The sequence below is a fragment of the Chanodichthys erythropterus genome, chromosome 22 (genome assembly GCF_024489055.1).
Source record: "Chanodichthys erythropterus isolate Z2021 chromosome 22, ASM2448905v1, whole genome shotgun sequence".
In the NCBI taxonomy this organism is placed as follows: domain Eukaryota; kingdom Metazoa; phylum Chordata; class Actinopteri; order Cypriniformes; family Xenocyprididae; genus Chanodichthys; species Chanodichthys erythropterus.
Window position 1 is genome coordinate 33,791,105 of NC_090242.1, and position 72,089 is coordinate 33,863,193.

The following is a 72,089-nucleotide window of genomic DNA, read 5'->3' on the forward strand; positions in this document are numbered from 1 at the left end:
GTCGGTAAAAGGATCTCTGCAAGTGATCAGAATGGCTGAATGACGCTGCGGTATCTTCATTGATGTTTCAGCACACCAGATTACCTCTGTGGTACTCACGGGTAGGCGCGAACTGCTCCAGTTTTTTTTTTTTAATCTGTTTTTTTTTTTTTTTTTTTTTCTCAGACATGATGGATAGATTTGATTCAGCGTTTATGATCTTATCTCACGTGTTGGATCTCTAATACAATTGTTTTATTTTATTTTGGGACTAATGTATTAATGACAATGGTCATAAATATGGAATATTTCCATTCAATATTGCCATGCAGATGTCTTCAGGCCAGAACTATTATCAAATGTGAAGTTTGGAGCAGATTGGACATTGTATGCCTGAGTTACAGCAACTTCCTCTTTCGTGGTGTTAATTGCATATTAGCACTTAGCAGAGTGTTGCATGATTTAACATGTTTCTAATATGTTTGGCACTTCGTGGCATATTGAAATGTGTTTCTGGGAGTGAATTACAATGTAAAGCATACCATTTCCTGTTGCCAGCAGGTGCCGCTATGACAAACTGAATATTTGCATGTAGATGTCTTTAGGCCAGGACTCTTATCACACATGTGAAGTTTGGGGAACATCGGACATTGTGTGCCTGAGTTACATCAGCTTCCTCTTTCATGGCGAAACATCAGACTTTGTCAGGCTGCCATGGACACGTCCTTCAGCGAAAACTCAAGATCCTTGCAATTTAACGTCACTAAGGCCTTAAGATTAGACTGACAACATATGATGTTGATTTGATTACATCTCTTATAGGAGTTAATCACAGTGTGAAACACATCCTTCAGCGAAAACTCTAGATCTTCGCAATTTAACATCTCAAAGGCTTTAAGATTAGACTGACCAAATATGACGTTGATCTGGTAAAATCTCTAGGAGGAGTTGGTTAAAGTACAACGTCTGGAAATGGCAAAAACTGCAAAAATTTTGCAGAGAAAATTCAAAATATCTCACTTCCTGTTGGGTTTTCAGATTTTGCACCCAGGGACTTTTTTGTAGGTATTGGACTGTCTACTGAATTTCATACACTAAAAAACAGTAAAAGTCCCAGCTGTGATGGTTTAACTTCTGAGTTATACAAGAAGATTGCCGATAGCTTATCCCCTTTTTTACTAAAAGTATTTGAAGAAAGTTTTGATTTAGAAGTACTTCCACCTACTATGACCTGACACAAGGAGTTATCACCTTAATACCCAAACCCAATAAAGATAAAGAATGTCTACAAAATTGGAGACCAATTACCCTCTTAAATAATGATTACAAAATTCTAGCCCTAATTTTAGCAAAAAGAATTAAAGACATCCTTAACTGTATTATCGATGAATCACAATCAGGTTTTATGGAAAAACGTCACATTACATATAAGATTAGTCCTAAATATCTTAGATTACGTAGATCTCATCCTTAATGACAGTTACATGCTTTTCTTAGACTACTACAAAGCCTTTGATTCACTCGAGCACAACTTCATATTTCAAGCTCTTGGCAAATTTGGGTTTGGAGATGGATAATAATAGTGTTATTAAATTAAAATTCATAAGCTCACCAAGATTCAATTTGTCATGCGGCGTAAGACAAGGCTGTCCATATCTCCATATATATTCTTGCTTGCCTCTCAATTTTTAGCTCTGCATATTTCCAGTAGTAATTTACAAGGTATTACAATTGAGGTCAGACAAATTATTCTTAGTCAGCTGGTTGATGACACCACTTTGTTCTTGAATGATGCCTCTCAAATTCCTTTAGCTTTAAGATTGATTTCTTTTCCAGAGCTTCAGGTCTCTATAAATATTAACAAATGTTAGTTGATGTCTGTTAAAAGCTGTAATGCTCCCTATAAGCAATATTCCTGTGAAAGATCAAGTTACATACTTAGGAATTGTAATTAATAATGACCAAAAAAACAAAAAAAAAAACAAAAAAAAAACAAGATGTAAACTCAATTTCAATCCTCTAATAATGAAAACCCAAATGAAACTCAATTCTTGGTTGCAGAGAGACTTGTTGATGAAGAATATTACTCTCTAAAGCTGAAGGATTGTCGAGACTAACGTATGCAGGAACATTAAAAAAGGTTGATAGCATGTGAAATAATTTTGTTTTGAAAAATAAACCCATTTTATTAGAAAATCAGTATAAATCCATTAAAACATTTTACTATTTTACTCATTTTATTATTTTACTACCTTAAACAACACTTTTAAAATTAATTGTCTTAAAAGTTTTTTTTTAATAATCCCTCTTCACTTTGGAATATTATCCCTAACTATATTTTCTCTAAAGTTGGTGGCCAGAATTTTCTCCTATACTCTGTAACTATAATGTTACAAAGATCCCTGGCAAACTTTCTAATTTCCATAAGCAGATGCTCTTGGCTTGGTCCCTGATATACAAACACAACTTGTCTCCACACATATATTATTTATGGAACAATAAGGATATTCTCTACAAAAATAAATCACTTTTCTTTGACAACTGGTTCAAAAATGACCTTCTGTTAGTTGGACAGCTTTTTAATTCACCAGGCAGACTGTATAACTATTCAGATTGTTTACAGAAATATAAAAGTCCTATAACTACTAGTGAATATGCTATGGTTTTCAATGCTAATCCTTCTGGAGTGACTTTTCTGTTGCAAGGTTCTACATTTCCATGGCCATGTACTCACAGTGACACAATAAATGTGTATGTGCTTTTCTGTAGAGCAACATAAACATAATTATAAAATCAGAGCTCTCTTCCAAAGAGAGTTAATGACAATTCCTTATGTAATACCATACTGGAATAATATTGTAGAGAATTTACCATGGGAGAAAGTGTGGTCCTTGTCACATAAGCATCTGCTTACTAATAAAGAAATAACATTTAAATTAACTCACAAATGTTACCCAACCAAAGCCTTTCTTAGGAAATATAAGTCAGATACTGAAGTGAATTGTTCTTTCTGTCACTCTGCTAAGGAAGATTTGATTCATTTGTTTTGGCAATAACCATACAGAGAAATTTTGGTCAGATGTGTTAATGTTTATCCAATCATATTTTATAAGTGAATTTCTTTCTGTTTTAAAGATGTTTGACTACTCTAAAGAGAATATAGGGAAATATTACATAATTAATTTGTGTTTCCTACTAGCTAAATTTCACATATATAAACATTTACTGGCTTTAAACCTCTCTTTTCTCTATTCAAAGATGATCTAGTATATGGAAACTATCCAATGCTCTGGTAATCCCAAAGCTAAAACTGCATCTTTATATTCATCCTTTTTGTCCTTTTAAGGTTTAAATTTATTGCTTTGTTGTTGTTTTGTTACCCTGGTAACTTATCTGTATTTGTGTATTATTTTTGTCTTCTTTGTTTTGTTGTTTTCATGTGTATCTGTATTGATTTAATTCTTTGATGTTTTGTAATGTTTAATTAAAAAACAGAAAGAGGATCAGTGAAGCAAAAAATTGATCTAAATACAAACTGATTCAGATCAGGGAGGAGTTTTGCACTTCCATTCATCATGAAACGCAAATGACTGACAAGCTGATCGATTACAAAGATAAAGAGAGTCAACTAAAAGATGACATAGAGAAATGTCAAAGAAAAGTAGAACAGCTCAACGAGAAGGAAAAACAACTACAAAATAATCTGACTGAAGCAAAAGTTAAAGAAACTTTTCTGCTTACAAAGTTACAGTCAGAATGTAATATAATACAGAGAGAGAAAGAAGAACAAACCAAAGAAAATGAGCTAAATGAGAGAGAGAGAGAGAGAGAGAGAGAGAGAGAGAGAGAGAGAACTGGACAGGAGAGTCAAGAGACTGGAGGACAGACAGAGAAATCTGGATAAAAGAGGAGAGCTGGAGCTGGAGATCAGAGAGAGAAGTCAATCAGAGAGATGTGAGATCCAGAGAACATCATCAGACCACAGCAGATCCTCCTCCTGAAGGTGAGTATTATAAACATATCTAAGGTCACTCGACATGTCGATTTAATGAGATAATGTTAAAGGTTTAGAGGTTTGTGTAGTGAGAGATTGTCTTCAAACAGAACGTGAAGGAGAGCTGAAGAGCAGAGATGATTCACAAACCAGTGGATCTCCTGAGATCCAGAAACCTGTGAGACGAAACACCCGATAGTAAGAAATCTGTTTGAAATATAAAATGCTGTGACAATTTTCATTTCATCTAAAATATTCAAAAGATGTTGGCCTAAAAATATTAATTTTTCCATATAAGGTCCACATTGATGACTACATAATCTCTGAATGGGATGTGATTGAGGTGAGTTTAAGGATTTTTCGGGATTCTATTAAAAATGAAATTGTCATCAGAACATCAACAGAAGTTAAGTGCAGTTTCTTAGTGACTGATCTCTCTGCTATTAAAGTTGTATTGGTGTGAAAGTATGATTTTCTCTTTACTGTTATGTTCTAAACAGTAATTATTATTTAAATATTCTCATGACAGGATAGCATGTACTCAACCTGATCAACGGCGTGAATGTGTCCGTTTTCCAGACCTTTTCTCCTTCCTTTTCCTCTGGTTGTTAATATATTCCAATATATTCCAGTTTCTGAGGAGCAGCACTTTTCTGGATCTCTCTTCTCCTGACTCAGATGATAGTCACTGAATTGTATGAAAATCTAAAAACTGTTGTGTATCTCCTGAAAGAATCTCTAGAACGTGATGATAACAGACAACTGTATTTCCTCAGTTTGTTGTTAACAGGAATCATTTCTTTTGCACTTCTTTTTCTCCTGTGTATGAGTGAGGGAGGTAAGACTGTGTTGTTCATTTCTATTTTCTTTTCTAGGTTAGAAGCATCTAAGTTAGTTTGATTTTATTTTTTATTTTGAGCATGTTCCCTTCCTGAAGACATTTTGATTATATTAATAAACCTTTTCATTAAGAAGCCACTTGTGTGTTGTGTCAGTCACTTTGAAACAGGAATGATGTGATGCAGAGATGCAGATATGAAACTTAGTCTTCACAAACCTCTATAATGTCCATAACAATTGAATTTTTGTGTCACTTCCTCTTGATAGATGTTGTGGCATCTGACAGCATGTGTGTAGAAAGATGGGAAATGCTTTAGATTACAGCTGAACAGATAATTTTCATTTTTGTGTGAACTATCCCTCTAAGATATTCCCAGACTAAAATGCTTGTTTGAGCTGTTTGTACTGAGAGCAACTTGTTTTGCTCAAGATGCACACCAGTAAAAAAAAATTTTCTAGGCACGTTTATGAAAGCTACTTAAATGTCCTAATTGGGCCTTTTAGTATTGCCAGACAGGCTATGTGTATTTATTAAACTAATAGCACAAAAATCACAGAATTCATCAAGTCTGTTGCTAATACTTATAGAAGTTTGAGTTGCTGTTTATCAGCAAAATTATGTAACTTCTTGGAAGATTGTGTCATTATCATAAGGGATGCTTTAGTCAAAAACGTAAATTCCCTTATTTATTCACCAGCGTGACACTTTGTGAATGGACAGGCCTCCACTTTATAAAACACCTCAATAAATCACAACAGACCGAAAATATTCTGGAAAAAGTCTTTCTGGAAATAATTACAGCTGTTTGTTGATTTCAGTATTTTATGCAGAGTAGTGAGGCCATCTAGTGAAAAAAATGTGCTGCATTACATTAAAAACAACATGTGGCGAGGGGGGCGTGGTTCAGCGAGGTCTGCAACTGGAGAGAGTGTCGGAGAGAGAGAGAGAGATTTTGATTTTCAAAACCCCTTTTATTACAATTGTATGCCAAAACCCAATACAGCAAATGACCAAAACTAATTAAATATTAAAATTCAATAAAAATCATCTCAACAAAAAAGAAAAATACAACTCTTCTTCAACAATTTCACAAAGAATTCCACTTAAACACCAAATTGCTTCAAAGGATACAAGATCATGCATTAATCTATAATAATGATAATCAATCAAAATCCTAGATTTTACTAATTTAACAAAAACAACTTCTAAGCTACTACAAACATTTTGCTCAACTTTTCCTTTTCTTGTAGCATAAATAGCCATTTTTGCTTGACCTAATAAGAAGTTCAACACTTGAGACTTTTGTCGACATTTTTTCACATATCTAAAACCACAAATAAACATTTTCATTGTAAAGGTCACATCAAAAAGATTAAAAATCCTCTTTAAGATATCAAATAAAGGTTTTAACCTCTCACAATGCATGAAAGCATGAAAAAGAGTCTCTTTATGCAAACAAAAAGGACAATTTTCAGTGATTTCAGAATTTATCAGATTTTATCAGATTTTAGAGAGAGAGAGAGAGAGACTGACTGACTGCTGACTGAGACACTGAGCACGACAACAGCACTGGAGAGAAGCCCTATTGTGGATTGTTTATACCGTTCTGGAGTGAAGCCCTGTTGTGGATTGTTTATTTTTGTTGTTGTGCGGTGCACAGACTTTTGTTGGACATTTTTCATTTTACTAAATAAAGCTCAGTCAGCAGTCAAAAGCCGACCCTTGTCCTCTTCCTTCCCCACGAACTTTGAACATTACTACACAACACAATAAAGATATTAATAGAAATTACTACACTACAAGAAGATGTCACACTCGCTGCAATAATGAAGTTGTATATATCACCCTGATATCTTTCACTTTAGAAACCAAAGTTTTGCGAAAGTTTGTTTCAAGCTCAATGTGCGTTTGTGTACACTGTCTTCCTAATAACTGGGGATTTTTGTTGTTTCTTACATTTTGTCCATTCTCTGCAATATGGCTCGGAGACGCGGCCCTAAAGGTTAGTAAACTTAACATTCTGGACTCACTTTATTTTTATAGACGGTGAATTCATCGGTTCAGTTCTATTGCTTTTGGCATATTAATTACGCACCTAACATATCTATTTTGTGTTTTACAGCACGTGGTGACGATTTTGAATTGAGTAAGTTAAATTAAGGTTATTAAATCAGTAGCGTAAAATACAGATAAATTAAATTTCTATTGGGCCAAAAACGAAATTCAAAGTCAAATATCTAGTCAGAACATTGCCTACTTGAGTAAAAATGGAACATAAATCACGTTTAATTGTGCTTATAAGTTTTAAAGTAAGCTTTATTTATAAATTGACTGATGGTATCGAGATTCCTGGAGTTTTTCATATTAACTTTAAGGAACATTACTACACCTTTTTTCTTCAATTAAGCAAACCTTTTTAGGGGGTTATTCCATTAAATTTAGTTTTTATGTGTGTAAAACTGTTCAGATCTGTGCTAGCTAACCATGTGCTGATTAGCATCTTTGAGCGGTTCAAAAGTATCAAAAATTGTCACGACCGAAACATGTCATCATTGTTTTGATAGTGACAAAAGGGAACACATAATCATTTATTTGGGGGAAATAAACTAAATTTTAGTACAGTTATGTAAATCATTATTATTTTAATATGTTTTAGTAAGTGAGTTAAAATTCTGTAATATGATGTCACTACCAACACATTACTGTCACTACCAAAAATGTGCAGTCACGACCGAAACATGGATGTTTTGTCAAAAATAAACAATACTGAATGAACTAAGATGTTATTATAGTGTTTGGTTCAATGAATATTCAAACTAATGAATCCATAACGTTGAAATCAGTATGATTTTATTATGACTTCTACAAAGAAAGATTGGATTCAAAATACAACAAATCTCATAAATTACATTTGAAATATTGTTAAAATTGTAATTGTTATTGATTTACCTTTTTTTTTTTTTTTTTTTTAAATAGCAAAAACTATAGTAATGTAATTATTTAATATTATTTAATTATTTAATATTGTGTTTCAGTAGTGACAAAAACTTTCTGAAAATATAAAATGAGAATTAACTGCACAATTACTAGAAATGTGTTCTTTGCATACATACAAAATTTGTGGTAAAAGACATTTTTTCAAGACATTTAAGACATCTGACTTTGAACAAATTCTGTAGAATGGCCCATTTTATTTCAAATAGCTGCCAATTTGTTTAAACTGTGTAACAGTTTATATCACTAATACAGCTAATCAAGCAAACAATTTAAGCAGAAAATCTTCTAAGCCTATTTCTATTATTAATGACATTTTGAAATATCTAAAAGAAATGTCATCTAAACAAAATTGAATTTCAATGGTTTTATGCACTCATCACACAAAACTATGATTCATATCTTATTTTTTTTTAAGTGTCAGAGCACAAAGATGAAAGAGGAAGATTGACACCAGAGAGGAAGATTCACAACCCAGTGCTAAAAGTGGAGATGGACCATGGTTTATTCTCTGAATGGACTGAGGTGAGTTTTGAGGATGCATTATTATTATTATTTATGTGCATTATTATTATTGTTTATGGACAAAACAATCAAAAAATAACTTTAAAGAACTTTACTAAAAACACAATGTAAACAGTTGATTTAAAGTCTGTTTAGTTAACCCTTAGTCAGCCTTTTATCTTTGTTAAAACTACTACCATTTTTATTATCCATTGAAATTTCATGTGATGATCCTTTTCTTCCTATCCAGGCTGCATCTTTAGAAATTTTGACTGCACGACAGATGAAATCTCAGTATCAGGAGTTTAGAGAGTTCCCATCTGACAGCTGGTTTGCCTCTGCCTTAGACGACAAACCCACGAATGATATGCCAACAGTACTCAGTCTGGCTCTGTCACTAACTTCTGGAAAACACTGTGGTTAAAGTCCATCTCCTCACACAGAATCAACAGAGAACTGTCACACTAAGCAGAAATGTCAGTAATGACATTTGTAGCTACGTTAATTCAGTATTTTCTTTGTTGATAGACTACACAATAATTATTTATATCTTGTTAATTTATAATAGTGTTTCTACTGTTATATTTATGTTTTATGTTAAACATGACGTTTACTGGATAACATGGATTATAACATTGTGCTTTACATTAAAGCATTTTAGAAATCTATATTTAAGCATTTTTACAATGTAAAAATAAACAAAATCAACACTACATGGCATTTTAGAAGATAATATCAGTTAATAAGATGAATATCATGTGTAAATAGAAGGATAAGGATCATGTGTTTGATCTCATAGCCTGTCTGTCTGATTGTCCCTCTCTTCCTTCCTCTCCCAACATCTATCCAAATGTATAAAAATGTAAGTCTTGTATCTGTAAATATTTAATATTAACATTCAGTCCAGTGTTGCCTGGTCTCGTAAAACAAACTTAGCCCAATGGCCAATCAGAAATAGCCCAAAAGTAGCCCAATGACCATCCAAATACCTAAATACATCTTTTACAGTTACTGTTATGCAAAATGAAAACCACTATATGATAAACACAGCTTAAACACTCCCTACCTGTGCCCCTCCTTCGCACAACTTAACATCTAGCACAGTTTTATCATTGATATAAAATATTTCAATACAAGAATTTCAGTCAAATATAGTTTATGCTATATGTCAAATCTTTAACCTGTTGGGGGGGGGGGGGGGGGGGGGGGTTTAAAAATGACCCAGTTGTGCGGGGAAAATGCGGACTTGGCAACCCTGATTTCCACTATTATACCAAAGTGAAAGAAATGAAAAATTACTGCTTCACAACATCATCCCGTCCCATTAAAAACTTTGAGAAGGAGACACTCATAACTTATTTAAGACAACAAGGCATATAATCTAAGATTAAACAACAGAGAAATAATATAAAATTAGAAGTAATAAGTAAATGAAACTCTCTTGATGCCACACAATAATGCTTCCTGCTTCTTCTTGGTTTGAAGTCTGTACATTTGCTCCAAACCACATCCTTTGCTCAAGTGTTGTTTCAGTCTGTAGTCTGAGCTTGGTTTAATTTTCATAACTTTATAGCAGCTGGATGGAAGGGGGTTCATTTTGCTCTTTCAGTTTTTTTAATTAATCTAAAATTAACTTATTAATAGTGTTATCAGACTTTTTATCAGAATCTTTTTCACATTCAACATGGCACAGAGACTACAAAAGAGAGGTAACACTTTCATTTTGACATATATGCATTTTACAAGGTAAAATAAAGATTAAATTTTATTTTGATTCTTGAGTTTCTGAAAACTAGGTATTGTATATCGGTCTATTGAGGTATCAGAGATTTCACCACTGATGCAGATTTTAGATTACAGTTATCCTTAGACCACAAATGCATTAAAACCTTACCTGGTTTCATTCTCTTTGTAACAGATGAAACATTGTCAGATGAAGCAAAACAACCCACAGACTCCATTAAAAGACTTAGATTCTTTGTGCTTGGAAGTGATGAGTTTCTGATAAATGAAGCTTGTGATACCATTCTTAGGTCAACAGATGACAAGAAAGTGGAAACCATTAAAAGTGGTAGGACATGTGAGTTTAGAGAGGCTTGTGTCAGCGGACGACATGTCTCTGTAGTAAAAACACCCACTTATTGGCTGGAAAACTTGAAAACTTACCTCTTCTTCAGCAAAAGTGTCAGATCTTTGAAAAGGGACATGGAGTTTTGTTACTCACTGGTGTTTCCTGGACCTCATGCATTTCTGTTAGTGCTTGGAGATGTGCGTAACTCTGGTAAAGAGCATTATCTCCTACGAGCCCTCAGTGAAGTATTTGGGCAGGAGGTGTTAGACTACAGTATGGTGTTATTTATGCATGGATACAGTGACAGAGATATAGGCAGGAACCGTTGTGTCAGAAAGTGCAGAGAAAGGTACCACATTTTAAAGGACAACGAGGACAATGTCCTAAAGCTATTCCAAGATGCTACTGCGATGAAACAAGGAAAAGCTAACTTTTTTACAAAAGATCTTGAATTGCTGTACAAAGCAGAAACCTATTTTAAGAAGGAATTTGATGCTAAATATGAGGAGAGGGAGAATATACTGAGAGGAGATTTGGCAGAAATGAAAACAGCAGAGGAAAATCTAAGAACTAAAATGACAGAAATGGAAAAACAGAATTCTGAAAATGTGAGAGAATTACAAGATCTGCGTGAAGAACTGGATCAGTTAAGGGAAGAACTGGATGCTCATAGATTCAGAGAGAATCAGTTAAGGAAAGACTTGGATGCTTCCATAAGCAGAGAGAATCAGTTAAGTCAACAGATTGATGCTCTCAAAGAGAAAAAATATGAACTAAAAGAAGAGTTGTTTGACCTTAGGGATCATAAGAGATGGGTCAATGCAGAACTGATCGCCTCCCATGAAAGAGACAGTCAGATGAAGTCTGACAATGAGAAGCTTCAAAGAGAACCGGAGCAACTCAAAGACAACGAGAAAAAGATAGAAAAGAATCCAAGAGAATCAAAAGATATAGAAGAATTTCTGCTCATAAAAATACAGTTAGAGAAGAACAGATTACTGGAGCAAAAAGAAATACATGCCTCAGCACAAGAAGAGTATGACATACTGACAACTTCGGATAGAACTTCGCAGCATGGCATTCATTTCTCAACAGCAGTTACTCCCCCTAGTGGTAAGTATTTTCAGCATCCGTTATCTGGTAAATATGGATGCTTTTGAAACACTGCATCATGAATCTTCAAAACCTTTACTCATCTTTTGTTTCTATTCTTTACTAATCAAGTAATGTAATTTCAGCAAACGTCAAAATAAGACAAATTATACAAGCCCTTCACATTTACTTGCATTTATTCATATATAGATTATATATATTAAACTTTGGTGAAAAAAAATCAATTGGTTTGTCATTATGTGTTGCCAGCACTTCAAATCCTAATTGGTAGGCTAAAATTGATTAGAAATTTCAAACAACTTTTCTCCATAACTACAGTTAAGTACTGATTAAACTCTGGTATTACCATTTTTCATTCCATTAAAGAGATCTGTACGTCTTGTAACATAAATCTTTAAATAAAAAGTGTCCAAATACTTCCAAATAAGTTTTGAGTTTTTAATATGAAATTCTTTTTATTCATAGTGTCCGAACACAAAGACAAACCCAAGCCTCAAGAAGACACTGGATCACTTGAGTTTGAAGGATTGAAACTTGTGAGACAAAACAGCAAGACAATAGATTCACCTGATGGTAATAATTATTTTTTGGATTTGTAAAATGTTAAGTATGAGACTTTTAGGCCTTGTTACTCATTTCACGCACACACACACACACACACACACACACACACACACACACACACACACACACACACACACACACACACACACACACACACACACACACACACACACACACACACACACACACACAGAGACACACATACACACACACACACACACAAACACACACACAGGTTTACCTGTTCTGTGGGTACTTCTCATAGACATAATGAGTTTTATACTGTACAAACTGTTTATTCTATACATCTACACAAGGGTTGCCAAGTAAACCATTAGCTGGGTTTCCATTACATATTTGTGCAAATTAGATTACAGATTTGTATAAATGTCAATAAAAAACTATTGTGAAATGACAGTACTTCTATTAACTTATGCGACTAAAAAGTAATTTTTTCCCCTCTTGCATTAAATCATTCCAAAAATTTAGAATAGGTTTAAGTATATCGCAGCCACTGCAGCCATTATTTTTAAGCGAAGGAGACATAGACATGTTCTCCAAGCATTAATGGCTAGAAAAGCCCCTCATAATTTTTCGAATTGCCTTCGAATTGAAACCACCTCATGTGAGCATAACTTTTTTGTCATATTTGTGACTTTTCAAATTGACGTGTTTCCATTGGCCGTATTTTTCAATTCACAATTTTAATTTGCCCATTTTGAAGGGTAATGGAAATGCAGCCAATGAAGACCTTCAACCTCCTGAAGAAATTAATTCCAGCTGATGGTCACATTTTCCACACACCGTACAAGATCACTGTATATAAGCTGCTGACCCCCACCTGCAAGACGATCACCTGAAATGTTTAGGCAGCATTGTGAAACATATTTGTGCAAACAAAGCAGATTTACACTAATAGAGTTCTGTATGTTAACTGTTAACTAAGATGTGACTCTGTTTTTATCTACAGTGTCTGAAAAAATCAAATATCTGAGTTTAGTATTTTAAACCCAGCAAACCTTTTTTTTATCAAAACTTTTGCTTGTAAAGTATGTTTGTGCATCTTTCTTCACAATAAATGACATTTGCTTTCATATTTTATATCCAGTATAATGACATTCAGACATTTTGTGGCTTAAATGTCCAAATACTTCCAATGAAGTTTTTAGTTTTGAATATGATGTTTTTTTATTCATAGTGTCTGAAGACAAAGACAAACCTCAAGAAGACACTGGATACCTTGAGTTAGAAGGATTGAAACTTGTGAGAGAAAACAGCAAGAAATCAGATTCAGCTGATGGTAATAATTATTATTATTATTTTTTTTTTTTTGAATTTGTAGAAAACATGAATAAAATATAAGGCTTTTAGGTCTTTTCACATGAGGGAATCAATCAATAGGACATTTACACATAAGTCCTAAAGGTAAAATGAATATGTTTATCCAAAACTAAATCAAAAAAAGAAAAACGACTTAGAAGTGATACCTGAAAAATATTCTTTCTGTCTCTTCCTATTAGGAACTGAAAGTAATCTGCATATAAGTAGACTATAATTGAACTGAGGTGAGTGTTTGAATTTTTCAGATTCCCTGTGAAATTTTAATTTCAAATTAAACTTAAAAAAAACACACATTATAAGGCAGTAAAACAAAATTGTGAAGGTCACACTGAAAAAAGTGATTTTGGAGAGTGGTAAATATAATCTGTGGAAACCATATAAAATGTACATGATTATTGCAGCCAGCCAACGAATTCTAAAGTAATGGGTAAATTCTACATATACTACCCATTCGTCAACAGTAAGAACCATCACATAGAAAAATGCAGTAAAATATACCCCCAAACCGTGAGTTTTTTTGCTTTAAATTGCGCATGCGTCAGCCCGCGTTTTTGAGTGAGTGTGGGCGACGCTGGATCCTCTCTCTGGCTGCCATCGAACAGCAGAAGTGAAGGTAAGATATTTACATAGGAGTGCTATATATATATATATATATATATATATATATATATATATATTTAATTATGAGATATTACACTTCACTTGTATTCGGCTTTCGTTTGTTTAACATGCCAATACTTGAAATTAAAATTTGAATCTGTTGCTGGCGTCACCATGGCCCGGGACACATCAAGCCACGTCGGACCGTCGGTCAGGCAACTTGGTTTATTGTGTTCCACGCGTCGGTTTGATGTGTTCAAATAAACAAATTGACCCCGACGAAAGCAGACGTGCCGTTGCTAGGATGAGAATGCGTTGACAAGCAACGGCACGTCTGCTTTCGTCGCTGCTAGTTCTTTGCCATCGGTTTGTTGTGTCCCGGGCTTTCACCGTCTGCACAACTGCCGGTAAGTTGAAATGCCGTCGTGGTGTGCTTTTTACAAGATTAGTCAGCATGCATGACTGTGTCTGACCGCTGGTTTTAAGGTTAGAAACTAGTCAAAGCCAGCTTTTTCTAATATATTGAATGGGCGCAGGATTAAAAATAAAAACATAGTAACGTTACCACTGTATCCCACGAGTGTGTGTGAAAACACCAACTGTTGCTGCACCTAAGTTTTTTAAGGAATTGTGGGATCACGTACAACATTTTAGAATTGATTTTATATTATATTTGTTATTGTTAGAACATCAGTGCTTAATAAATGTTTTCATAATTTTGTAATATGTTCTGTGAAACACATTACATCTATGAAGCTAATTATATGAAGCATGAATATTAATATATGTAATTGCAATGCCTTTATTTAAGTCAGTACACAGTCTGTTATTTCTGCATGACCGGCCCTTGTCAGACAGACAGACTGCCCAGATCAGAGGAGCACTGATAAACTACCATATTTCCCCAATTAATCACCGGTCTGCAAATAGCCGCCTGGTTCTTTTAAACGTCTGGGGTTATAATCCATTTTGCATATTAAACACCCACCCGAATAACCAAAGGGGGTGATTATTTGCATTATATTGAGGTAAACCCAAAATCATCTGTACAAAATCTAACCCAGGTGCATGTCTGATAATTTGTTTTGTGTAATTTTTGTTTTTATTTCTGTTGCAGGCAGTCTGTGTATGTGGACACTCACTATTTGCCCTCTCTTCAGTTCCTCTTGTCTGTCCTCCACAAGCAGAGACTCACTGATAGACCACTGTTACCAGTTCTAGTGTTGACACATCCACCCACATCCCCACCACAAGTGTATCCTTTACAGGTATGCAAGTTTTCCAAATAAAATAAATCACATTGTCCTTAAAGGTATAGTTACCTTAACTAAAGTCCTCAGTTATGGGAAAATGAACTGGAAATGTAAGTTGTGCAAATTCACAACATCAAAAAGATTGAACCTGCTGAAACACAGCAGACTAATACATGAGCATTTAGGTCGAGTCCACTCCATACCCTGCCTCTATGCAGATTGTCCTTGCACAGTCAAGACATGGGGTGCATTAAGGACACATTTGTCAAGGCATCATTCTCAGTCAACCCAGCCAGGAAACATTTCGTTTACATGCATTGTCTGTAATTCATGCTCTTTTGACAATGAGAGGCATTTTTTTGAACATCTTGGTGGCCATCTAAAAAAATTTGAAACTGTGACATGTGTTTTTGAGGGTTGTGATTACAAGACCAACAAATATACAACATTCCACAGCCACAAGAGTAGAAAACACAACCCACATTTGTTGGAAGATTTCAAGACTAATGTTCTTTATCAACACCAAAACAACCCGGATGAAGAAAGTGATTTTGTTGAGGATGAAAACGACTGTGGCTTAGTCCTTGAGGAGGATGAGGACTTGAACAAAATTATTACTAAAAGAGTGGGGTTGCTCCTCCTGAAAATGGAGAACATTTTTAATGTCTCAAATTCATGCATTAATGAACTAGTAGAGGAATTTCATTTCCTTACAGCGTCTGCATCTGGCCCCGTCATTAAAGAGATCATTCTGAGTACTTTGAGAAAACATGGCTGTACATTTGAAGACTCAGTGATATCAGAACTGGTCAAAGACCTTTGCCAGCTAAGCCCTGTCTGTGCTGCTTTACGAGTGGATGGGCCTTTCAGCAGTAAGTTCAGGAGAGAGCAATTTAGTAAGGAGCATCTCTCATCGATTGAACCAGTTGAGTACATACTTGATAGTACAGAGAAAAAATCATTTCAGTATATACCAATCCTCCCATTATTATCTCAACTTGTGAACAACAGCCACATTCAAAACACAATATTACAAAACAAAAAGCCATCTGATGCCTCTTCTGGATACAAATCGTTTAATGATGGATCTTTACTAAGAGAAAACAGCTTTTTATGTGAGGATGAACTTAAACTCCCACTCATATTATATATAGATGACTTTGAGATATGCAACCCTCTGGGAACATCCCGCAAGAAGCATAAAGTCACAGCAGTGTACTGGGTGTTCGCAGACATACATGCCACATTGAGATCTACACTGACTTCCATTTACTTAACCATTTTGTGCAAGGCAAATGATGTCAACCAGTATGGCTATGCAAAGGTTTTGGACCCACTGCTCAGAGATTTGAAGTCCTTTGAAGATGAAGGTATTTTTGTTTCAAGTCTGGGCAAAGTGGTCAAGGGCACTGTACTTGCTGTAGTCGCTGACAATCTTGGTGCTCACTCAATAGGTGGCTTTGTTGAAAGCTTTTCAGCTTCACATTTCTGTCGCTTTTGCATTGGAGAACGGTCACAGATCCAGGAGCATGAAGTAGGAGAAGGACTGTTTCCTCCACGGACTAAGTCCAACTATGCCATGCATGTCAAAGCAGCACTGTCTGATCCAGCAGAAGGTCACCACTGCGGAGTTAAAAGACAGTGTCCCATCTCAGACAGACTCAGTAAATTTCATGCTATATCAGGTTATCCCCCTGATGCTTTGCATGATTTGCTCGAAGGAATTGTACCTGTGGAAATATCACTCTGTCTTGATGTGTTAATCAGAAAGAAATACATCTCTCTTCAGGAGCTCAACCATTCCATACGTTGCTTTCCTTACAAATGGAGTGACAAAAGAAACTGTCCACAACCCATTGCCCCGCATTTCAACTTACGAAAAAGCGTAGGAGGTAACGCACACGAAAACTGGTGTTTGTTGAGAATGATGCCACTCATGATTGGTGACAAAGTCCCAGAAGATGAGCCTGCTTGGGAGGTTTTGATGAACCTTAAAGATGTTGTGGAGCTTGTCATGGCTCCTCTCCACACAGATGAGACAATAGGATACATGCAAAGTAAGATCTCAGAACACCGTTACAGATATTTTGAAGTGTTCCCAGAGGAGAAAGTTCGACCAAAACACCACTTTCTCGAGCATTATCCATGGCTTACAACTGTTTATGGGCCACTGGTACATTTCTGGACTATGCGGTTTGAAGCCAAACATCGATTCTTTAAAAGGATTGTGAGGCAGACTGGGTGTTTTAGAAACATTCTCATGACAATGGCAAGAAAACACCAATCAATGATTGCGTATCATACCAACAATTGCAACAACCAAAGGCCAGCACTGTCAGTGTCCCAGAGGACTCTTGTGGCAGTTGATGTTCTTAAAGATGGCATTAAGGAGTCCTTTGCAAGGAAGTTCCCTGGGGAAGAGTTTGTGAACATGACAAATAAAGCAACCATTTTAGGCACAGACTATAATATTGGCATGGTGCTGCCGTTTGGCTCAACAGGAGGCCTACCTGACTTTGGAGAAATCCAGCAAATAATCATTGTGCGTGAAACTCCTGTCTTTGTTCTGAAATTGCTTAGTGGTTGGTATTGTGAACACCTGAGGAGTTTCAAAGTAGAGCCAACAGGAGAGACAGAAATCCTTAAACATTCTGAATTAAAAGAAACATACCCCTTGGCTGCATACAATGCAGCAGATGGCCGTATGGTGACCCTTAAACACTTCATTTGCACATAAGAGTAAGTGTAATGGGTTGATTTTATTTATGTTGTCATATCAAATATGTGTGCACTTTTCAAGTAGATATTGAAACAATTACTTAACAGCTGTATGGCCAGGAATCCTGTCTTATTTATTTATTGTAATGTTTATTTAACGGGGACGATTGCCACAGAAAATGGGAAAATGTGATGCATACTTACTCTCCTTTTTTCTCCTCCTTTCCTCATCTACATCTTCTTAAAATAATAATGACAATCAAAGATTATTTATTGAAATTTCCACTGAACTAAATATCTGTTTATTGCTTTGGCAGAAGAATATTGAAGCAAACCTATGCAAGTAAGCTCATCAACTATTAATAACCTGTCTCAATTTCGTTTCTTTCTCTGTCTCTACAGCTGAGGAAACACACACCAAACAACAATGGCGGTCCATTTAAGAGTCGTTTTAGAAGAACACAACATTCAAAAGCTGAAACTTCCAACAGGAATTCCAAATACAGTGGAAGATCTTGTTTCCATAGTTACTGAAACTTTTCAATTGCATGGGGAAATTGGACTACTATACCAAGACAAACACTTTGACAATGAGTTTTTCAGTGTCACCTCAACTGCTGACTTGTATGACAAGGCCACTGTTAAAGTGATCCTAAAAGAGCCGACGATAACCCTTGACCTACACCCAGTACTTGAATCATCTACATTGAGTTCAGTGAGCACCTATCCTGCAAGTACTACTGAAACGGACATCTGCCCTGCAGATCATGATGCATCCTCAGAGGTGTCAAACTATGCATCGTCAAGTTCCAGTGACACCATTATTCTCCCTGATTCATGTCGCTCTGCTGCATGGCCAGTGCCATTCCAAGTACCGGAGTTTTCCCGAGACCTAGAACTCATCCTCGCAGAGGCAAACAACTCATATGATGCCACTGGAAGACACTTCATGGATGCCAGTGTTAAATCAGCAATAATGCAAGAGCTTGCAAAAGTAATTTTTTCTTACACTGCTTACCCAACCAATCAGCAAATCCTCTCAGTGGCTGAAGCCTTGGTTTCTAAGTTTCCGTGTCTTAGGGAGCCGGGATCATTTGCAGGCTTATATGGCTGGCAGCAGCGCATAAAAAACAAGATGCACAATTACCGTGCCAAGCTAAGATCTCGAAAATATTCTTACCCGGAAATTGAAATCAACACCTTAAAAAGGAAGCATCCGGGTGATGCAGTGCCTTCGAAAAATATAAAAAAGCCCAAAAAAGCAGAGGTTAATTACCTCCCTCCGCACCCTACTGGTGAAAGCCAAGAGACTCTGGAGAAAGAGAGGCTTGAATTAATTTTTGAAATTACAAAGAAAAACAATGCAAAGATAATTGCAGATAAAATGAATAAAACCTTCTCTAGCCGAAGAGTTGAAGTGGTCAGCCTCAGCCCCTCTGTGGGTGTGTTTAAAGAAAGGTGGCCAGCATTATTCACTGAGGCTCAGGTGAGAATGTCTTGTAATTTTTCTTCCCACTAGGATACATTCATGTGATTACTATGAGAGCTGGTCTTTAATTTAAAATGTAATTTTTGGTCCTTTTACTTCCTAGATCAAGGAGGAGTTTAGACGCATCACAACAGTTTCCTTGGAGGAGACATTCATGCGGAAGCTCGATGAGTACACACCAGGTCTTTTGCGGCTAATGCGTGCCAAAGGAGGAGCAGCTGGTTGCAAGATGCGTCCTCTGCTGGACACTTTAAATGACGTATGTTATTTAATTTTTTCACAAATATGTAATTATTGATATGACTGAATTAAAAGTAAAGTAATTTGTAAACAATTGCTTTGTTGTGCGCAAAGTTGAGCTCCTTACCAACTTAAACCTTTTAACATCAATATGTGAATTCGGTCTTATCCATCTATTTTCTTTACTGCTTTGTCCGTTCGGGTCACAAGATTTTTGAGCCAACCCAGCATTTATCAGGCGAAGGGGAAGGGTTCACTCTGGACAGTTCGCCAGTCTGTTGCAGGGCCAGAATTCGGTCTTAGTATATGTAAATCACTCCCCACACCGCTAACAGTCTTATCACTAAATTGTATCTCCCTACAGACACAGAACATTGAGAAAAAAAGAGATGCTGTTGTCTGCTGCCTCATTAACTACCTCGGTGAAAGACAAGAAGATCTTTTCCATGACTGCCAGGTATGTCATATTGATAACAGATTTTTGATTAACTCAAGGGATCCTCTCCTCTCCTCTCCTCTCCTCTCCTCTCCTCTCCTCTCCTCTCCTCTCCTCTCCTCTCCTCTCCTCTCCTCTCCTCTCCTCTCCTCTCCTCTCCTCTCCTCTCCTCTCCTCTCCTCCCACATAGGGCTGGGCGATATGTCGCATGAGATTGTCACGCGCATTTCGTCAGTAAAGCCGGTTCCCTGATTACCGCTAAATCGCCATCACCTGCTTTCAAATGGAGCGGCATTTAATAGACAGAGCCGTAGATCACTGAAAAGCCACGCAATATCGCGTTCATTATCGCAGATGAATTGCCTTCAATAATGAACGCGATATTGCGTAGCTTTTCAGTGATCTACGGCTCTGTCTATTAAATGCCGCTCCATTTGAAAGCAGGTGATGGCGATTTAGCGGTAATCAGGGAACCGGCTTTACTGACGAAATGCGCGTGACAATCTCATGCGATATATCGCCCAGCCCTACTCCCACATGGAAAGAACCTATATAAACATATTTGTTTCAATATAGGTTTTGATATAGGTTTTTAATATATGTGACATATATAAAATTGGCCGTTTTCCTATGTTATATGTACATATATGTACATATATGTGTATATATATGTGTATATATACAGTACAGTCCAAAAGTTTGGAACCACTAAGATTTTTAATGTTTTTAAAAGAAGTTTCGTCTGCTCACCAAGGCTACATTTATTTAATTAAAAATACAGTAAAAAACAGTAATATTGTGAAATATTATTACAATTTAAAATAACTGTTTTCTATTTGAATATATTTCACAAAGTAATTTATTCCTGTGATGACAAAGCTGAATTTTCAGCATCATTACTCCAGTCTTCAGTGTCACATGATCCTTCAGAAATCATTCTAATATGCTGATCTGCTGCTCAAGAAACATTTAATGTGTACAATTGTACAAAATATTTGTGTACAGTATTTTTTTTCAGGATTATTTGATGAATAGAAAGTTCAAAAGAACAGTGTTTATCTGAAATCTAATCTTTTGTAACATTATAAATGTCTTTACTGCCACTTTTGATTGATTTAATGCATCCTTGCTGAATAAAAGTATTCATTTCTTTAATTTCTTTTCAAAAAAATAAAAATAAAAATTCTTACTGACCCCAAACTTTTGAACGGTAGTGTATAATGCTACAGAAGCTTTGTATTTCAGATAAATGCTGTTCTTTTGAACTTTCTATTCATCAAGGAATCCTGAAAAAAAAAAAGTAAACTGTTTTCAACATTGAAAATAATCATAAATGTTTATTGAGCAGCAAATCAGCATATTAGAATGATTTCTGAAGGATCATGTGACACTGAAGACTGGAGTAACGATGCTGAAAATTCAGCTTTGCATCACAGGAATAAATTACTTTGTGAAATATATTCAAATAGAAAACAGTTATTTTAAATTGTAATAATATTTCACAATATTACTGTTTTTTACTGTATTTTTAATTAAATAAATGAAGCCTTGGTGAGCAGACGAAACTTCTTTTAAAAACATTAAAAATCTTAGTGGTTCCAAACTTTCGGACTGTACTGTATGTGTACATATATGTGTATATATATATGTGTGTATATATATGTGTGCATATATGTGTACATATATATGTGTTGTCACAGATCCCTTGTCTCCAGAACTCCAATTCCCATGATCCTCCTGTTCTCCACACCTGCACTCACTTCCCTCGTCATCTCCCCATCATCACATATCATCATCACCTGGACTTCCTTGTTAGCACTCCCTATATATATGGACTCACTCCCTTCACTCCTTGTCTGTTCTAAATGTTACATCGTATTTTATATATGTCACATATATTAAAAACCTATATTGAAACATATGTTTATATAGGTTTTTTCCATGTGGGACCAATTTCACATGTTCGCACATACATAAGTTATTGCATAATTTTTTTCGTTAATTCTTAGTTTTTGCCTTGATAATAGAAAATATGAGCTAGGCATCATGTATGACAGTCAAAAATGAGATATGAGCTACAAAATGACCAGATCCTGCCATTAGCTATATAGAAGACATATCTTGTATGTATAGGACTTATATGTGGATATGAAGAAGCAATACAGGAGACCTATATTTCCTGTATATGCACATATATGCACCTTAATTTTGCCTATATGTGGCATATATATGCATATATGCAGCATATATGCAGTATATATACGGCATACAGTACAGACCAAAAGTTTGGAACCACTAAGATTTTTAATGTTTTTAAAAGAAGTTTCGTCTGCTCACCAAGGCTACATTTATTTAATTAAAAATACAGTAAAAACAGTAATATTGTGAATTATTATTACAATTTAAAATAACTGTTTTCTATTTGAATATATTTCACAAAGTAATTTATTCCTGTGATGCAAAGCTGAATTTTCAGCATCGTTACTCCAGTCTTCAGTGTCACATGATCCTTCAGAAATCATTCTAATGTGCTGATTTGCTGCTCAAGAAACATTTATGATTATTATCAATGTTGAAAACAGTTGTGTACTTTTTTTTCAGGATTCCTTGATGAATAGAAAGTTCAAAAGAACAGCATTTATCTGAAATACAAAGCTTCTGTAGCATTATACACTACCGTTCAAAAGTTTGGGGTCAGTAAGAATTTTTATTTTTATTTTTTTGAAAAGAAATTAAAGAAATGAATACTTTTATTCAGCAAGGATGCATTAAATCAATCAAAAGTGGCAGTAAAGACATTTATAATGTTACAAAAGATTAGATTTCAGATAAACACTGTTCTTTTGAACTTTCTATTCATCAAATAATCCTGAAAAAAAATATTGTACACAAATATTTTGTACAATTGTACACATTAAATGTTTCTTGAGCAGCAAATCAGCATATTAGAATGATTTCTGAAGGATCATGTGACACTGAAGACTGGAGTAATGATGCTGAAAATTCAGCTTTGCCATCACAGGAATAAATTACTTTGTGAAATATATTCAAATAGAAAACAGTTATTTTAAATTATAATAATATTTCACAATATTACTGTTTTTACTGTATTTTTAATTAAATAAATGTAGCCTTGGTGAGCAGACGAAACTTCTTTTAAAAACATTAAAAATCTTAGTGGTTCCAAACTTTTGGACTGTACTGTATATGCAGCATATATGCAGTATATATGCAGCATATATATTATCATATATGTGCATATATGCTGCATATATGTGCATATACACTGCATATAGGTTTCATATATGCGCATATATACACATATAGGTTCTTTCCATGTGGGCTCTCCTCTCCTTTCCTCTCCTCTCCTCTCCTCTCCACCTTCTCCTTTTGCCTTCCACTCCCCCTCTGCTCTCCTTTTAGATAAACTGAAATATATTGAAACAGCATCTTAAGTAAAATAAAAATGTGTATGCTTTTTGTTTGTTTCTTTTTAACATGTAGGAATGTGAGGACTACACAGACAAAACGATGAAGGTGATTGTGAAGCACAATGTCATGGCTGAGGAGGATCCATCAGATTTGTCTATTGTGATCGAGGGAAACCAAGTGATGGAAGGATGTGGAAGCCGAACAAAGGCATGCATACTGCTGATGGGACTCATTTATGCAATCAACATCGAATATCCAAAGGAGCTGAAGAACACGTTTGAAGCTTTTCAAAAACTTTTTTTGGAAATTGACGGGGCAAAACTACTGAAAAAGGTCCACAGCCTCAAAAATAAGCTCATGCAGTAGACACACATTTCCCCTGTTGTTCGAAGAGGATCTTTTGTCTGGACATACTTTTAATGGAGTTGTAATGGAGTGTAGTTTTATATTTTTCTTCTTTTCCCTTATTTGCTCCACACACAGACACAGATCCATCCACTCTCTCTCAGCCCACTCTATTGCTCTGTGATTTCCCCCAGATTGACAGAAAAGGAATACCAATAGAAAGTGGCCTGAAGAATTTTGATCTCTCCTTCTACCCTCTGTCCCTCCCCATTTGTTTGTTTCTTTTATTCTCATCCTATCTTTTGAGAGTGAGAGCAAGCTCAAAAACTAAAGAATGTTGGTGTTCTGTTTTATCTTTATCCAGATATTTGATACTGTACATGCACAGAAACAACCATGTGGAGTTTGTGTGTGTGCTTTTGATTTTTAAAATAGAATAAGTGGCATGTGTTGTTTGCAGTAGCCAATTATCCAGAAACAACATTTGAAACTGTTATCTTAGTGAGTTATAAAAAGTCAATTCGTTCATTGTTGTGTGAAGCTGTTGTACTTTATTTAGCACTTTATTCTGTGTTTTTTGATAATTTGGTGCATCATTGCTGCATATAAACAAGGCTGTTCGGTTATTTGTTATATGAATACCTGGACCACAGATTTGGTCAGTCACTGTTGTGTAAATCTGAAGAGACACAAAGAGTTTAGTCTAAGAGTTTAGATACAAGAAAATCTTAATGTGATTGGACATCCAGCACTGCTCTGATCTCCTCACTTCTCCTTTCATTTTCTCTTCTCCCTTCTCTCCTCACTTCTCTTTTCCGCTCTGATCTGGATGTCCTAAAACAGGGATATGTTTTATTATCCAACATTATTGAAACAACATTTGATAGATCAGTGAGTTATAAAACAGGTTCATTACTTGACATGTTGTGTAAAGCTGTTGTGCTGCACTATATTTTGAGTGTTTCATAGGATTTTTTGGATTAAAAACATTGATCTGATGAACCATCTGAATGTCTTTATTGTGGGGGGTAAATTTTACCTTCTCTGAATAAGTAATTGTTATTAACTGATATTAATTAACTTTGATTTGAAGAGATAATTTTTACCTAATTTTAATGAGTAAGTAGCTGTTGAATATATACATAAATGTGAGGTATTGTTACCCAATTTATGCAAGCATTTAATAGCTTTTTACTTCAGATAGTTTATACTCAATATATGGGATTAAATCTACCCCACCAAAGTCGATGCAAATTGTTACCTCACATTTATTGGGTAAATTCTATAGATTAGTTTAAGTATCAAGTATCATTGTTCTCTTCACAATTAGTTGACATGATGAATGCTGAAGAACATCCTATAAATGCTCTACTCTTTTCTTACTGAAGAATAAAACTATAAAATTGTTACAGTTTTTTTCGATTGCTAAACGACAGTGAGCACAACTGGAGCTACATGTGCAAAACTCTAACTACAGTCTGCAATACCAACAGTCACCTGAGCTAAACAGTTAACGCATGGCTCAAAACAGGCTCAGTGCAGCCAAACACTATGCACAACCCTCACTGAGATAACACACACTGTCACTCAGAACACACAGAGAGTAAAAACACTAGCATCAAACTCCAACACAGAAAATACAAACTTTTCATCTTTACAGTTTGAACAATTTCAGTGACTTCATACAAGGTAATATTTTCTTCAAAGAAAAGAGTGACATTCTTTCACATGATTTATTTACATTTTTAGAACATAACAGTTCTTTACAGTTTTTTACAGACGCTAGGACACATTTCTCAATACTTAGGTCACTTTTGCGAAACTCTTCACACAGTGAGCACAACAGAAGTCTATGTGGGCTAAACTGAGGATCAGTTATCATTGCTTTGGCACAAAATGCATTCAATGACTACATCTCTCAAATTTCATGAATTCTTTTCTCACTCAGACACAACAACTGCCAAAACTCTTTGTACGTACAGGCCAATTTGCACATGCTTACATACTGTTTTCAAAACTGTTAAACTTATGTTCAAAACAATAAAATAATACAAAACTGAATAAGGCAGAAATATGCTGCATTTCTATAGTAATATTGTAATGAAATATATTCTGAATATAAAAAATCAAATACTATCAGAGGAATTAGATGAAACTGAACACCTACACAAGCATTCGTTTTTCAGTTTCATTACCATCCATTCAAAAGGGGAAACTTAGGAATAATTTTGTTCTGTAATGTAAACATGGACCATGTAACATGTACTGCGGTGAATTATAAGCATTAGAGAGTGTCATTCTTGTTTTATAAAGAAATTTAAAAAAAGAAAACATTGTATAATGCTAACTGATGTTAGTGTTTTTAAGGTCGATGTTTTATGACTGACAAAGTGTGTTTGCTTGGTGAAAACCTTTGCTAGTGTTCTGGAAGAATGAGTTTATTTGAGACATGAATGAAGTGTTTTGGTAGATTTAGTGCATTTTGAATGTGAAATTAACTGCTGTGCCAAGATGAAAGTTGGTTAGGAGAACTGTGTGAAGAGTTTTGAAAAAGTGACCTAAGTATTGAGAAATGTGTCCTAGCGATTGTAAAAAACTGTAATGAAATATATTTTAAATCTTAAAATCAAATGCTATAAAAACAATTGAATTGTATCTGTATCAGTGGATGGTGTGTATACAAATTCTTGTATTTTGGAATTATAAAAAAATATAAAAATAAATAAACGACATAAAATATTGACGAATTCTGCATCATGTCTGATTCATTCCAGTAACATATATTGCAGTGAATTATAAACAGAGATGTGTCCTTGTTTTACACAAGAAAACATTGTATAATGCTACATGTTGTTAGTGTTTTTTAGGTCATTGTTTTGTGGGTGAAAAAGTGTGTTTGTCGGCTGTCAACCTTTGCTAGTGCTCTGGAAGAATGAGTTGATTTGAGACCTGAATAAAGTGTTTTGGTAGTTGTAGTGCATTTTAAATGTGAAATGAACTGCTTTGCCAAGCTGAAAGTTGGTTAGGAGAACTGTGTGAAGAGTTTTGCAAAAGTGACCTAAGTATTGAGAAATGTGTCCTAGCGTCTGTAAAAAACTGTAAGGTAAATGAAAATGAGCAGTTTGCTTCAATAGTCTGTAGTAATTTACGGAATTACAGTAATGAGAAAAAAAAGGTAGAAACCAAAAGTACATACTGTAATTCAAACAAATAATTGAGGGGCTGATCCTGCAAAATTGCAATCAGCAGTGTTTGAAAGGCACAAGGCTGAAATCTATTCTGTTTTCAATGTGTGGTTCACAGTTTTGACAGCAGTGTGTTAGCATTTGAACAAAGTGCTGTAAATCCACAGTGTTGTGCAGGTTGTGGTTAAAGTCATGGGATAAGTGTGTAGAGTTTTGAAAACTGTGTTCAAGCAATGAAAAACGAACTAGAGTTTGGTCCACATGAACTGCTGCTGTGCAGACTGTAGTTAGAGTTTTGCACATGTGACTCCAGTTGTGCCCACTGTCGTTTAGCAATCGAAAAAAACTGTAAATTCTTATGTTTAACTCTTTCCCCGCCAATCCATGTTTTCACTGTTATACTGTAGGTGGCGCTATTACGCATCTTCTGAAATAATACAGAATCTCCAGATCCAAAATCAAGCAAAAAAGATGCAGAAACAAGCGATAGAAGCATTGCTTATGCACATGTGAAAAAAAACTGCCTTGTCAGAACTATTTTTTTCAGCTGATGAATGATAAAAACATTGACAGCCAATCAGAATCCATCCTGCTTTAAAGAGCTTGAGCATTTAAAGCGGACGACTTAGAATAAACAGAATAAACAGAACATTATTGTCCGCTGGTGTGGACGCTAATATAGTCATTTTTTTAGTTATCGTTATCGTTCTTGGTGCAAATGGGCCTTAACGTTTCCCAATTAAATGTCGACCCAGGACAAGCTATAGGGCTGTGAAGCTTTGTGCATGTTGGTGGACTCGATCTACACTATTGTCATGAACTTGGCCTCTGTGGCTCCCTCTGATCGCCACCAGAGGGCTCCCTCACCTGAGTATTAACCTGTCCTGGACTACATTTCCCATAACCCCATATCTGGGCTGATTTCCCAAGCCGACATTTCTGAGCGGTTTTCCCTGTTTTTTGTATTCCTGTGTATAACCTTGGACTATTTATTACCTTTGTGCTTGTTTGCTGCCTGCCTATGATTTACCTGCCTGTCTTTTGGATTACTCTGCCCTGTCTGCCGCCTGCCCTGACCCTTTGCCTGTCCCCGTTTATGATACCTCTTTGCCTTGGACACTGTTGTTGCTGGTATTTGACCCTTGCCTGTACAACCACGATTGTTATAATAAAGCTGCACATGGATCCTATCGAGTCTGCTGCCTCGTTACAACTATCTATGTTTTGATCATTGTTCTGAATCCGATCCAGACATAGTCTTTGACAAAATCTTTGTCACCTTTTTGTTCATAATGTTTAATGAAAATTATAAAAAATGCTGGTGCTGACTGGCAACAATAGGTTTTTTTAAAATAAAAAACACTGGTGGGAAAAGAGTTAAGCTGAGTGTTGACTGAATGTGAAGTGTATTTATTTATATGGTGATAAATATGATGCTTATTTTCTCTTTACATTCAGTTTCCTGGAATGTAAAGTGCCGATATCCCTCACTGCTGAGTTAAACATCAGACTGCAGGGAAACACTTCATCTACTCCCACATGATGGCAGTGCATGTGTTTTATGAACTGTAAGACTCAATACAGATTTGTTAACTAAATAATCTTATTGTAAAGTGTTACAGATTTGTGCTTTAGTAACTGTGTTATTATTTTTCAGCCATCACTAATGTCTGTGAGTGATTTTGATATTGTTTTTGTTTCTCTACATATTCTCTGTGTATTTCCTAGTTCTGGCATCAATTTTTATGGTTTCCCCATAAAAATATGTTTTAGAGGAGATCGAACACAAAATGAAGTCAGTGTAGCAGCAGATGACATCTTTTAAAATCCTTGATGATTAATCATATCGTGATCCTGCACACATATGTAACTGTACAGCACTGTAAAATATGAAACCTTGTCTAAAATATCCTCATCAAGGTTTTAAAGCATTCACATTTTTATAGCCAGTAAATATTGGTATAATTGTACAATGAACCTTAACAATTCAATGTTTCACTAACTGTACAGTACAAAAAAAGAGATAATAAAAACAGTATGAAACAGTGTGTGTTTATATAAGACATGCATGACCATGGGCGTAGGTTTAGGGGGGGACGCTAGGTACTAGTCCCTATCAATATTTTGAGATGACAAATTTGTCCCCACCAACATTTAGCAAGCTCCTTTGCACTGCTATTTGGATCGATTCTAACGGCCAGGACGACGACAGTACAAGAAACACCGTAATTTGATTGGCAGCGGGATATCTAACAGGCTACACGCGCGGGGTGGTCCCCACCAAAGCTGAGACCAAACCTACGCCCATGTGCATGACAACACATGATAAAACATTCTTATGTCGTCTTTCACTTTCAGAAGTGAGTTCACGTCGTATCAAAACAAGAGTTAAGTGTTAGCTACTTTTTTTTTGTTTTGTTTCTTGTTCATTTTTCTTCACAGTACGACACAATCAAGCATAGGTAAGTAAACTACTTTCTACAGTATTTTATGTTTCTGTATTTCTTGTAAGAAACTGAATGTTTTGAAGCCCTTAAAGCTCAAGAACAGTTGGTGAATTCACTGTTGTTGTTTTATCTGTAAATAACAGTCGTCATAGTTTGGGCACAAAACAAAAGGAAGTTCAGTGTTTTACAAAATAGCAGCAAAACTGGAATGAAGACTTGCCATATAAACAGGCTACAAAAATTATGAGATGTTTATTTTATTCAGAAGTTTGCATTTTACAGAAATGTAGCCTACTTTGTGTAGCACACATTCTACATTGTACAAGCTCAATAAACTTCATACATTCTGAGAAAAAATATATACAAAAGCAGTCACTGGTACTCTTCCAAAAAGGTCATCTTTGTACCTTATTTATCCTTAAAGGATACATATTAGTATCTTTTGAAAGGAGGATCTTTTAGCCCCATCTTCATTTTTTTATGGTTGGATACATTTTTTCATGTCATCAGAATTTGGGCTACCATTCACAACCATTATATCCTTGGAGGACTAAGGATATTTTTAAATATTTCTCTGATTGTGTTTGTCTGCAAGAAAGATTGTCATATAAACCTAGGATGGCTTGAGGGTGGGTAAATTATGGGATAATTTTAATTTTGGGGTAAATTATCCCTTTAAACATGACAATTGATTGTGTCAGATATTTTCTTTCAGCTGCCTTCTCAAACTTTCACTGCAGCAGCAGTGTTTATTCCTGTTTGTAAATGCATTTAATTTGCAATGCAAACAATATTTTTCATCACAATCTCTTAATCTTCAGAAGAGAAGTGAATTCACAAACTGTGACGTCACAAACACCAACAATTTCAAACTGTGGGTTTTAGACTGTCTTTGGTTTACTGCAGTTTCAAACATAAAATACTCAGAAATTATTTTATAATACATTATGCATTGCTGTGTCCGTTATCACATAATTCCCACTTTTGGACACTTTTGCTTTAATGGACATTGGACAACACTGCAAAATCAAGCTGTTATATTCATATATTTATTGTCCAACATTCCCAATTTTTCTGATGCATGTCCTTAATTTAAGTTCATATGTTGGTATTAATTCAGCGTTTATAATGCTAATACTTGTACTTCAAAGAATTTTAACCCAAACTGACTGGGTTTCTAGAGAGCAAAGGTTTTGTGAAAAAAATGGAAGACTTAAACACAAAGTCTGTCAAATAAACTGTGAAAAGGATTTGATGATCACTAGTGATAGACAGTATTTTATTCTGTGTTGTCATCATTCAGGTTGGATTTCAGTTTTAATGTATGTTTTTTTTAACAAAGCAGCTGATATTACCATAGAAACTAGTGGACTGCGACTCGCTTTCACCACAAAATGTCGCAAACGCAGGGCGCCAGTGTTGCAATGGAACATTCTATTGACTGTCGTTAGTGTATAATCTTTGATCAAGTCAAACAAGCCTATTCAGTTCTGTAACTGAATGGTCACATGACATGCAGATAAAAGAAATAAAATATTAATTTTTGTTAGCCATTTTTATTTAGTCAGATTTTGAATATTATTTAGCCTATTTGTTTATTTTTTTATGATTTAATTGTAATTTAATTATGAACCCCCTGCAATTCCCTCGTGAACCCCCAGGGGTTCGTAAACTCCAGTTTGGGTAACCCGGAGCTAACGTTTCATAACAGCTTGAGCTGGTATAGAGGTTATTCCATTAAGGTTTCGTCACTTTACTTTTGAAATCACCTTGGGTTCATTTTGAGTTTTTCTTGTCATTTGACATTCAGTTCAATTCAATTCACATTTATTTGTATAGCGCTTTTCACGATACATACCATTTCAAAGCAGCTTTACAGAGAATGCATGTCAATATCACAATTTAAAGAATGCAGTTAGCAAATAATGTAATAATTTAGGCAATTAATTTACAATCACTGTTAGCAGTTTAACTGAAGGTAGAAGCAATGAGCTCCTGGAAAAATGAATTACATAAACAATAATTAGGATATAGAAATTGGGCAATGTGCATGTTGATCCAGATGATCGCGTCTTCAGAAGTCCTCACAGGAGTTGGCGCCGTCTCTTCACAGGTGACGGTGTGTCCCGATGTGATATGTGTGTCCCGAGTAAAACAGAAAAGCAAATGGAGAATAATTAGCGTAGCTGCTGTTCATATTGCATTTTGCTGTTAATTTTGTTGCTTAATTTCATATTTTGTTTATTCTCTACAGTATGGAGTGGAGAGGCAGAGGTCAGTAATTCAACTTTCTAGAATATTTTTCGTCTCACTTTTGTTCTCGCTTTGAGATGTTTCCATCCACCTATATTTATTTTGTGATATCGCATAAAAAACGCTCAAACGCCAAGATGCGCAAAAAACAAACAAACAAACAAACAAATAAAAAACTATAAATGCGCATAAAAAAACTTTTGCACTCAAATGAGTAGGATTTTTTTTATGCGACATGAAAACATCTGCATAAACTACGATGGAAACACTTTTACTGAATAAATTCCTTGACGCGCATCAAAAAGACATAGGCTATGACTTTGCGATGAGACAGCATAACTGGATAAACTAGCGAACCGATCTCGTTGTACAGCATCTTTAATGATGTTTTCGTCATTCTGTAATGCCTGAGCAAAGTCTGTTGTTAAAGTGGTTCAGTATAATTTCCTCCCACAAGGATCTCACACGATTGCGTTCACAAACACCAAGCATCTGAATTTAAGATAACACACAGCGTTTATTGCGTTACGTTTGCGCACTCTGAGGCGCACATAATTTATTATAGCCTATTAAAATGATTACATGCAGTGGCTTCTACTGCAGAAACGTTCATTTTTCTCAGTGATATTTAGTGCCAGTGTATCAGGAATGTTCTCTTTGACTCGCTGGATGGAAACACTGCTTTATTCGCAGACGTTTTATGCGGTATTTAAAATATGAGCACAGGTTAAATTCGCTAATTTGGATGGAAACGTGTGGTCTGCATACAGTTTTAATTTACTGAATCATTGTTGCATGAACACAAACATGCAACAATGTTCAAAGGTTAAGTGTTTCAGTAGCTATTTACTATCTTGGTGAAAATATGCACCTTTTTAGTGTATCATATCTTCAGATATTGCTGATTTTGCTTTAAGTATTTTGCATTATTTAAAAAAAAAAACATTTTTGTCTGCAGATATTAAATGGAAATGTTTTTCTTCAGCTGTGCATTTATACATTTGTTCTCTGACTTTTCACTTAACAGATGAATCAGATGAATCATTCACAGATATAGCCGGACCGTCCACAGGCTCCAATGAGAAGCTGAGACTGATGGTGCTTGGAGGTGATGATGCTCTTCTGGACGAAGCATGTGCCACAATCCTTGGGGAAAGACAGAACAGGGATGTATTTAAATTTGGAGAATTGAAACCAAGGACAGGTCATATTTGTGGACGACAGGTTTCTGTATTAAAAACTCCATTCACATGGCTAGAGCACTTGAAATCATTCCGGTTTTTCAGCAGGGGAGTCAAAGCTATCAGAGATGAAATGGAGTCATACAAGTCTATGTTGTTTCCTGGGCCTCATGCGTTTCTGTTAGTACACAGAGATGTGATAGACTCTGGTAAAGAGAATTATCTTTTACGAGCTCTCAGTGAAGTGTTCGGGAAGGAGGTCTTGGATTATTGTATGGTATTATTTATAGATGATGCTATTGACAATGATCCAGAACAGAACTCATGTGTGAAGATGTGTGGAGGCAGATACTACATTTTACACAACACTGACGACAGTGTAAATTATTTGTTTAAAAACATAGAGGAAATGACAGAGAGTAAAGACAGCAGTTTTTTCACAACACATCTGGAGTATTTCAGAAAAGCTAACAGTTATTTTCAGGAAGAGTATGAGGAAAAGGAAAATAAACTAAGAAAAGAGTTGAATGATTCAAAAAAGAAAGTGAATATGTTGTGCAAAGAGCTAAATGATTCAAAAGGCAGAGAGATTCAGTTAAGGAAAGAGTTGTATGATTTCCAAGTCAGGGAGAATCAGTTTAAAAAAGAACTGGATAATTTCAAAGAACTGTTAAGCAAAGAGTCGAATGATTCAAAAGGCAGAGAGAATCCGTTAAACACAGAGTTGGATGATTTCCCAATCAGAGAGAATCTGTTTAAAAAAGCGCTGAATGTTTTTAGAGAACTGTTAAGCAAAGAGTTGAAATATTCAAAAGCTAAAGTTAATCAGTTAAGCAATGAGTTGAATTATTCAAAAGAGAGAGAGAATCAGTTAAGCAAAGAGTTGAATGATTCAAAAGAGAGAGAGAATCAGTTAAGCAAAGAGTTGAATGATTCAAATGGCAGAGAGATTCAGTTAAAAAAAGAGTTGAATGGTTCAAAAGGCAGAGAGAATCAGTTAAGGAAAGAGTTGAATGAATCAAAAGGCAGAGAGAATCAGTTTAAAAAAGAGTTTGAAGAATTTAAAGAACTGTTAAACAAAGAGTTGAAGGAATCAAAAGAGAAAGTAAATCTGTTAAACAAAGAGTTGAATGATTCAAAAGAGAAAGTAAATCTGTTAAACAAAGAGTTGAACGATTCAAAAGAGAAAGAGAATCAGTTAAGCAAAGAGTTGAATGATTCTAAAGAGAGAGAGAATCAGTTAAGCAAAGAGTTGAATGATTCAAAAGAGAGAGAGAATAATTTAAGCAAAGAGTTAAATGATTCTAAAGACAGAGAGAATCAGTTAAGCATCAAGTTGAATGATTCCAAAGAGAAAGAGAATCAGTTAAGCAAAGAGTTGAATGATTCCAAAGAGAGAGAGAATCAGTTAAGCAAAGAGTTAAATGATTCAAAAGAGAAAGAGAATCAGTTAAGCAAAGAGTTGAATGATTCCAAAGAGAAAGAGAATCAGTTAAGCAAAGAGTTAAATGATTCAAAAGAGAAAGAGAATCAGTTAAGCAAAGAGTTGAATGATTCCAAAGAGAAAGAGAATCAGTTAAGCAAAGAGTTGAATGATTCTAAAGACAGAGAGAATCAGTTAAGCAACGAGTTGAATGATTCCAAAGAGAAAGAGAATCAGTTAAGCAAAGAGTTGAATGATTCTAAAGACAGAGAGAATCAGTTAAGCAACGAGTTGAATGATTCCAAAGAGAGAGAGAATCAGTTAAGCAAAGAGTTGAATGATTCTAAAGAGAAAGAGAATCAGTTAAGCAAAGAGTTGAATGATTCTAAAGAGAAAGAGAATCAGTTAAACAAAGAGTTGAATGATTCAAAAGGCAGAGAGAATCAGTTAAACAAAGAGTTGAATGATTCAAAAGAAGAGACTGGATGACGATCCATCCATGTGCATTCATCTATAATTAACAGAAGACCTAATATGTAAAAGGACACAAAATAATAACTTTACTGATTTGAGTAAGTCTTTTTTTCGTTTTTTCGTTTTTCTAACTTTTCAACGAGGGCGATGGATGCAAATAAACCTATTGTGGTGCCATGCATTCGTATGCTAAGAATTCTCTGGATGTTGTGTTCAAAGTCAATGATGCTTCGAATGACTTAAAGTTTCCTTAACTGAAACTCCTAAACCACCTTCCAAAAAAAAAAAAAAAAAAAATGGGTGACAGAGCGACATCGGATAATCAGACGGTCTCCAATTCGCATCTGATGGAAGTTTTGCAGGGAGTTGAATATATGCAAATGGAAACTGAATTGTATGCAAACTCTGGAGGCAATGGTTAAAGACAATACAAGTTAACTAAACAGTGTGACTGAGGCGAGTTTACCAGCAATCAAATTGAAGAGGTATCAAGCAAGGTAAATAAATTACAAAACAGGGTGGAAACACTCGAAAAAGAGAACTGTGTACGTGACAAATGTGAGGAACTAGACGCTTACAAGAGGAGGTGGAATCAGCATGTGCCGGTATTCAGGAGCAGAGAGGAGAAGATGTCCAGAAAATCCTAATCGACTTATTCGGCAAAGTGTCTCCGGAGATTGCAGACCAGATTTCTACACACCTGATGTAGCCCATGGGAGCTTACTCGAGCCGTCGCATCATCGTACAGTTTCTGTCACGCAATGTCCGAGATAAAATCTGGAGGGATGCTAGAACCGTGGTCATTCTCAAAGAAAGGAAAATCCGAATTTTTGAAGAATTAACCCAAAGTACCAAAGACGCCAGGAACAAACTTTGGCCTTTTGTCGAACGAGCGCGAAAGGAGGGGAAGAGAGCAGGCTTCAGAAGCCCCTTTGCATATATTGTCGGTAAAAGGATCTCTGCAAGTGATCAGAATGGCTGAATGACGCTGCGGTATCTTCATTGATGTTTCAGCACACCAGATTACCTCTGTGGTACTCACGGGTAGGCGCGAACTGCTCCAGTTTTTTTTTTTTTTTTTTTATAATCTCTCTTTTTTTCTTCTTCTTTTCTCAGACATTGATGGATAGACTTTGATTCAGCGTTTTTTATCTTATTTCATGTGTTGGATCTTTAATACAATTGTTTTATTTTATTTTGGGACTAATGCATTAATGACAATGGTCATAATATGGAAAATTTCCATTTGAAAGCATCTTTAGCCGACCTTGAGACCATGTGCACAGTGTGAAACACCCTTCAGCGAAAACTCTAGATCTTCACAATTTAACATCTCAAAGGCCTTTAGATTAGTCTGACCAAATATGATGTTGATCTGATTAAAGCTCTAGGAGGAGTTTGTTAAAGTACAACGTCTGGAAATGGCAAAAACTGCAAACATTTTGCAGAGAAAATTCAAAATATCTCACTTTCTGTTGGGTTTTCAGATTTTGCACCCAGGGGCTTTTTTGTAGGTAGTGGGCTGTCTACAGAATTTCATACCTGTACGTGAAACGTAGCGCGAAGAGCGCTTAATTGAAATTTTGTAAGTGGCGCTATTGAGCCATTTTGCCACACCTAATTTTGAAACCCATATCAGACGTAATTTTTCACCACTTCTGACGCATGTGCAAAGTTTCAGGAGTTTTCGAACATGTTTAGGCCTTCAAAAATGTGATTCATTTCAGAGAAGAAAAAGAACTGTCTGAGCAATTACAACGGGGTCCTCACACCATCAGTGCTCGGGCCCTAATGACTGAAAGAGGAATGAAAGTGTGAATGAACAGAAAAAATGTAAAAAAGAAGGAAAAACGAGAAAGACTTGTACTCATGCCCTTACTATTGTTCTTTTATGTTGCAGAGTTAGCCAATCTAGTGAAGTTTCTTCTGTTCAAATTGATATCATGTTCTATACCTTGGTATTTGGTACTCTTGTTTTATTTCTTATGTCTTTGTCATCATCATCATCATTTATATAGCGCTTTTCACAACAATACATATTTGTAAAAGTTGTTAATTATTAGGCTATAGGGGCCACTTAAATGACACCTTTTCTACAGAAAAAAACCCCAAATACCTTTAATGCATTCTTGCCATTCATTTACATGTTTAGTCTATAGGTTTGCGTGTTTGAGTGTGTATGTGCGCAGAAGCTTTTTTAAAAAGTGATATTTGCCAAATTACTTGTCTGGTCCACATAATACAGAAAAATTAGTTGTGGCCACAGATCTATGCGAACTGGAATAATTTTGATAACGTTTTATCTATATCCATTTTTAAATGCCTGGGGTTTGAAAAACAATGTCAAAAGGAAGGCTTTATTTTTGTTTTTAAGAGGCACAACATTTTTTTTCAGGAAAGTCACTCTACATCTAAAGATACCAAATTTTGGAGGTCACTGTGGAGCAATGAAATACGGTTATCACATGGGTCAGAACATTCTGCTGGTGTTATGAGGTATAATTCTGGAAACCAGTACTGATCCAGGACACTTCTGGCTAATGATAATAATCATTTTATATTAATTATTGTCAACATTTATGGTTACAACCCTGTTGCAGAAACTTTTTTTAACACACTAGATCAAAAACTTTCATATGCATTAGGCAAATATACTGCCTTTCTGATTTCAGGTGGTGATTTTAACATAACAATGAATAACATGCTAGATAGGTGCCCTCCAAGGAAAGCAGTTTCCCCAAACTCAAATCTTGTAGCATTTATGGATAAATTTGACATCTGAAGAGAAATGTTTCCGGATGTAATACAGTACACCTGGAGTAGCAAAGACCGTTCAAGGCGATCAAGAATTGCAACAGCCCACTGACTGACCACAATGCCATTTATATTTTAGTTAATTTATCGCAAACAATCACAATTGATACCCCCAAACTTTTGCTCTGGAAATTAAATAACTCCCTCCTTAAATATGAAAAGGTCAAGCAACCGATTATTGAACTAATCCAAATTTAAAGGGCTAAATCACAAAATAATTATGGATGTAACTGGGAGCTTTCAAAATATGAATTATGGAAGTTCTTAAGAAGTAATATAGCAAAGGATAAAGGTTAAAGTTCTTTCATAACTATCTGCTATATCATTTAAGGAATCATTGACAGATATTCATCTAATATTCCAAACAACAAAATAAATTAGATGACCTGCATAGATTAAAAGCTAAAGGAGCCTATGTTTGATTCAGCAAAAAGGAGAGCAAAGTTCAGCCTATTTTTTAGGTTGAAAAGATCCAATGCTGTGAATGTTTCTATTCATCGTCTCCGTACAAATGATAGAATTCTCGATAATCCTAAGGACATAGCTTCTTTTTGCTCCAAATTCTGTGATATTGTGATAATTCAGCCAAATCTTTTTTTTAATCTATTAATCAAAACAAAGTTATTTCATTAGAAGACAAAGAAGCTTGTGATAACGATATATCCCTATCAGAAATTCTACAGGCTATTAAGAGTCTAAAAAACAATAAAAATCCCAGCTGTGATGGTTTAACCTCTTATACAAGAAGTTTGCATATCCCCTTTTTTACTAAAAGTATTTGAAGAAAGTTTTGATTTAGAAGTACTTCCACCTACTATGACACAAGGAGTTATCACCTTAATACCCAAACCCAATAAAGATAAAGAATGTCTACAAAATTGGAGACCAATTACCCTCTTAAATAATGATTACAAAATTCTAGCCCTAATTTTAGCAAAAAGAATTAAAGACGTCCTTAACTGTATTATCGATGAATCACAATCAGGTTTTATGGAAAAACATCACAAATAATACAAATAATATAAGATTAGTCCTAAATATCTTAGATTACGAAGATCTCATCCTTAATGACAGTTACATGCTTTTCTTAGACTTCTACAAAGCCTTTGATTCACTCGAGCACAACTTCATATTTCAAGCTTTTGCCAAATTTGGGTTTGGAGATTTGTTTTGTAGAGCCATCAGGACATTAAATAGAAATAATAATAGTGTTATTAAATTAAAATTCGTAAGCTCACCAAGATTCAATTTGTCATGCGGCGTAAGACAAGGCTGTCCATATCTCCATATATATTCTTGCTTGCCTCTCAATTTTTAGCTCTGCATATTTCCAGTAGTAATTTACAAGGTATTTGACAATAGACAAATTATTATTAGCCAGCTGGCTGATGACACCACTTTGTTCTTGAATGATGCCTCTCAAATTCCTAACTATCCAACTATCCAATGCTCTGGTAATCCCAACACTAAAACCGCATCTTTATATTCATCCTTTTCGTCCTCTTAAGGTTTACATTTATTGCTTTGTTGTTGTTTTGTTACCCTGGCAACTTATCTGTATTTGTGTATTGTTTTTCTTCTTTGTTTTGTTGTTTTCATGTGTATCTGTATTGATTTAATGCTTTGATGTTTTGTAATGTTTAATTGAAAAAAAGAGAGAAAGAGAATCAGTGAAGCAAAAAGTTGAATGATAAATCTAAATATAAACTCAATCAGACGAGGGAGGAGTTCTGCACTCGACAGTGAAGGTGAAGGATGGAAACCTGTAAGATGAAACATCATCCAATTAGAACCACCTGACAGTAAGAATTATATTTGAAATATACTGTTACAAACTATATTCAATTAATCATTAAAAAAAAAAAAAAAAAAGATTCCTTAAAAGCATTAACATTAAGATATTAGCACTAAAATGTTCATTTTTCTTAGTGTCCAGTGAACATATTCAGTCCACAGCAGATCCTCCTCCTGCTGGTGAGTATTATCAACATCTATTATCTCTACTGTCACTGAAACACTCATTATTATCAATGTAATGAGTTAAGAACATGTTAAAGGTTTTGAGGTTTGTGTACTGAAACATATTGTCCTCAAACACAGAACGTGAAGGAGAGCTGAAGAGCAGAGATGATTCACAAACCAGTGGATCTCCTGAGATCCAGAAACCTGTAAGACAAAACAGCAAGGATGTAGAGACACCTGATAGTAAGAATTCTATTTGAAATATAAAATGCTGTTACTATTTTCATTTCATCTAATATATTTAAAAGATGTTGGCCTCAAAATATTATTTTTCCATATAAGGTCAACATTGATGACTACCTAATTTCTGAATGTGATTGAGGGGAGTTTAAGGATTTTTCAGGTTTCTATTAAAAATTAAATTGTCATCATTCACTCACCCTCATGTCATCCCAAACCACTTATGGCCATGTACACACTGAGTAGAATTCTTGTAAATGCGGTTGTCATTACCTGAATTTTTCAGGAGTTAATTTGATTGTAGAATTGTCACTTCTGTAAATGACTGAAGTGTGTGTGAACAGAACAGGATTAAGATAAACTGACAACTGAATTTAGCTGCAGTGTGTACGTGGCCTAAAGTTCTTCTGTGGAACAGAATCTCAGCTCTCTAGTGCAGTTCTCTAGACTTTAAGTGATCTCTACTATTAAAGTTGTGTTGGTGTGAAAGTATGATATTTTCTCTTTACTGTTATGTTCTAAATAGTAATTATTGTTTAAATGTTCTCATGACAGGATAGCATGTACTCAACCCGATCGGAGTGGACGTGTTTTCCAGATATATTCCAATATATCAAGTCAAGTCAAGTCACCTTTATTTATATAGCGCTTTTTACAATGCAGATTGTGTCAAAGTAGCTTTACATTGATAACTGGTATATAATTTTGGCTGCACAGCAGCTCTTAAAGAATAGTGTCAATGCAGGCAGATCAGAAGCACTGTTGAATAAATGTCAAGAATACTGTTGAATATCAAATGTCGAGTGTCCCCAACTAAGCAAAGGCGACAGCGGCAAGGAATATATTCCATACTCACAGAGGGAAAGAAGTTTCTGAGGAGCAGCACTTTTCTGGATCTCTCTTCTCCTGACTCAGATGATAGTCACTGAATTGAATGAAAATCTGAAACTGTTGTGTTTCTCCTGAAAGAATCTCTAGAACGTGATGATAACAGACAGCTGTATTTCCTCAGTTTGTTGTTAACAGGAATCACTGTATGAAGGGATGCTCTTTTTTTCTTTTGCACTTCTTTTTCTCCTGTGTATGAACAGTGAGGGAGTTGTTCATTTCTATTGTCTTTTCTATCATTAGCATCTAAGTTAGTTTGGTTATGTTTTTTATTTTGAGCATGTTCCCTTTCTGAAGCAATTTTGATGCTCCATTATATTTATAAACCTTTTCTTTTCTTTAAGAAGCCACTTGTGTTTTGTGCTTCAGTCACTTGGAAACAGGAATGATGTGATGAAGACCAAGTTTCATATCTGCACAAACCTCTATGATGTCCATAACAATTTATTTTTTGTGTCACTTCCTCTCGGTAGATGTTGTGGCGTCTGACAGCATGTGTGTAGAAAGATGGGAAATGCTTTAGATTACAGCCCGTAAGTAAAAAGAAATGTACAGTGTACCTTTCCTTTAATTATACCTTTAATCATAGTGTATCTATTGTATTAAAGATTCTTTTGTCTTTATTTAGAAGTTTATATTTTGTCACTGTTTTATAAAATTATTTTGTTTATTTTCTTAATATGCCCCAACCTTTCTTGTTTGATCCTGGCTCCTCCCTAATTAGTTGCTCACTGACTAGTATATGCCCTTTTTTAATTAGCCAATCACTGAAGCCATGTACTAATGAGTCCTGATTTATAAATGCCTGCAGAGATGCAAAATAGACTGTAAGTCTTTGGAGCTGCTTGATGCTTGTAATGTGTGCACGTATTCATGAGCAATGTAAGTTTGTTTCTTTTGGGTTTCATATATTGTATTTTTGATTGTTAATTTGTGTGTGGCTTATTTTGATTTAAGTGTTTGTATTTCTGTTTTTGTATTCCACACACATACATACATACCCCTGCTCATCTTTGTTCTGTCTGATCCAATGGATCAATAAAAGTGGTCATATGAACTATTACAAGAAAGGTTGGGGCATATTAAGAAAATAAACAAAATATTTTGCATCGCTTCACTTCATAAGCCCTTTATTAACCCCCTGGAGCCATATGGATTATTTTTTTTTTTTTTTTTTTTTTTTTTTAAATGGATCTGTGCATTATTTTAACAACCATTATAAACCTTGGAGGACTAAGGATATTTTTAAAAATATCTCTGATTGTGTTCATTTGAAAGAAGATAGACCGGATGGCTTGAGGGTGAGTAAATCATGGGATAATTTTCATTTTTTGGTGAATATCCCTTAGTCCCAGACTAAAATGCATGTTTGAGCTGTTTTGAAGTGAAAGGAACTTGTTTTGCTCAAGATGCACACCAGTAATGTGTTTTTTTTTTCTTTTCTTTTTTTTTTCTAAGGCACGTTTATGAAAGCTACTTGAATGTCCTAATTGGATTGTATTGATTGGATTGATGAATCTGATTGTAGTCTGTTTTTTTTCTGTCCATTTATTTTTAGCAAACGCTGTAAGATAAAAGAATATATTCAAGTATGTGTATTTATTATAGGCTATAGTACTTTTATACAAACCAACTAATAGCAAAACAATCACAGAATTCATCAAGTCTATTGGTACTTATAGAAGAAGTTTGAGTTGCTGTTTATCAGCAAAATTATGTAACTTCTTGGAAGATTGTCATTATCATAAGGGATGCTTTGGTCAAAAATGTAAATTCCCTTAACCATCGGGATACTTTGTGAAGGGACAGGCCTCCACTTTATAAAACACCTCAATAGACCACAGACCAAAAATATTCTGGCAAAGTCTTTCTGGAAATAAATAGAGCTGTTTGTTGATTTCAGTATTTTATGCAGAGTACTCGCACACTCATTTTACGCAGGTAAAAATGCAGTGCAGTGAGGTCATCTAGTGAAGAAGAAAAAAAGTGCAGCATTAAATTAAAACAACATAATAAAGATAATAATAGAAATTACTACACTACAAGAAGTTGTCACACTCGCTACAATAATGATTCCAGTAAGATTTATTTCAACTAGTTGGAAATGCAACTGTCCATACATCTATGCATCGGATATGCATCGTGTCTATCTCAGGGCGATTGACCTCAATCCGCCCTTAACTGGAGTGCGTGGGCGAGCACGTATTACGCGTCTCCGTGACGTATGCGGATTTCTCTTAGAACAGCTAGGCCTACATAATCAGTCAATAGTTAAATTATACCGCTACAATAACATAGACATATACGCTTTTATTTTATACGTGTAACCCGAATTGTATCACTCAAAATCCTGATACAAGGGAAACATTTATATAGCATAGTTGACTGAAGTTGTATATATCACCCTGATGTCTTTCACTTTCGAAACCAGAGTTTTGCGGAAGTTTGTTTCATGCTCAATATGCGTTTGTGTACACTCTTCCTAATAACTAGGCATTTTTGATGTTTCTTATATTTTGTTCATTCTCTGCAATATGGCTTGGAGACGCAGCCCTAAAGGTTAGTAAACTTAACATTCTGGACTCACTTTATATTTTTATAGACGGTGAATTCATCGGTTCAGTTCTATTGCTTTTGGCATATTAATTACGCACCTAACATATCTATTTTGTGTTTTACAGCACGTGGTGACGATTTTGAAATGAGTAAGTTAAATTAAAATTAATAAATCAGTAGTGTAAAAAAAAATACAGATAAATTAAAGTTTTACTGTGCCAAAAACGAAATTCAAAGTCAAATATCTAGTCAGAACATAGCCTACTTGAGTAAAAATGGAACAAAAATCACATTTAATGGTGCCTATAAGTTTTAAAGTATGCTTTATTTATATATTGACTGATGGAATCAAGATTCCTGGAGCTTTTCATATTAACTTTTCAAAGTCATTGTCCCCTGCATGACTTTCTAAATGTAAAATGTAAAAGTATTAAGTCTCAGAAGTACTCATGTAAAGTACAAATTCCAAATAAATGTATAGTAATTAAGTAGTATAGTAATTACTTCATTACTCCACACCCTTGTATTTGAATTACTGTAGATATAAGACACTTCAGACATAAGCAATCATCTTATTAATCTTAAAATCGCTAGATGTTATTTTAGTTTATCCATCTTGTTTTGATACCCACTCTTTGTCTCTTGTGCTTCTTACAGAAACTCATCTCTTAAATGAAAGTGATGGTAAGATATTTGGCTTATACATTTTCTTAAATTTTTTTTCTATTTAATCCCTGATATCTAATATGTTAAGCATCCAAAGCTCTTTTAAGCAGACTAAGAAGACATCAAAAACAACTCTAAATAATTCTAAACTCTTGAAATGTCAGGTCAACATGAATATGTCATAACTGCAAGTATTTTCACTCACAGGAGAAAATGATGATGCAGATTATAAATATACAGCACATGCAGGGCCGTCGACAGTGGCGGACAACCAGGAAAATCCTTCAACAACTCCTGGAACACAATGTATGTGTTTATTTATTGAATAATGAACAATAATTTGTGCTATTAGGCTACATAAAAGTAGCCCATTTTGTTAAAGGTGCCCTAGAATTAAATATTGAATTTACCTCAGCATAGTTGAATAACAAGAGTTCAGTACATGGAAATGACATACAGTGAGTTTCAAACTCCATTGTTTCCTCCTTCTTATATAAATCTCATTTGTTTAAAAGACCTCAGAAGAACAGGCGAATCTCAACATAACACCGACTGTTACGTAACAGTCGGGATCATTAATATGTACACCCCCAATATTTGCATATGCCAGCCCATGTTCAAGCCATTAGACAAGGGCAGTTAGTATTACACAAGGGCAGAACGTCTGGATGTGCACAGCTGAATCATCAGACTAGGTAAGCAAACAAGGAAAACAGCGAAAAATAGCAGATGGAGCAATAATAACTGACATGATCCATGATATCATGATATTTTTAGTGATATTTGTAAATTGTCTTTCTAAATGTTTCGTTAGCATGTTGCTAATGTACTGTTAAATGTGGTTAAAGTTACCATCGTTTCTTACTGTATTCACAGAGACAAGAGCCGTCGCTATTTTCATTTTTAAACACTTGCAGTCTGTATAATTCATAAACACAACTTCATTCTTTATAAATCTCTCCAACAGTGTAGCATTAGCCGTTAGCCACGGAGCACAATCAAACTCGTTCAGAATCAAATGTGAACATCCAAATAAATACCATACTCACATGATCCGATGTATGCATGCAGCATGCATGACGGACACTTTGTAAAGATCCATTTTGAGGGTTATATTAGCTGTGTAAACTTTGTTTATGCTGTTTAAGGCAAGCGCGAGCTCCGTGGGCGGGGGAGCACGAGATTTAAAGGGGCCACACACCCTAAATCGGCTCATTTATAATGATGCCCCAAAATAGGCAGTTAAAAAAATGAATAAAAAAAAATCTATAGGGTATTTTGAGCTGAAACTTCACAGACACATTCAGGGGACACCTTAGACTTATATTACATCTTTTAAAAAGTAGTTATAGGGCAACTTTAATTAAAGTAGGCCGATAGTCAATTAAAGTGGTACATTTTTGGTCAAATTTTCGGATTTTCTGTTACTTTAGGTTTATGGTGAATTAATGAGTTAAGTGTGTAATACAAAGATAAACATTTTAATGCGTACATGTGTAGGCTATTGTCAGAGCAAATTTGTAATCAGTAATATAATCTCTTAGATTACACATTTTTGGTAATGTAATCTGACTACTTTTGGATTACATTTAGATTACTTTTGTGCTAACCCTTTTTTGATGTCACATATAATGTAGGATAATCTGTAGACAGATAGAAAGTAAAATTATATTCCAAATAAATATTCTATTCACCAACAAGAGCCTCAACAGATTTTTTTTAAAGTGCAAAGTATGGACAGTTAATACTTCAAAATAATAACACTAATGTACCTGATAGTGTTTGCTGATAGTAACACTGAATAAAACAAAATCACATCTTATGATTTTAAAACATATTTACTTAAAATTAAGAAAATTTAGAAAACAGCAACATTACAAAAACAAATATTCTTCATGTTGCTGATTTCTGTGCACGATTTCACACCCCTCCCTGTCACCGCCGGAAAAACTCGAAGAATCACGAACGTATATAAGCGGCAGGTTTATTATGAAAAAAAAAAAAAACATTAAAAAATGTGAACAACTTACTGCCATTGTGTAAATAGTAAGTAATCATGTAATCCATAAAAAGTAACTGTAGTCTGATTACGAGTATTTTAAAAAGTAGTTTACTCTAATTACAAGTAGGCCTACAAGTAGGTCTGATTACGTAATCCAGATTACATGTAATCCATTACCCAGCTCTGGTGTAGCGAATTAACTCAAAGGGGAAATATTAATAATTATTCATAACTCATTATGATTGTTAATTATGATTAATTATGAATATGTAAATCCGTTAATCAGATTAAATGGATGTAGCTACATTAAGATATTACCATCAATTAACCTGTTCGTCCAGTGTTGATTGTTTATTAATTCTAAGAAATGTTAATTTCCAGGTTATAGAAAAATAACATTCTTATTGTACTGTACTACTCAGAGCACCTAGTCAGAATCTAAATCACTTAAGAGGCATTTTATTAGCAGACGGAGTCAGAACCAAACATGTATTGTGCACTGTCTTTATTAACTAACTCACAAACGCACATAACTAAACTAAAAAACACATAACATACAACAAAGGTCACACACATAAGTACTGTAGGTAAGAATGAGTAATGATAGGGTTGAACCGGAAGAGGTACTATTACTAGAGCTATAGGAAAATGTCAAAGACAATCTGAAAAGGAATCATCAGTTTCTTCAGCAATAGCAAAGGTAAATCTTACAAATTAATACTAAATTGTTGTTTAGTGTTAAAATGTACGATACTTGCAAGATGCCTTTAGGCTGAGGAGCATCGGCTCTGCCATCTGAGGAGAGATCTTGAGGATACAGTCCGAAGTTGTTGCCAGTCTTTCTTATGTTGGATGATGAGCACATGGCTGGGTTGTAGGCCTAGGCCTGCGGCAAATAGGGTTCAGTTTAGTCGTCCAAAACACAAGGAAAAAGAGAGGGAGTGGAATTGCTCTCTAGCTTTTAACCTCTGGTCAAAGTCCAACCTCTAAAGCAGTGGTCACCAACCTTTTTAAGCCCAAGATCCCTGACCTCGACCTTTATGAAAGACGAGATCTACTTGATAGAAAAAGACAGCCCAGATTGTATTTAGTTTTTTTTTCGTGGCCAATTTAGATTCTGATTGATTTATTTATTTTTACAAGCAAATTGGCTGATTCTCATACTGGTTGGAATATTTATTATTATTATTATTATTATAAACAAAAATACATAGCCATTTCAAATTAGAGGGAACCACTGCTTTTTAATCACAATCCAAACAAAGATGTTATCACATTGCATGAGCATTTTTTTTTTTATTTGAATTAATTGAGATTTAATTTCAAGATTTAAAGCAAAAACACAACGGTCTGACTTTATCTTTGTGAAATTATATGCTACACAAAAAAGCTTGAAACAAAAACAGCAGACAGGCTGAATCAGACGCAAATTCACTCTCTGACAGCAGGTGGCGCTTATGGAGCAGCAGTGATACAGTGTTTCCTTGGTTACCGCTGTGTAAACAAAGCTGAACTGCGCCAAAGTGTTATTCTATAGTCTTTGACTGCGCTAATAATTAGCTACTTTATTCGGAGGTAAGAGGAAAATAAAATGCCATTACCATCGATTTTTTTTCTGAAGACAGTAATTCCTTTTAGAGATTTCATTCACATTCATGTAACCCTTCACCCCTAATTCAATATTTATATTTTCTTTCTATATTTCGAGCATCGTGAACAGTGAGCTGCTCTGCCTGCTAAGTTACAGAATTTTCTCCTCTTTGCGTCCGTCTTCAGCGTCTCTGGTCTCTTGTTTGCGGCCGTTTACAGTCTCGGACATGATGTGGGCTATTTACCTTTATCACTGTCCCAGTAGCTCCAGAAAAAAAACAGAAAAATAAATACAAAAATACAGTACAAAGACTGGAGAAATGTAATGTATTTTTGCACTCATATTTCTGTTGTTTCCGCGAGCTACTGAAACAGTGATAAAGATCGACCGGTCGATCGCGATCGACGGGTTGGCGACCACTGCTCTAAAGGTTGATGCAGCCAATGAAGGTGCTGTATTTCCGGGTGACCACGCACCCCCTTGTCGAGGCTTTTACGACTAGGCAGATTAACTGGCAGAGTTCTTGAAGAAGAACTATTAAAGATTCTTGAAATACTAATGTGTTGCACAGGTATGGACATACCGCATACACAAGCATTTAAATCTTCTCGTTACGAACGCATGGACACTAAACATGGCATGATTGAAGTTACCTTAAATGTATCATAAAACATACACATACATACGTGAATACAATGATTGTAATACAGCAACGGTAATAATGGATACCATTTCCTGGGAAGGTACATGTTCATTTATAGAACATGTTATATTTATAGTCTGTCTATACATTAATGCAAGAGAGTCTGTGTTACGTGTGGATGATGCAGGAAAGATGCACGTTTTTGTGTGTCTCTTCTCTGCTCTCCATGCGGCATTTATTGGTGCAATAAAATTTGTAACTGAGAACTTCTCGGAGGATGGAAGCCAGACCCCAGAGTGAGTTTAAAACAAGTATTGGTTAACTAATACAAATAACTGTGTCTGATTTGTCTCAGTCGTTACACTGGCTATTGTTGATATGATCGTTAGCAGGGCCGTCATAGACCTTATTCAGAGCAGCGCTGTGACAGGTCTGAAAGTGAGGCTGTGAGGGACAGACTTACCGTGCTTTCAGTGGCATCCGCTGTATAAAGCTCCTAGATGACTTTAAATCTTTCACAGCTCATATTATCTGGAGTTTTTTGTCAACTGAAACATCTTGGAAAGATATTTCTACATTATATATATGTATGTTTATCCCTCACAGCCTCGCTTTCATTCCCGTTAAAAATGGCGCTGTTATAATAGGTTGGTGCGGAACGTGATTGAGCATAGGGGGACCAACAGACGGACAGGGTAAAAATTCTGTCATAATCTATTAATACCCTTTATTTTAATTTTCATATTTTAATAAGACTATTAATAGCTAAGATAAGACTTTTAATAGCTTATGTTTTCATTCACATTTTCATTTTTAATCATAAACTTAGAGGACAGTCATCTAGGATACATTATGCATGTATTTACAAAGAGATAAACGAAGTCTGTGCGTCAACACCACGCAAAGCAGATGAATGTTTGTTTTCCCCTGCAGAGAGTACGGGGGCCACTAAAACATGACCTTTTGTGCCTGAACAGGAAAATATGAACAACCCAATATATTACAAAATGCAAAAACAACAAAACGTAAAAAAGAACTGAACTGAACTCAATCAATGCTCTGTATCTGCCTGGACTCAAATCTTCCTACTGGTCTGCATGAACTTAAACTCATCTGTGCATAATCAAATGCATTAATTGGGGAGACTGATGCAATTTTCTTTAGATTTTGTGTCTTGGTCTCAGACAGACGACTTCTCGTGGCAGTTAATTTTTTCCTGTATGCTAAAGTCCAAAGTATAGTTCACTTTTTAGGCATACATGGGGGTCTGGAATAGCTGGAATACTGTATTAATCTGTAGCCTATTTAACAGCATCCAAGATTAAAATGTTCAGTTTTATAATTGTATTTTGAGAGTGTGATTTTCCATTTGTGATCTGACTCACTTTCATCCTTATTAACAGATGGAACATTTACAGAAGCAGCAGGACATTCTACTGACTCCATTAAAAACATGAGATTCATAGTGCTTGGAAGTGATAATAATCTAATGAATAATGTTCCTGAATTCATATTAGGGCAAAGATGTATGAGGAACCGTCCTGGAATATGTGAGTTAAGAGAGGGTCATGTTCAGGATCGCCATGTGTCTGTAGTGATAACTCCAGTTAACTGGTTGGAGCGCTTGAAATCATTCTGGTTTTTCAAAAATGCAGTCAAAGAATTGAAAAATGAAATGGAGTTCAGTGAATCACTGATCTTTCCTGGGCCACATGCCTTTCTCTTAGTCACTGATGGCCAGAGCAATAAAGAGCATTTACTTTTAGATGCAATCAGAGAAGTGTTTGGTCAGGAGGCCTTAGACTACAGTATGGTGCTGTTCATTAATGCATGTCATCATAATTGGCCAAATGATAATCGTTGTGTTAAGACATGTGGTAACAGGCACTATATATTAAACAGCACAAAGCAAAGTGTAGCGGGTTTATTTGTAGAAGTGGAGAGAATGATACGGAGTAAAAGAAGTAATTTTTTTACAAATCATTTTGAGTTCTTACAAAAATGTTCAGTTCATCTTCAAAATGAATTAAAGACTGAATATGAGAAAAAGGAGAGTGAACTATTGAGAAAATTGAGAGAGATGAATGAGACCGTGCAAAATCAACATAAGAAAATTAGAGACTTTAAAAAAGAACTTGACCTGAAAGATGCAATGCTGCGAGAGGAGATCCACAAGCGCAAAGCACTAGAACAAAAACTGACTGAAGCGGGAGCTGAGCAAGCCCTGCTAACAAGAGGACAGCCAGGGACAGCACAAAGAATGGAAGGTAAGAATCTATTCACACTGGAGAGTTTTAACACAGTTTAAGAACACCTGAAAGAACAGTGGGTCATGATTTAAGTGCAGTGGTATGCAGTATGTCACACAAAGTCACTGGGCTAAAAGAAATTTGAATGTTTGTGCACAAGTTTGGAAAAATTGAATATGCCAAGTCTATTTGTGTTATTTTGCTTGGTAACTTTGTCTTTCTTGACTGTCAGGTAACATATATGACACACTATCTGCATGGAAAACGTGGTGCTCATTAAGACTATTGGATGCAGCCTCCCTTAAATGTCAGATCATGTAAGCACTATGGTTCATATTCTTTCATTTTTTTGCACAAAAATGAAAGTGAAGAAAAGATTGAGGCCAGAGAGGACGATTTACAAGCAAGTGGATTTCAAAAGTCTGAAGGTCTGAAAACAGTGAGACGGGGCAGCAAGGAAATTGATCCGCCCAACAGTAAGAATTGTCATTAAACTTTAATGTGAGTAACCTTGTTTTAGTGCAATTATGTATATGGGACATTCTACAGAATTGGTGCAAACTGCTGTCCCACAACTAAAAAAAAACACATTTAAAAAGCATTTAAGTATTCAAATTTTGGATGTTTACTAAGATCCTTCTATTATCTATTGAATCCCACAACAATATTTAAAATATCAGTAAACTTAATATAAATATATATATATATATATATATATATATATATATATATATATATATATATATATATATATATATATATATATATATATATATATATATATATATATATAATCATCATTTATTGGGTGCTTTCAATTAGGAGGAGGCTGACCCGAACCCTAACCCCTACACTTCAACTTATGAAAATGATATTGAATTTTTTTATTTATTTTTTTTTTAAGTGAAGTTAAAAAAACACTTATTTTATATTTTATTTTTAAATCATTAATTTTTTTTTTTTTAAAGGTGTCCCTCATTTTCATGTCACTACTGAGACAATGTATATTTTAGTCCATTGGCTGAGACTGATTTTAACACACTTCTACATTTTTAATCAGGAAATATTCCCCTCATAGCTTCTCTTTCATAGTAGATAGGTCCATCATTTTGAGTTAAATGTGTTCAAAATCTAAAAAACTGTGTTGAACTTTAAGAAACATTGTAAGAGATGGCCCAGTGGTCAGAGGGAATAATTACAGTCAAGCTGGCCAGAGGTTTAGTGGTTCCCAAAAAGGTGGTTTATTACCGTGAGGTGGTGGGAAAAATTACAAGGCCACATACTGGAATACAAACAAAAACTGTACAAAACAAAACTGCAACAATGTGCAAAAAGACTACACCAAATATTCTGGTCCAATTTGCAACAGGGTCTCTCCTTTGCTTCCAACAAACAAGACTGCCTCATGAGCTCCATAGCTCCTTACTTATAAGGGCTAGCTCCCTCTTCAGACTGTACCAAATAAACTAACAGGGTCCATACATACAATACATTATACTCAAAAGAGAAAAAAACAAAACAAAAACATGACACATATACACAAATAACAATCAGTGTAAACCCATAAATACTTAAACACACCATAAAAAATGAAAAAGGAAAAGAAAAGTAAAGAATCCTTCAGCTGCTATTCCCCCTTTCCCCAGACAAAACTACCAATGGTTCAGTCCAATTAGGGCATACTAATGCTAAAAAAACAGTTTGATCCACATGGTCCGTTTGATGGAGCAGCATTAGTCTGGAAGGCCAACAGCCAACCAAAATGTTTGGGGGAAATTCTCACCAAAAATAAAAGGTAATTCTAACTGAAATTAAATGTTGTTGACATGTTGTGACATTCTTTGAAAAAAATAACCGATTGAACAAAATGTTGGCCAAAAAACAAAACAAAACAAACAAAAAAAAAACGAATATCATACTCAATTGATCCAGACAAAACAATTACACAACACCATACTGATTTAAAAGATGGTAAATGCCGGCATAATCAAGTAATGGTATGTGCATACGTATCAAACCCATGTAATTTCTAGTCTGTCACTAAGCTTACCTTGTGACAAACGTCACTACCAAACATATTTTTTTCTGCAATTGAGCAAACTTTTTGGGGTGTTATTCCATTTAAATGTAGTTTTTCCCTGTGTCCAACTGTTCAGAACTGTGCTAGCTAACCATGTGCTGATTAGCATCTTTGAGCAGCTCAAAAGTATAAAATTGTCACTACCGAAACAGTCACGACTGAAACATATCATTGTTGTTTTGGTAGTGACAAAAGGCAACACATAATCATTTATTTGGGGGAAATAAACTAAATTTTTGTACAGTTATGCAAATCATTATTATATGTTTTTATGTATTGTGTAATGTTTACTGGTGTTTTAGTTAAAATTCTGTAATTGATGTGGTTGCTACTAACACATTACTGTCACTACCGAAAATGTGCAGTCACAACCAAAACATGGATGTTTTGTCAAAAATAAAGTGTACTGAATTAAAGGTGATAAAGAGGATCTTTTCGTCGACTGAGAAACCAAAGACTGTTAGTGAGTTTTTGAAATGAGCGCATGCGTAAGAACAACCCCCCTCCTTTCGAGGGAACGCCTCCCATCCTACGAGATCATCGCCCACTGGGCTGATGTTTTTAAGGCCCTACCTCGTGCACAGATGATGCATATTAATATTATTCCTTTCAGTGCACCTAATAAATAGTCTTTTATCAGTTAGTAAAGACAGTTTCAAGTAATATTGCAATACTGCAATGTATAAAACAAAACATCCTCTTTAGCACCTTTAACTAAGATGCTATTATAGTGTTTGCTTCAGTGTATATTCAAACTAATGAATCCATAATGTTGAAATCAGTATGATAAACTTTATGACTTTTACAAAGAAAGATTGGATTCAAAATACAACAAATCTCATAAATCACATTTGAAATATTGTTAAAAATGTAATTATTATTGATTTACCTTTTTTAAAAAATAGCTATTAATAGCTAATAACTATATTAATGAGGTAGATGTAAACAAAAACTTAATAGGTAAATGTAACCCTTTTTTTAAATTATTTATAATATGTTTCGGTAGTGACAAATTTGGGGAGAGAAAAAATATTCCAAAACTTTCTGAAAGTACAAAATGAGAATTAACTGCACAATTACTAGAAATGTTTAGCTTGGATATTATACAATTTGCATACATACAAAATGAAATTTTTTCAAGACTTTTTAGAATGGCCCATATTATTTCAAATAGCTGCCAATTTGTTTAAACTGTGTAACAGTTTATATCTCTAATAAAGCAAATCAAGCAAACAATTTAAGCAGAAAATCTTCTAAGTCTATTTCTATTATTAATGAAATTTTGAAATATCTAAAAGAAATGTCATCTAAATTCTCTGTTCTTAGTGTCTAAAATAGTGAACATGGGCCTGTTGAATTTCAATGGTTTTATGCACTCACCACACAAAACTATGATTCGTATCTTATTTTTTTAAGTGTCCGAGCACAAAGATGAAAGTGAAGGAGGGATTTACACCAGAGAGAAAGATTCACAACCCAGTGGATCACAGTATTTTGAAGGTCTGAAACCAGTGAGACGGGGCAGCAAGGAAATTGATCCGCCTAACAGTAAGTAACCATATTTGTCTCAATTAAAGAAAATGTTAATGTGATTAATTTATTTACATATACAGTACATGTTATGTTTTTAAAAAACTCCAAACAGTTTATTTATACTACATCACCAATAAATCTAATTGGGCAAACTATTTAAGTACAAATTCTGAACGCTATTAAAATCATGAAATAAATTAAACAACTGGCACATAAATACAGATTTTTGTTTTTAGTGTCTAAAAGTGAAGATGGACCATGGGTTGTTCTCTGAACGGACTGAGGTGAGGTTTTTTTTTTTTTTTTTTTTGTGACTTTCAAAAGAACACAAACATTAAAAAAAAAAAAAAAAAAAAAAAGTAAATAAAAAATCAACAACAAAACAGAGATAAGAAACAAATTCTGTCAGCACTGCTTACATAGAAGATGAATACTTTAGATGACATAGTTATACCCTAGATATGGATACTTCACAGTTCTAAGGAGATACATCTACATCTCACTACCTAATGAACAGATCACCAATAGATTTTACAGCTCTTTGCCAGGCCTGTACCATTCTTGGTTTAGCTTTATTAAATCTGACTGAGGTGAGTTTTGAGGATCAAATAAGTTTTTATTTGGTTCATCAGTATTTGTAGTAATTTAGGTGTTTTGGTTAGAATATCTTGAGTTGGAGACAGTTCTGCACAAAGCTCTCAGACAAACACCCCCCTTTTCTTGTCCATGATGAATATTAATTATGTTACATGAAGCATTATTATCATTATTTATGTGCCATCTCAAGACTTGTCCCCACAAACTTTATAAAACATTACAAACATTAAAACATTAAACAACTTTACTGAAAACATCATGTAAACCGTTGATTTAAAGTCTGTTTAGTTAAAAGGATAGTTCACTCAAAAATAAATAATTCTGTCATTCATTACCCACCTTCATGTCGTTCTACATCCATAAGACCTTCGTTCATCTTCAGAACACAAATTAAAAAAAGATATTTTTGATCAAATCTGATGGCTCAGTGAGACCTGCATAGACAGCAAGTTAACTTAGACTTAAACTGCCAAACTCACGTGATTTCAGTAAACAAGGCTTCGTTACGTCATAAGTGTTCCAAAACGTTTCGAAATTTCAATGGTTCATGTGATTTTGGCGCTCTGAACCACTGATTCAAAACAAAACATTTGTAAAGCTTCGAAGCTCCATGAAGCTTAAAAATTCATTATTTTGTTTTTTTGGCACACAAAAAGTATTCTATTCGCTTCATAACATTAAGGTTGAACCACTGTACTCACATGAACTGTTTTTGGATGTTTGAAAGTCTCTAAGTTAACTTGACAACAGAGGCCTCACTGAGCCATCAAATTTCATCAAAAATATCTTAATTTGTGTTCTGAAGATGAACAAAGGTCTTACGGGTGTGGAACGACATGAGTGTAATTAATGACAATTTTCATTCTTGGGTGAACTAACCTCAGTCAGCCTTTCATTTTTGTTAAAACTAATACCATTGTTATTATCCATTGAAATTTGATGTGATGATCATTTTCTTCCTATCTAGGCTGCATCTTTAGAAATTATGACTGCACGACAGATGAAATCTCAGTATCAGGAGTTTAGAGAGTTCCCATCTGACAGCTTGTTTGCCTCTGCCTTAGACGACAAACCCACGAATGATATGCCAACAGTACTCAGTCTGGCTCTGTCACTAACTTCTGGAAAACACTGTGGTTAAAGTCCATCTCCTCACACAGAATCAACAGAGAACTGTCACACTAAGCAGAAATGTCAGTAATGACATTTGTAGCTACGTTAATTCAGTATTTTCTTTGTTGATAGACTACACAATAATTATTTATATCTTGTTAATTTATAATAGTGTTTCTACTGTTATTTGTTTTATGTTAAACATAATGTTTTGATTATGTGCTTTACAGTAAAGCATTTTAGAAATCTATATTTAAGCATTTTTACAATGTGAAAATAAAATCAACACTACATGGCATTTTAGAAGATAATATCAGTTAAGGATCCTGTGTTTGATCTCATAATCTGTCTGTCTACATACTATCCACTATCCTACCTGTCTGTCTGATCGTCCCTCTCTTCCTTGCTTCTCTTTCTATGAATTATATGTTACCTGTGATGACACCACAATAATCAAATCACAGTCACATTAGTTTCACTATAAATAATATTTTTGACAAAATCTTAACTCTCTCTGTCAAGAGAGACAACTGGAAAAAAAAAAAAACCTTACCAGAGCAACAGTTTGAACTAGGGGTAAAACATCCTGCCCCGGTGGTCTGCTGCTGCTTCCACAATTTCCATAATTTGTTACTGTTCTGAATCACATACCGATACCCCAGTTAAGGCTACGTCTACATTAGTCTGGATAGATTTGAAAACCGCATTTTCATTTCAAAACACTCTCCGTCCACACTAGCATTTTTACTCATTTTCCAAAGGTTTCTCATCTACTCTGACACGTCAGAAAACAGAAATGTTTTCAATACGTCCGTATTGTACATTTCAACATCTATCCAAATGTATAAAAATGTAAGTCTTGTATCTGTAAATATTTAATATTAACATTCAGTCCAGTGTTGCCTGGTCTCGTAAAACAAACTTAGCCCAATGGCCAATGAGAAATAGCCCAAAAGTAGCCCAATGACCATCCAAATACCTGAGGGGAATCAACCTGAGGAAGCAGTTTAAAAATGACCCAGTTCTACTTGGCAACCCTGATTTGCACTATAATACCAAAGTAAAAGAAATGAAAAATTACTGCTTCACAACATCATCCCGTCCCATTAAAAACCTTGAGAGGGAGACATTCACAACTTAAGACAACAAGGCAAATAATGTAAGATTAAACAGCAACAGAGAAATAATATAAAATAAAAAGTAATAAGTAAATGAAACTCTCTTGATGCCACACAATAATGCTTCCTGCTTCTTCTTGGTTTGAAGTCTACATTTGCTCCAAACCACATCCTTTGCTCAAGTGTTGTTTCAGTCTGTAGTCTGAGCTTGGTTTAATTTTCATAACTTTATAGCAGCTGGATGGAAGGGGGTTCATTTTGCTCTTTCAGTTTTTTTAATTAATCTAAAATTTACTTATAGTGTTATCAGACTTTTTATCAGAATCTTTTTCACATTCAACATGGCACAGAGACTACAAAAGAGAGGTAACACTTTCATTTTGACTTGTGCACATATATGCATTTTACAAGGTAAAATAAAGATTAAAGAGTTTCTGAAAACTAGTTCTTGTATATCGGTCTATTGAGGTATCAGAGATTTCACCACTGACGCAGATTTTTAGATTAGAATTACAGTTATCTTTAGACCACAAATGCATTAAAACCTTACCTGGTTTCATTCTCTTTGTAACCGATGAAACATTGTCAGATGAAGCAAAACAACCCACAGACTCCATTAAAAGACTTAGATTCTTTGTGCTTGGAAGCGATGAGAAAGTGATGAATAAAGCTTGTGATACCATTCTTAGGTCAACAGATAGATTAAATACCACTAAACATGGCGGGACATGTGAGTTTAGAGAGGCTTGTGTCAGCGGACGGCATGTCTTTGTAGTAAAAACACCTGCTTATTGGCTGGAAAACTTGAAAACTTACCTCTCCTTCAGCAAAAGTGTCAGATCTATGAAAAGTGACATGGAGTTTTGTTACTCACTGGTGTTTCCTGGACCTCATGCATTTCTGTTAGTGCTTGGAGATGTGCGTAACTCTGGTAAAGAGCATTATCTCCTACGAGCCCTCAGTGAAGTATTTGGGCAGGAGGTGTTAGACTACAGTATGGTGTTATTTATGCATGGATACAGTGACAGAGATATAGGCAGGAACCGTTGTGTCAGAAAGTGCAGAGAAAGGTTCCATATTTTAGAGAACGATGAGGACAATGTCCTAAAGCTATTCCATGATGCTACTGCGATGAACCAGAGAAAAGCTAACTTTTTTACAAAGGATCTTGAATTACTGGACAAAGCAGAAACCTATTTTAAGAAAGAATTTGATGCTAAATATGAGGAGAGGGAGAGTACACTGAGAGGAGATTTGGCAGAAATGAAAACATCAGAGGAAAATCTAAGAACTAAAATTACAGAATTGGAAAAACAGAATTCTGAAAATGTGAGAGAATTACAAGATCTGCGTGAAGACTTGGATGCTTCCATAAGCAGAGAGAAGCAAGTCAACAGATTGATGCTCTCAAAAAGAAAAAATATGAACTAAAAGAAGAGTTGTTTGACCTTAGGGATCATAAGAGACAGGTCAATGCAGAACTGATCGCCTCCAATGAAAGAGACAGTCAGCTGAAGTCTGACAATGAGAAGCTTCAAAGAGAACTGGAGCAACTCAAAGACAATGAGAAAAAAGAGAGAAAAGAATCCAAGAGAATCAAAGGATATAGAAGAATTTCTGCTCACAAAAATACAGTTAGAGAAGAACAGATTACTGGAGCAAAAAGAAATACAGGCCTCAACACAAGAAGAGTATGACATACTGACAACTTCGGATAGAAGAGAGGTGGAACTGGATGAGAGAAAGAGAAAACTGCTGCAGACAGTCACTGGATCACAGCATGGCATTCAAATCTCAACAGCAGTTACTCCCCCTAGTGGTAAGTATTTTCACCATCTGTTATCTGCTAGTGATGAATGCTTTTGAAACACTGCATCATGAAGCTTCAAAACCTTTACTCATCTTTTGTTTCTATTCTTTACTAATCAAGTAATGTAATTTCAGCAAATGTCAAAATAAGACAAATTATACAAGCCCTTCACATTTACTTGCATTTAATCATATAAAGATTACATACATTAAACTTTCGTGAAAACATTTTCAATTGGTTTGTGTCATTATGTGTTGCCAGCGCTTCAAAACTAAATAATTTAGTGAAGTAAGTGGTAGGCTAAAATTGATTATAAATTTCAAACAATTATAAGTACTGATTAAACTCTGGTATTACTATTTTTTATTCCACTAAAGAGATCTATACGTGTCTTGTAACATAAATCTTTAAATAAAAAGTGTCCAAATACTTCCAAATAAGTTTTGAGTTTTTAATATGATATTCTTTTTATTCATAGTGTCCGAACACAAAGAAAAACCCAAACCCAATCCTCAGGAAGACACTGGATTACTTGAGTTTGAAGGATTGAAGCTTGTGAGACAAAACAGCAAGAAAATAGATTCACCTGATGGTAATAATTAATTTTTGGATTTGTAAAATGTTAAGTATGAGACTTTTAGGCCTTGTTACTCATTTCACACACACACAGGTTTACCTGTTCTGTGGGTACTTCCCATAGACATAATGATTTTTATACTGTACAAACTGTTTATACCCCTACACAAGGGTTGCCAACTCTCACACTTTAAGTATGGGTTTTAAGTAAACCATTAGCTGGGTTTGCATTACATATTTGTGCAAATTAGATTACAGATTTGTCTAAATGTCAATAAAAAAAACTATTGTGAAATGACAGTATTTCTATTATCTGATATTATGCGACTAAAAAGGTTTTTTTTTTCCCCTCTTGCATTAAATCATTCCAAAAATTTAGAATAGGTTTAAGTATATCGCAGCCACTACAGCCATTATTTTTAAGCAAAGGAGACATAGACATGTTCTCCAAGCATTAATGGCTAGAAAAGCCCCTCATAATTTTTCGAATTGCCTGAAAAAACACCTCATGCGAGCATAACTTTTTTGTCATATTTGTGATTTTTTACGAAATTGATGTTTCCATTGGCCGTATTTTTCAATTCACAATTTTAATTTGCCCATTTTGAAGGGTAATGGAAATGCAGCCAATGAAGACCTTCAACCTCTTTAAGAAATAAAATCCAGCTGATGGTCACATTTTCCACACACCGTACAAGCAGGGGCGGATCTACCGGGGTGGCACGGGGTGGCAACTGCCACCCTAAGAAAAAGCTTTTGCCACCCCATCTGCCACCCCAAAATGATCACAGAATTAAATATAAATGTCAGCAGTGTTTCAATTACTGCTTTTCAGCAGTGGCGCTTCAATGTGATGTCCTAAATAAAAGTCTGCGTAACACAAAATAATGGCAACAAAACACGTCTTTCAATAAACTATGATGGTTGCACGCGCACGCAGCGCGCCCATGTGTAGTCAGCTTCAGTAACAAATGATTCTTATGAACCGGTTCTTTAAGAGTCAAAAACACAGCGCAGCCAAGTTCACTTACGATTTTTCCCCTATTTGTACGTGAATCGGAAAATTACTGCTTCCCGGCTAACTCAGAAGTTCTGTGAGAAATGTAATTCCATCCGAATATGTCTGAGATTCATTTTCGTAATTTTTGGCGACATGATTCTCCGATCGCCCGCTCCACTTTAATCGTGGATAAGGTCTTTTTGTCATCCGATGAAACAATAACATGAAATCAATAAGAAGACTCCGATCACAGAAAATAATAGCGGAGTTAGGTAAGAATCTAAACGTATTTTAACTTTTCTTGCTAACACATTAGAAGTGATTCAGTTGGCCCAGTTTCCCTAAACCATTCGTTCAGTTCTCAAAACAAAGACACATTTATCAAAACGTTTAACAATGACTACATTTGGTAGCAAAACTGATGACACACACCAGTCAAAATCTGAAAGAGAGAGCTGAATGAATAATTTACATGGGTTTATGTATCAGTACTTTAGATGAGGGAAATTTCACTACAGTAAACTGTAGCATTGTAGCCTACACCTGTACAATTACCCATGTTGTGATTGACAACTTTTTTGTAGCCATGTGTTATGTGTACTGTATTTTTGCAGAACTGAGAAATGACTGCCTAGGGATATACTCTTGTGTCAGAAGACCAATACACTGCTATAGTACTGTATATACTGTAACGAAATTTAGCCAAATGTGCAGAGGATGCTGAATTTACTTTTACTGCAGTTGACAGTATACTGTATTGTGGTGCATACCAAGTTCATACTTATTTTTCTCATGCTTTTCATCTACTGCAAGATCAATTTATAATAGTAAAATTAAAAAAGAAAAAATAATCCCTCCAAAAGTTCATTGCTGTATATCTGTATCTGTAAATGTATTTTTGTATAGTGTAGTAGACATTGAGCTGCAAAATAATTCCTGAATCCCAGTAAGAGGTATTTTTGTTAGTGTTATACTGTATGAATTGATCTCACTAGTGTTCACTGGGCAGTGCAGTAGTCTGTGTATTTGTTACGTTTTGTGTCATCTGATACCAAAGTTTGTCAGACAGGAATAAGTTTTTGACCAGAACATTTTATTTTGTCCTGGAAGTTTGAGGTTTGTACAAGTTGTTGTATAGTTTTGAGATTGTGTTTATTGTTGTGAGAAAATGTTAAATTGTTTCATGAATTGTGTGTTAGCAATCAAGAAAAACAATAAAGACTGAAAAGTTTGAAAGACAAATTTATGCTGGCTTGTTATAAAGCCAACTTAAAGTCTTGTTTAAAAAAACATTAAAACTTTGGTCAGTTAGGCTAGAATATAGAAGTTCTGGGTGATTGCTAAAGTGTTGCTAGGTGGTTTCTAGGAGATTCTGGGTGGTTGCTAGGCTCTTGCTATGCAGTTGCTGGGGTATTGCTAGAGTATGTAGTTGATAGGGTGTTCTGGGTGACATTCCCACCTCTGTTAATAACAGAAACTCAAAAATTGTTTTGTTGCTCTTTAACTTGCACTAAAACTTGATTTATACCATCAAAGTACCCTGTGTAATATTAATTGCATAAGTAATGCAATGTTTTTGAACACAACTGTGTATGTTAGGCCATAGATCTCCAAAAACTATGCATGGGCGCTTGCTTTGGTGTTGCCACCCCTCATAGACCTCATGCCACCCCTTTGCCACCCTATAAATAATTTTCTAGATCCGCCCCTGCGTACAAGATCACTGTATATAAGCTGCGAGCCCGATCACACGAAAATGCGTATCAATAGTACGAGTTTGTAATCTCGTAGAATATATACGCCAAAATGAGTTTTTGGTACGCAGTTTTTCGCGTGCATATGATACGCACTTTATGGCGTATTATACGTACGTACGAACCACCCACCCCCATCCTACCCAAGAGCGTATCATATATACGCCATAAAGTGCGTATCATATGCACGCGAAAAATCCGCGTACCATAAGCACGCCAAAACTCATTTTGGCGTATATATATTCTACGAGATTACAAACTCGTACTATTGATACGCATTCTCATGTGATCGTGTTGAAGCTGCTGACCCCCACCTGCACGACGATCACCTGAAATGTTTAGGCAGCATTGTGAAACATATTTGTGCAAACAAAGCAGATTTACACTAATAGAGTTCTGTATGTTAACTGTTAACTAAGATGTGACTCTGTTTTTATCTACAGTGTCTGAAAAAATCAAATATCTGAGTTTAGTATTTTAAACCCAGCAAACCTTTTTTTTATCAAAACTTTTGCTTGTAAAGTATGTTTGTGCATCTTTCTTCACAATAAATGACATTTGCTTTCATATTTTATATCCAGTATAATGACATTCAGACATTTTGTGGCTTAAATGTCCAAATACTTCCAATGAAGTTTTTAGTTTTGAATATGATGTTTTTTTATTCATAGTGTCTGAAGACAAAGACAAACCTCAAGAAGACACTGGATACCTTGAGTTAGAAGGATTGAAACTTGTGAGAGAAACCAGCAAGAAATCAGATTCAGCTGATGGTAATAATTATTATTATTTTTATTTTTTTTTGAATTTGTAGAAAACATTAATAAAATATAAGGATTTTAGGTCTTTTCACATGAGGGAATCAATCAATAGGACATTTACACATAAGTCCTAAAGGTAAAATGAATATGTTTATCCAAAACTAAATCAAAAAAAGAAAACGACTTAGAAGTGATACCTAAAATATTCTTTCTGTCTCTTCCTATTAGGAACTGAAAGTAATCTGCATATAAGTAGACTATAATTGAACTGAGGTGAGTGTTTGAATTTTTCAGATTCCCTGTGAAATTTTAATTTCAAATTAAACTTAAAAAACCCCACACAATTTAAGTCAGTAAAACAAAATTGTGAAGGTCAAGTATCAAGTATCATTGTTCTCTTCACAATTAGTTGACATGATGAATGCTGAAGAACATCCTATAAATGCTCTACTCTTTTCTTACTGAAGAATAAAACTATAAAATTGTTAAATTCTTATGTTTAACTCTTTCCCCGCCAATCCATGTTTTCACTGTTATACTGTAGGTGGCGCTATTACACATCTTCTGAAATAATACAGAATCTCCAGATCCAAAATCAAGCAAAAAAGATGCCGAAACAAGCGATAGAAGCATTGCTTATGCACATGTGAAAAAAAACTGCCTTGTCAGAACTATTTTTTTCAGCTGATGAATGATAAAAACATTGACAGCCAATCAGAATCCATCCTGCTTTAAAGAGCTTGAGCATTTAAAGCGGACGACTTAGAATAAACAGAATAAACAGAACATTATTGTCCGCTGGTGTGGACACTAATATAGTCATTTTTTTAGTTATCGTTATCGTTCTTGGTGCAAATGGGCCTTAACGTTTCCCAATTAAATGTCGACCCAGGACAAGCTATAGGGCTGTGAAGCTTTGTGCATGTTGGTGGACTCGATCTACACTATTGTCATGAACTTGGCCTCTGTGGCTCCCTCTGATCGCCACCAGAGGGCTCCCTCACCTAAGTATTAACCTGTCCTGGACTACATTTCCCATAACCCCATATCTGGGCTGATTTCTCAAGCACCTGACCCCCATAACCCGGACTATTTAAGCCGACGCACACACTCACCCATTGCAAAGTCTTGTTTTGAACCGGCTGACATTTCTGAGCGGTTTTCCCTGTTTTTTGTATTCCTGTGTATAACCTTGGACTATTTATTACCTTTGTGCTTGTTTGCTGCCTGCCTATGATTTACCTGCCTGTCTTTTGGATTACTCTGCCCTGTCTGCCGCCTGCCCTGACCCTTTGCCTGTCCCCGTTTATGATACCTCTTTGCCTTGGACACTGTTGTTGCTGGTATTTGACCCTTGCCTGTACAACCACGATTGTTATAATAAAGCTGCACATGGATCCTATCGAGTCTGCTGCCTCGTTACAACTATCTATGTTTTGATCATTGTTCTGAATCCGATCCAGACATAGTCTTTGACAAAATCTTTGTCACCTTTTTGTTCATAATGTTAAATGAAAATTATAAAAAATGCTGGTGCTGACTGGCAACAATAGGTTTTTTTAAAATAAAAAACACTGGTGGGAAAAGAGTTAAGCTGAGTGTTGACTGAATGTGAAGTGTATTTATTTATATGGTGATAAATATGATGCTTATTTTCTCTTTACATTCAGTTTCCTGGAATGTAAAGTGCCGATATCCCTCACTGCTGAGTTAAACATCAGACTGCAGGGAAACACTTCATCTACTCCCACATGATGGCAGTGCATGTGTTTTATGAACTGTAAGACTCAATACAGATTTGTTAACTAAAGAATCTTATTGTAAAGTGTTACAGATTTGTGCTTTAGTAACTGTGTTATTATTTTTCAGCCATCACTAATGTCTGTGAGTGATTTTGATATTGTTTTTGTTTCTCTGCATATTCTCTGTGTATTTCCTAGTTCTGGCATCAATTTTTATGGTTTCCCCATAAAAATATGGTTTAGACGAGATTGAACACAACATTTAAAATCCTTGATGATTAATCATATTGTTTGTGATCTTGCTCACATGTAACTGTACAACATTGTAAAGTATGAAACCTTGTCTAAAATATTCTTGAGAAGGTTTTAAAGCATTCATATTTTTATAGCCAGTAAATATTGGTATAATTGTACAATGAAACTTAACAATTCAATGTTTCACTACAGTACAAAAAAAGAGATAATAAAAACAGTATGAAACAGTGTGTGTTTCTATAAGACATGCATGACAACACATGATAAAACATTCTTATGTCGTCTTTCACTTTCAGAAGTGAGTTCACGTCGTATCAAAACAAGAGTTAAGTGTTAGCTACTTTTTTTTGTTTTGTTTCTTGTTCATTTTTCTTCACAGTATGGCACAATCAAGCATAGGTAAGTAAATAACTTTCGACAGTATTTTATGTTTCTGCATTTCTTGTAAGAAACTGAATGTTTTGAAGCCCTTAAAGCTCAAGAACAGTTGGTGAATTCACTGTTGTTGTTTTATCTGTAAATAACAGTCGTCATAGTTTGGGCACAAAACAAAAGGAAGTTCAGTGTTTTACAAAATAGCAGCAAAACTGGAATGAAGACTTGCCATATAAACAGGCTACAAAAATTATGAGATGTTTATTTTATTCAGAAGTTTGCATTTTACAGAAATGTAGCCTACTTTGTGTAGCACACATTCTACATTGTACAAGCTCAATAAACTTCATACATTCTGAGAAAAAATATATACAAAAGCAGTCACTGGTACTCTTCCAAAAAGGTCATCTTTGTACCTTATTTATCCTTAAAGGATACATATTAGTATCTTTTGAAAGGAGGATCTTTTAGCCCCATCTTCATTTTTTTATGGTTGGATGCATTTTTTCATGTCATCAGAATTTGGGCTACCATTCACAACCATTATATCCTTGGAGGACTAAGGATATTTTTAAATATTTCTCTGATTGTGTTTGTCTGAAAGAAAGATTGTCATATAAACCTAGGATGGCTTGAGGGTGGGTAAATCATGGGATAATTTTAATTTTGGGGTAAATTATCCCTTTAAACATGACAATTGATTGTGTCAGATATTTTCTTTCAGCTGCCTTCTCAAACTTTCACTGCAGCAGCAGTGTTTATTCCTGTTTGTAAATGCATTTAATTTGCAATGCAAACAATATTTTTCATCACAATCTCTTAATCTTCAGAAGATAAGTGAATTCCCCGTCTCTCTGTGAATCAAACTAATGTTCTCCATGTTCTGTGTGATTGGCTGTTTGCCACACATCACGCTTTCAGGTGCATGCACTTCAGAGTCAATCACAAACTCTGGATTAATCGTGAGTTGACAGAGTACATTTATATTGAGCGTTGTGAGCCTGTTGATCCTGATCTAAACCAGGTTGGATTTATATGGATCTGTCAACTCCAAACCTACTCTAAAATTCAGAGTTTGTTCAACTAGCTTCAGACAACAGGCCTCTGGTGATCAGGCATGCATTAAGAACACACTTTTTTTTTTTTTTTTTTTTAAAGTCCCCCTGTAGTCAATTATTTTATCCCTTAAAACTCATCTTCGATCACCAAAATGACATATTTAAAAAAAAAAAATTCAAGTGAAAAAAAATGTCTTTATGCCTTAAAATAGCTTGAATGTAACTCTACAACCTTGCCTTATTTAATATACATGGATCAATGAATATGCAAATTAGCCCCACCTCCACTCACTCACGCCAGCACAGAGAGTCTAGTGTTACTACAGTGACGAGCAATTTGTTGTTTGTGTTGTGGATATTTAAGAATAAAGCTGGCTTCGCTATATTCAGTTTAATTTCTGACAAAAGTCCTGGGAGTGGGATCAGACGACAAGACTTGGAGAATCTGTCCACTACAACCATGATGCAAGTGTTTCCATCTGATGCAGGTAGGTCTGTGATGAAGTTAACTCCTAGATGTGACCACGGGCGATATGGAACAGGAAGAGGTTGTAATTTCCCGGAGGGAAGATGACGAGGGCTCTTTGACATGGCACATTCCATGCACCCCTTAACGTACCTCCTGACGTCGGTCGCCATGTTGGGCCACCAGAAGCGTTGTTTTAGCAACGAGAGGGTTTCATTGACCCCTGGATGGCCAGTGCCCAACGACGTGTGTGAGGAGTGGATAAGTGGAATGCGTCGTATCCATGGGATATATTGGAGACCTGGCGGGCAACCCGGCGGAGTGTTGGCGGAGGCATTGGACTTGGGTAGCGTCTCTTCTGACCAGGTTATGGGGCTGACAATGAGTGTCTCCGGAATTATGGGTTCAGGTTCTTCAGAGTTCTCTTCAGGACTGTGGATACGTGATAGAGCATCGGCTTTGACATTCTTGGGACCTGGACGATAGGAAATGGTGAAATTGAAACGTGTGAAGAATAATGCCCATCTTGCTTGACGTGGGTTTAATCTTTTGGCTTCACGTAGATACTCCAGATTTTTATGATCAGTTAAAACCAAGAAGGGATGTCGGGCTCCTTCGAGCCAATGCCTCCACTCCTCGAGAGCAAGCTTGATGGCGAGTAACTCTCGGTTTCTGATGTCGTAGTTTTTCTCCGCTGGGTTGAGTTTACGGGAGAAGAAGGCACATGGATGGAGTCTACTTGGTTTCCCCTGCTGCAGAGACAAGACGAAAGCCTTCCTCGAAAGCCTTTTCCGCTGATGGAGACCAGGACAGAGACTTGGGCTTGTCATGGAGTAGGTTGGTGAGTGGAGACGTGATGGTGCTGTAGTTCTTGATGAATCTTCTGTAGAAATTTGTGAAACCTAAGAATCTCTGGAGTTCTTTGACAATGGTGGGAAGTGTCCATTCTTTTAATGCAGAAACCTTCCTCTCGTCCATGCGGATGCCACTGTGATCAATGATGTAACCTAGGAAGTGCACTGAGGGCTGGTGAAACGAACACTTCTCAGCTTTCAGGAACAGATGGTAAGCCCTCAGGCATTGGAGGACCTCCGCAACATGATGGCGATGTTCGGCCAGGCTCCGGGAGTAGATGAGGCATGACGAGATACTCGTAGTGACCAGTAGGGGTCACAAATGCAGTCTTCCACTCGTCCCCCTCACGTATCCGGATGAGGTTGTAGGCGCTGCGGAGGTCCAACTTCGTGAACACAGTGGCGCCGCGGAGATGTTCCAGCGCAGATGGGACGAGAAGAAGTGGATATCTGAACTTGACTGTTATTTTGTTGAGGGCTCTGTAAATAATGCAAGGCCGCAAGCCTCCGTCCTTCTTGGCCACAAAGAAAAAACTTGAAGCAGCAGGGGAAGTAGACAGGCGGATGTAACCTTGTGATAACGCCTCAGTGATGTATTCCTCCATGGCCTTCTCCTCCGGTATGGACAAGGAATAAATCTTTCCTTTGGGCACTGGCTCACCGGGGATGAGGTCTATGGTACAGTCCCATGGCTAGTGTGGAGGCAGCTGGGAAGCCTTTTTCGGACAGAAGACGTCACTGAAATGGGAATAACAGTCAGGTATGTCAACGGATCTCTTTTTGGACTGGGCTAGAAGTTCGACGTGGAACTTGACTTGAAACTTGACTTGAAACTTGGAAACAACCAGAAAAACATCAGGACGTCTCCTGTCCGTCAGGAGATGATGGGATCGTGCTGCTCCAACCATGGGCGCCCCAGAATCACGTCAGATGTTGAGTCCTCCAGAACCAGCAGATGTATCTCCTCTTGATGCAGGACGCCAATCTGTAGACTTAAAGGACCCACCATGTGACGTACTTGACGGAGAGGACGACCAGTTACTGCGTGGATCTGGTAGATTTTTGGCAAACTGACGGTCTTGAGGTTGAGCTGGCGACAGAGGGCTCCGGAGATGAAATTTCCAGCTGACCCAGAATCGATGAAGGCATTGACTGGAATACAGACATCAGCAGCAGTAAGGTTGGTGATAATGGTGAGTGGTAGGAAGGATGACACTCAACATAGATCGTACAGGACGAGTGGGGCATTCAGATCTGAGATGCCCATGAAGACCACAATAAAAACAAAGACCCTGGGACGGCCTCCTCTGTCGCTCAGCCGGTGACAGACGTGCTTTGTCAATCTGCATCTCATAAATGGCTGGTTCTGAAGGGCTGACGGATTCAGGCTGGCGGAGGATAGATGGCTGGAATCGCTGGCTTTGGTGCTCTTCGAAGCACAGCTGCATACAGATGGCGAATCTGATGGAAAGCTGGATGAACTTCTCAAAGCTGATGGTATCCTCGTATGCAGCGAGATGCAACCGCACACGTGGATTCAAACCATGACGATATCTGGAAATAAGGGCTTGTTCGTTCCACCCGCTTGCTGCCGCTAGGGTTCTGAACTGTAAAGCATAATCAGAGACAGATGAATCACCTTGTTTCAAATTACACAGTCTCTCACCAATGGACGAATCCCATGACGGGTTAACGAGACCGGACAATGACTGACTGATTGTGAGTGACTTTTATAGTGCTGCTGATTGGACTGGTGATGAGTGTCAGGTGCATGTGATCGGTACTCTGGTGAGGGAGTGCGACGTGATTGGCTGGGTGCAGAGCCTGGCGTGTTTGTGACAACTACGTTATCAAACAGCTAATAATGTGTTGCTAGTGTCACACAAACCATGTTCCTTTTCTTCATCTCAGAGTCAGACAGCTACCTTCTAACAATCAGTATCCTTACAAACGCTTTGAACAATTCACGTCAGTGGAGAAAGGCATATAGTTCATCATAACATCATAATAGACTCGCTTTATTGCTAAATCGACTCAATTTTTCATATCAACAGAAAATTCACCGGGATAATCTAGCTTCTCTCAAGACTTTCCTGCTTCAGAACGCTCATGGTTAATGATATGCTAAAGCCTGCTGGCACATTGTTGTGATTGGTTACAAGGTAGTCTGTGACATTACAAACACCCACAATTTCAAACTGTGGGTTTTAGACTGTCTTTGGTTTACTGCAGTTTCAAACATAAAATACTCAGAAAGGATTTTATAATACATGATGCATTGCTGTGTCCGTTATCACATAATTCACACTTTTGGACACTTTTGCTTTAACGGACATTAGACAAAACTGCAAAATCAAGCTGTTATATTCATATATTTATTGTCCAACATTCCCAATTTTTCTGATGCATGTCCTTAATTTAAGTTCATATGTTGGTATTAATTCAGTGTTTATTATACTGATACTTGAACTTCAAAGAATTTTAACCCAAACTGACTGGGTTTCTAGAGAGCAAAGGTTTTGTGGAAAAAAATCGAAGACTTAAACACAAAGTGTGTAAAATAAACTGTAAAAAAGATTTGATGATCACTAGTGATAGTATTTTATTCTGTGTTGTCATCATTCAGGTTGGATTTTAGGTTTAATGTACCTTTTTTTTTTTTTAACAAAGCAGCTGATATTGAAACTAGTGGACTGCGACTCGCTTTCACCACAAAATGTCGCAAACGCAGGGCGCCAGTGTTGCAATGGAACATTCTATTGACTGTCGTTAGTGTATAATCTTTGATCAAGTCAAACAAGCCTATTCAGTTCTGTAACTGAATGGTCACATGACATGCAGATAAAAGAAATAAAATATTAATTTTTGTTAGCCATTTTTATTTAGTTAGATTTTGAATATTATTTAGGCTATTTGTTTATTTTTTAATGATTTAATTATAGTTTAATTATGAACCCCCTGCAATTCCCTCGTGAACCCCCAGGGGTTCGTAAACTCCAGTTTGGGTAACCCGGAGCTAACGTTTCATAACAGCTTGAGCTGGTATAGAGGTTATTCCATTAAGGTTTCGTCACTTTACTTTTGAAATCACCTTGGGTTCACCTTGGAGTTTTTCTTGTCATTTGCCATTCAATTCAATTCAATTCACATTTATTTGTATAGCGCTTTTCACGATACATACCATTTCAAAGCAGCTTTACAGGGAATGCATGTCAATATCACAATTTAAAGAATGCAGTTAGCAAATAATGTAATAATTTAGGCAATTAATTTACAATCACTGTTAGCAGTTTAAATGAAGGTAGAAGCAATGAGCTCCTGGAAAAATGCATTACATAAACAATAATTAGGATATAGAAGTTGGGCAATGTGCATGTTGATCCAGATGATCGTGTCTTCAGAAGTCCTCACAGGAGTTGGTGCCGTCTCTGAAAGGAATAATATTAATATACATCATCTGTGCACAAGGTAGGGCCTTAAAAACATCAGCCAATCGTTTACGCGATCATCGTGTAAACGATTGGCCCTCTGGCTTGTCAATCACTGCCATGACGTTCCTTGTGAGAGATGCGTGGCTGCGCGCTCCAGTAACTTTCCACACTCCACAGGCGCCGCATGCGATGTTTTTGTCAGGAGACAGGAGTAACAACTGCAGATTATGAGTTACCTGCGGTGAGTCCGACATAATGAATCCAAAAAACACGACACAGAGAATGCCGGTGGTAAACACTCGTGTTCCAATACTCATGCACGAGTTTTGGGAGGCGTTCCTTTGAAATGGGAAGGAGGGGGGTTGTTCTTACGTATGCGCTCATTTCAAAAACTCACTAACAGTCTTTGGATTCTCAGTCGACGAAAAAATCCTCTCTATCAGCTTAAAGAGGCTGGATCCAAACTGAAGCTGATGACCTCTCTAGTTACCTAGGGACGAGTGTCCCGATGTGATATGTGTGTCCCGAGTAAAACAGAAAAGCAAATGGAGAATAATTAGCGTAGCTGCTGTTCATATTGTATTTTGCTGTTCATTTTGTTGCTTAATTTCATATTTTGTTTATTCTCAGTATGGAGTGGAGAGGCAGAGGTCAGTAATTCAACTTTCTAGAATATTACACCAGGCATCTGAATTTAAGATAACAGCGTTTATTACGTTTTGTCTGCGCGCTTTGAGGCGTGTTGGGAAAATTTATTGATTATTAACATATTACCAGTAGAGAATAGCTTGCATGAAAAGCACTGGAAAGTACCGGGTTTTCTGCACTAAGAGCATCAAGCGCAAATGAAATATAAGTGTATTCAAAGCAAATTACAGTAGCAAGCTGTGGAAGGCACCAAAGAAGCCATTAAAGCATGTTTTTAAAAATATAGCAATTATAGTAGCAAGCCGTGGAAGGCACCAAAGAAACCATTAAAACATGTTTTTAAAAAATATAGTGGCTGGCGATCCGCCACCATTAAAATCAAAGCTGAGGAGTATTCATAGATAACAGTGGCAAAACGCCAGGGTGGAGT

General features: G+C 35.7%; 4 protein-coding genes across 14 annotated transcripts; all 4 read left to right on the forward strand.

Annotated features, from left to right (window-relative positions):
- The first annotated feature begins 9,770 nt into the window (after positions 1-9,770).
- Positions 9,771-28,594, forward strand: LOC137013251 (trichohyalin). Of its 2 annotated transcripts, XM_067376931.1 has the most exons (6): positions 9,771-10,021; positions 10,231-11,496; positions 11,962-12,069; positions 13,259-13,360; positions 13,581-13,625; positions 28,558-28,594. In XM_067376931.1, exons 1-5 carry the CDS (start codon positions 9,997-9,999, stop codon positions 13,613-13,615), a joined length of 1,536 nt encoding a protein of 511 aa, XP_067233032.1. In that variant the 5' UTR covers positions 9,771-9,996; the 3' UTR covers positions 13,616-13,625; positions 28,558-28,594. The 2 variants fall into 2 exon arrangements, with proteins under 2 accessions (XP_067233032.1, XP_067233031.1); XM_067376930.1 differs by lacking the exons at positions 13,581-13,625; positions 28,558-28,594 and having other exon boundaries at positions 13,259-13,458.
- LOC137013250 (uncharacterized) lies at positions 13,471-25,142 on the forward strand. 4 transcript variants are annotated; one of them, XM_067376926.1, is made up of 6 exons: positions 13,471-14,014; positions 15,119-15,269; positions 18,375-19,458; positions 19,565-19,720; positions 20,066-20,158; positions 23,642-25,142. In XM_067376926.1, exons 3-6 carry the CDS (start codon positions 18,400-18,402, stop codon positions 23,933-23,935), a joined length of 1,602 nt encoding a protein of 533 aa, XP_067233027.1. In that variant the 5' UTR covers positions 13,471-14,014; positions 15,119-15,269; positions 18,375-18,399; the 3' UTR covers positions 23,936-25,142. The 4 variants fall into 4 exon arrangements, with proteins under 4 accessions (XP_067233027.1, XP_067233028.1, XP_067233030.1 ...); XM_067376927.1 differs by lacking the exon at positions 13,471-14,014 and adding an exon at positions 15,342-15,364 and having other exon boundaries at positions 14,376-15,256; XM_067376929.1 differs by lacking the exon at positions 13,471-14,014 and having other exon boundaries at positions 14,376-15,269; positions 20,066-20,162; positions 23,642-23,766.
- An 833-nt stretch (positions 28,595-29,427) lies between the features above and the next one.
- Positions 29,428-41,919, forward strand: LOC137013163 (uncharacterized protein MCAP_0864-like). Its single transcript, XM_067376795.1, has 6 exons — positions 29,428-29,561; positions 31,801-31,820; positions 32,827-39,493; positions 39,621-39,665; positions 39,792-39,896; positions 40,449-41,919. Exons 2-3 carry the CDS (start codon positions 31,802-31,804, stop codon positions 34,890-34,892), a joined length of 2,085 nt encoding a protein of 694 aa, XP_067232896.1. The 5' UTR covers positions 29,428-29,561; position 31,801; the 3' UTR covers positions 34,893-39,493; positions 39,621-39,665; positions 39,792-39,896; positions 40,449-41,919.
- A 68-nt stretch (positions 41,920-41,987) lies between these two features.
- Positions 41,988-56,400, forward strand: LOC137013090 (uncharacterized). Of its 7 annotated transcripts, none has more exons than XR_010893652.1 (9): positions 41,988-43,340; positions 43,463-43,486; positions 43,995-44,021; positions 44,211-44,309; positions 49,643-50,506; positions 50,721-50,989; positions 53,985-54,116; positions 54,338-54,385; positions 55,666-56,400. XR_010893652.1 is itself a non-coding variant. In XM_067376700.1 (6 exons), exons 1-6 carry the CDS (start codon positions 43,316-43,318, stop codon positions 50,807-50,809), a joined length of 1,128 nt encoding a protein of 375 aa, XP_067232801.1. In that variant the 5' UTR covers positions 41,988-43,315; the 3' UTR covers positions 50,810-51,143. The 7 variants fall into 7 exon arrangements, 2 of the variants coding, with proteins under 2 accessions (XP_067232801.1, XP_067232802.1); XR_010893651.1 differs by having other exon boundaries at positions 50,721-50,964; XR_010893655.1 differs by having other exon boundaries at positions 50,855-50,989.
- Positions 56,401-72,089: the final 15,689 nt, after the last annotated feature.

What these genes read in the sequence shown, in the direction of transcription:
- LOC137013251 (XM_067376930.1), top strand. Translation starts at nt 9,997, where the DNA reads ATGGCACAGAGACTACAAAAGAGAG. An exon ending in ACAGAGACTACAAAAGAGAG is followed by an intron (nt 10,022 to 10,230) that starts GTAACACTTTCA and finishes TCTTTGTAACAG; the next exon opens with ATGAAACATTGTCAGATGAA. An exon ending in AGCAGTTACTCCCCCTAGTG is followed by an intron (nt 11,497 to 11,961) that starts GTAAGTATTTTC and finishes TTTTATTCATAG; the next exon opens with TGTCCGAACACAAAGACAAA.
- LOC137013250 (XM_067376926.1), top strand. Translation starts at nt 18,400, where the DNA reads ATGGCGGTCCATTTAAGAGTCGTTTTAGAAGAACACAACATTCAAAAG. An exon ending in CATTATTCACTGAGGCTCAG is followed by an intron (nt 19,459 to 19,564) that starts GTGAGAATGTCT and finishes TTTACTTCCTAG; the next exon opens with ATCAAGGAGGAGTTTAGACG. An exon ending in TGCTGGACACTTTAAATGAC is followed by an intron (nt 19,721 to 20,065) that starts GTATGTTATTTA and finishes ATCTCCCTACAG; the next exon opens with ACACAGAACATTGAGAAAAA.
- LOC137013090 (XM_067376700.1), top strand. Translation starts at nt 43,316, where the DNA reads ATGGCTTGGAGACGCAGCCCTAAAG. An exon ending in TCTCTTAAATGAAAGTGATG is followed by an intron (nt 44,022 to 44,210) that starts GTAAGATATTTG and finishes TTTCACTCACAG; the next exon opens with GAGAAAATGATGATGCAGAT. An exon ending in AACAACTCCTGGAACACAAT is followed by an intron (nt 44,310 to 49,642) that starts GTATGTGTTTAT and finishes CCTTATTAACAG; the next exon opens with ATGGAACATTTACAGAAGCA.